The sequence below is a fragment of the Hypanus sabinus genome, unplaced genomic scaffold, assembly GCF_030144855.1.
Source record: "Hypanus sabinus isolate sHypSab1 unplaced genomic scaffold, sHypSab1.hap1 scaffold_221, whole genome shotgun sequence".
NCBI classification, from domain to species: Eukaryota; Metazoa; Chordata; class Chondrichthyes; order Myliobatiformes; family Dasyatidae; genus Hypanus; species Hypanus sabinus.
In genome coordinates, this window is record NW_026780320.1 from 270,449 (window position 1) to 342,537 (window position 72,089).

General features: G+C 47.8%; 2 protein-coding genes across 2 annotated transcripts; both read left to right on the forward strand.

Moving 5' to 3' along the window:
- The first annotated feature begins 34,984 nt into the window (after nt 1-34,984).
- On the forward strand, nt 34,985-53,557 carry LOC132387800 (NACHT, LRR and PYD domains-containing protein 3-like). The gene is made up of 5 exons (XM_059960179.1): nt 34,985-35,281; nt 36,203-36,374; nt 36,471-36,536; nt 39,728-41,495; nt 52,929-53,557. Exons 1-5 carry the CDS (start codon nt 35,210-35,212, stop codon nt 53,017-53,019), a joined length of 2,169 nt encoding a protein of 722 aa, XP_059816162.1. The 5' UTR covers nt 34,985-35,209; the 3' UTR covers nt 53,020-53,557.
- Nucleotides 53,558-64,366: 10,809 nt separating this feature from the next.
- On the forward strand, nt 64,367-66,017 carry LOC132387801 (uncharacterized). The gene has a single exon (XM_059960180.1). The coding sequence runs from the start codon at nt 64,662-64,664 to the stop codon at nt 65,796-65,798; it is 1,137 nt and encodes a 378-aa protein (XP_059816163.1). The 5' UTR covers nt 64,367-64,661; the 3' UTR covers nt 65,799-66,017.
- Nucleotides 66,018-72,089: the final 6,072 nt, after the last annotated feature.

The window sequence follows — 72,089 nt, forward strand, 5'->3', positions numbered from 1 at the left end:
CTCTCGGCTCGAGACCAGTTTTATTCTCCCCGCTGCCATGTTCTCCGATGTTAGTTCTGCAGTGTTAAGGTGACCACAACCCCCTCTGAGAAGAGCTCACATATTTTGTTTATTGATTAGTTGAATAACTGACGTGAGCGGGTATTTCGCTGCGCTGATGAACTGCTCTCTGAACTAGGACTGAGTTACCCCATAAATAAGTGTGCTTGTGCAGCAACTTAATATCATCAGCATGTATCCGGTTTGTTGAAATATGTATTCCGACTCATTGTAATTATTTCTATCAAATCCGGAAAGGAATTCAGAAACTTTTACCGACCACAGGATGATGAAGCTTCCGGAGATGGTGAGAAGTAAGATCACAGACCTCCTCCTGCTCTCCATCTCCGGGTCACTGCGGTTCTCCGCCTTGTTCTGACCCCTCAGCCCCTGACGCACGCGACTTGTCACCAAAATGTGTCTGACTGTCAGAGCGTTGAGCAAGAGTATTAACACGAACGGGAGTAATGGCGATAGAGCAGTAGTAAAACAGTCATATCCCAACCACCCGGCGTCCGTATAGTAGCTCGGCTTTGGAATGCAGTCCCAGGGTATATTGTCAATCACTTTCACAGGTTGCAATATGAAGAAGTAGGGCACATTATTCAAACACAACACAACACCGGTTGTTGTCAGAACCACAGCCGCAGTTTTCCCGGTGCAATACTTTGCTCTCCATTTCTGACAACAGATGGCGACAAACCGATCAAACGTAAAGCTGACGGTGAACCAGACAGAACAGTCTGTGGCTGCCTCTCCAAGGACAGCGATCACACTGCATACGGGGGTGATGTCCAGGAAAGTCCCGGGGAAGTAATAATAACTGACCCGCCACAATATCACCGCGAACACAGTGGTCAGTAGATCCGCCGTTGCCATGGCCACCAGGTAGCGAGTGGTGCAGGTGGATAGGCCGCACTTTCCCCGGGACAGAATCGCTATCGCCACTAAATTCACTGGGGGGAGGGAGGTGGGGGAGAAGGAAAGCAGAAAGATTGAATGAATTACTCTCTCTGGGTCTTTGTGCCGAGATAAGGTGAAAAGAGAGAAAAATCAAACTTTGCGGGCGCTCATTACTGGGGTTTAAAAAGGTGTAAATCGGAATTTGCAGTCGCCTCAAGCAGGGAGAAAGGTCACGGCACTCGGTACCGAAAGAGAAGCAGGATTTGGGAAGGAGGCATTGCCAATTAATCGCAAACGGCTCTTTTCGGCCGATATGTAAAGTTTGAATACCTTGGCAACTTTCACGGCCATTGTGATTCCCGCGACCCCATCATCTATCTTTTGTCTGGCTTGGCATATCACCCAGCCCCGCTGCCTGACTTTGTCCATTTACAATGTTCAAAGTTCGAAGCAGATTTACTTCCTCTGTTCGCAGGCATTCATCTCTTCCTCGACTTCCCGTTTGTCACCCGTCCGCACGGGCCCAGCCTGGCTCGCTGTTGTTAAATTCCGCAACTACCATTGGCCGCAGTTACTTTACACTCTCTGATAGGATCGGATATGGAAGTTCCCATTTTCTTTTTTTGTTTTGCATATTCTTCCTGACCTGCTCCAAATTACAGAAGCATTATTCCAAATGGATCGATGTCCATTGTTCCAGAGCGGAGTATCCCATGTATCCCACCGTCAGCCATCTAACAGACACCCCTGGGTTGGCTAATCCCCACTTCACTGATAATATGGCGTGGAAACAAACCCTTGTAAACTGAAACGCACACCGACACTATTTGAATTTTCGAAACTCACGATGTTCCGAGATCGAACACACAAGTGAATCTCACCTGGGTTTCGCTTACCGCGTTCCCTTCAAACTCGCAGTATTTTTTTCAAACAAATCCCTTAAATTTTAAATTAAAGCATCTTGAACTATTAATGCTGAAAAAAAAATCAAGTAGTCCTTAAAGGTGCCGAGCGCGCTGGATTTTCGGAGTTTACTTCGACAGCGTGTTTCTAATGATAAATCAAAACAGCTTGCCATGGACCCACGATATATATCCATCGCCCCGATCTTACATTCTACATCTGTTTCAATCTTTTTTTTTGTGTTTTTTTTTCCCGCGCGCAATGAACAGCAAATGTTCGTTCGCGTCTGTTCTTACCAGGGGCACCAATAACGGCAACAATCAAGTAATATATCTTCCTCACGCGGTAAATAATTTCAAGCATGTTGTGTGAGACTCAGCCTGTATTCCAGCTGCCCGCGATCACGCTTCAGATAATCTGAGCTAATGAATCTCCACTGCCATTCATTTATACCCGCTCCAGAACTCTAAATATACTAGGCTGACGTGTTTTCCAACAGCTCGTGTAAAAAAAAGCAAGATTTCATTCAAATAAAATCCCAAATGTGATGAGGTATGGAGAGCTTCACAGGAAATTGCAAAATCTTACAGATGAAGAAATGACGATTGGAGAGGTGAGTGAATGTTGTTGTGAGACACTCTCAGGCTCGCCTCTCTGCTTCATGATTCTCATTGTTGATCTTGTCCATTCCCAGACTCCATAGACTTTGTCATCATAGACCAATTCGATACTAACACTGGGTTGCTCTGTTCCACTCTGGAAGTTGTCTCCGTTATAGATGTTACAATGGAAATATACAAAAGAATATGTTGTTTGTGCGTTCCTGTAATATAGTGAACGGCCATAAGCTGATATCGCATCCAGGCTTACGAGGCAGGGAACGCACGCAAACTGTTAATCACAATAATCATAACACGTACAAAAACTGGAAGAACTCAACAGATAAGGCAGCATCTATGGAGATGAATAAAAGGTCGAAGTTTCATGCAGTGATGCCTTCTTGAAATTAATTAACTCTTCGTCGAGCACCTCAGCTCCAACAACAAAAAGCCAAATTTCCCATTGGCCAACCATTTCAATTCTAATACCCATTCCCAGTCCGAAATGTCGGCCCATGCCACACGAGCCCACCCTCAGGTTATAGGAGTAACCTGCAAATATATTCTCTCTGTGGAACCTCCAATCTTATGACATAAACACAGATATTCGAAACTTCCTGTGTTTACCCTCTCCCCCGTCCCTTTTCATTTCACCACTATGGCCTCCTGCTCTTCTCCTCACCTGCCAGTCACCTCTCTCCGGTCCCCCGCTACTTCCCTTTCTCCCGTGATCCACTCTGTCCTATCGGATTCCTTCTTCTCCAGCTCTTTGCTTTTTCCCATTATCAGCCCCAGCCACATTTCGCTCCCTATCCAACGCAACTGGCTTCCCCTATCAGCTTCTGGCTTGTTTTCTCTCCAGCTACTCCCAACGTTCTTATTTTGACATCTTCCCCCTTTTTACTCCATCCCGAAACTGGGTCGCAGCCCGAAAAGTCAACTGTTTATTCATTTTGATGCATGCTGCCTGACCTGGTGAATTCCTCCAATATTTTGTGTCAGCATAACATTGATTGCAGATCATCACGTGGTAAACCAGGTACACGCAATGTTTGTACCGATATGAAGCAAATAATTCAATCGCCCTCAAATTGGTGTGACTGCTTAAACTGACAGATTATTTGCATTCATGACATTTGTACCAACAATGACAATTGTTTTGTAGGTGCACTGAATTGGCAACGCTGTTAACAGTGAGGTAGAAAGTCGTAAGAGCTTCCATTGTGAAGACTGATACAAAATTCGCATTCAGTTCCTTTGCCATCTCTCCGTCTCTCGTCACAATACCTCGAGTGTCATGTTCTATTAGTCCTCTCTCTACCCTCTATTCACTTTTCCTCTTTATATAGTTAAAAACGTTTTCTTCTTTTCTTTGATATTAGTCACCAGCTTCTTTTCATAATTCATCTTTTCCTTCCTGACGACATTTTTGGTTTCCTTCTACAAGTTTTAAAGGTTCCCAATTGACTATCTTCCACTGGATTTGGCTTCCTTGTATGCCTTCTCTTTTGCTTTTGTTTTATCTCTGAATTTACTTGTCAGCCACGATAGTGTCCTTCTTCCATTCGAAAATTTCTTATTTCGAATATATCTGACTTACACTTTCCTCATTTTTCGCGGAATCTCCACTGCTGTCCTTCCTGCTAGTGTCCCTTTCCAGTCCATCTCGCCCAGTTCCCCTCTCATGCCATTGAAATTTCATTTATTCCTCTGAAGTACCGACACATCGGCATTTAGTTTCTGCTTCTCAAATTTCAAAGTGAACTCGATCTTACTGTGCTCACTGTGCCCTAATGGTTCCTTAACCTTAAGCTCTTTTATCACCTCCCCATCATTGCACAACACCCAATCCAGCACAGCCGAGCCTGTTTTGGGTCCAACAACAAGCTGTTCTAAAGAGCCATCTCTTAGACATTCTTTAGTTTCTCTCTCCTGAGGTCCAGTGATGGCCTGGTTTTTCCACATCACTTTCATGTTAAAATCCCCAACGATTATCATGACATTGCCCTTCTGACTCGCCTTTTTTATCTCCTGCTGTAAGTTGTATTCCACATCCCGGCTGCTGTTTGGAGGCCTGTATGGAACTGCCATCAGGGTACTTTTACCATTGCCATTTCTTAACTCAACCCATTAAGATTCTAAATCTTCTGATCATGTGTCATTCCTTTCGTATACACAGAGCCACACCAAACATTCTGCCTACTAACCTATCTTGCCGATATCGTATATCCTGGGACTTTCATCTCCCAATGGCAGCCATCTTTTTTACAAGTTTCAGAGATGGCCACAACGACGTACTTGCCAATATGTAGTTGAATTTAAATATCATCCGTTTTATTTCTTATTCTGCGTGTATTCAACTGCAACACTTTCGGTCTATTATTTGTTGCTTTCTGTTTCAACTGCACCACGACTCCATCGCCCTATAACTCAACGCACTGGCTGTGATTATGCCTCATCTGCTGTCTTTCCTTTCTATCATTTCTGTTGCACGCTATCTGTGATTTATTTCTGTTTTCCCCTTCCTAATGCAGATCACTCCTGTTACCATCTACCTGCCAATTAACTGAAACCCTCCCTTACGTCTCTACTAATTGTGACCGCTAGGCTATTGGACCCCTTTGGGTTCTTTTCGTACAGGTTGTACCTCCCCTTGAAGATGTCCTAATGATCCAGGAACTCGAAGACCTGCCCCCTACACCAGTCTCAGCTACTCATTAATATGCCCGATCGTGCTATTCTTGCGCTCGTTAGCACGAGGACCAGGCAGCAGACTCGAGGTTTTCCACTTCCTACCCAATTCCTTGAATTCTTTCGTCAGGACCTCCTCCCTATTTCTACCTAGAGTATGTCATTAGTACCAGCGTGTACCAAGAATTCTGGCTGTTCACTCTCTCCCTTTAGAATACTCTGCAACCGATCCGAGACATCCCGTACCTGGCACCTGGGAGGCAGCACACTATGCGGGTCTCTCTAATCAGGCTGACAGAACCTCCTGTCTGTTCCCCTCACTACAGATCCGCTATGAATGCCGCATTCCTCATTTTCCTCTTTCCCTTCTGCTCCACGGAACCAGACTCAGTGCCAGAGACCGGATCGCCGTCCTTTGTTAGGTCATCCCCCTCAACTGCATCCAAAACGAGATAACGGAGGGGGATGATCACAAGGGAGCTCTCGACTATGTGAGCTGTTTCCCTCTGTCCCCTAACCATCACCCACTTATCTAACTCCTGCGGCCTCGGGGTGACTAATTCCCTGTAGCTATTCTCCATCTCCTGTTTCCTCTTTTAAGTAAACTGTAGTCATCATCCCCAACAGGGTCTCTCAGGAGCTGCATCTCGGTGCACCTGGCGGAGATATAGCCATAGGGGCCACTGGAAGATTCCCAGGATTCCCACCTGGAGCAAAAGTACTACCCTACCAGCATGCTCGCTATCCCTCAAAACGATCATGTCTGGGTATGTCTATACCCTCTTCACGCTCCGACTCTGATACTCCTTCTGTGACGTCTGTTCCACGCACATCCTGCGGTTCTCCACACTAAGCATTCCCAGAGTCCTTTGCTGTCGCCAGTTTCAATGGATCACTATTACAGACACGTCTACCACCCTGCCGTGGGATCCGAGATGGAAATTAAACCCAATGAAACTATCTCATTTTAAAAAAATATATATTATTTCTATTTTTGCACTTATTTATCTATTCAATACCCATATACTGTAAGTGATTTATTTATTGAATTTTATTTCACTTTTTCTTCTATATTATCTATTGCATTGAACTGCTGCTTCTAAGTTATCAAATTTCACGACACATGCCGGTGTTAATAAACCGGATTCTGATTCTGATATTTAATGGAATTTATGTTCGGCGGTGTTTGTATTTGTATTTGACCACTTTTCCCTCACCACTTACGAAATTGCCTAATCATCAGTGATTTTAATCAGAGTTATTCACTGCTAGCTAATTCGCAGATGAAAACCGGACGCGAACTGTTTTCCCGGGTATCGCTGTGACTATATTAAGGATTCCAGAAGCACCTTGCAATCTCAGTATGAACGGGTTGCAAATTCGATGTTCGTGCTGTGGATATGAGAATGCCAATCCAGAATATAAATTGCAGTTGCTTTAGGATTTTTTTTTGCCTCAACGTGGCCTGAAGTGAACTCCAAGGGCAGGATGTCTCGGGATTTGCATGTGACGGAGTGTCTCACACGGCACGGCTATTTGAAGGCCCTGCTGATGGTTAAGGGAAGAGGTGTTTTCACAGTTGTTTCACTTTTATTTGTCTTTTCCAGCTATATTTCCCCCGGCCTCACCCTCGTGCCTTGTATATGCTGAATTTCAAGCGTGGACGTTATCAGGTTTTATCCAATGCGTAGTCAGTTAATAACAGCCGAATCTTGTCCGTTATTGGTTAAAACAAGATAAATAAATAACAATAATAAAGTGTAACATTAACAGAGCAGGTAATTAGCATGTAAACAAATAGGTGCAAGTCCATAAGGAGGGAGATTGTGTGGCGAAGATTTAATCTGATTGGACTATGGAACAACTTAGTTCTCTTAACAGAAGTGACAGAATTTTTTACTGAACCTGGTGCCGGGGCTTTCATGGTTCTGTGGACTGTGACAGTGGTCAGCTGGTTAAGAAACGGTTACCGGTATTTTCTTTTCTGAAAGTATTGTACAATGATATTTACTCCATTTCTTTGTTTGCCTTCTGTATATTATTTGTCCTTATCTTTCGCGATTCCAATGAACTTATTTAATTGCATCTTCACCCCTGTAATCCCATTCCTGTTGGTTCTCCTGACGAATGGATTAACCGCCGGACACGTTTTAGTCACCAGCAGAGGGCGGAGGAGACTCCGGTGTGCTGACAAGGGACAGGGTGTCAGAGGCTCGGAGATGGAGAAACCCTCGTGCAACGAGATGCATAATCACCGTAAGAAATGCAAGATTACTCTTACGACAGAAAGCAGAAGAGTCAAAAGAAGGCACGATGATGCCGTAGCAGACAATTTGAAGGAGATCCTCGGGGTGCTGCTGATATGCTAAGAGCTACGGGATTGCAAGAGACTGACTTGGTCCTCTGGGAGGACAGAATGGTAAACCGTGTGTGCGGCCAGAGAGATGCATTCAACGTGCATCTGTATTTACTTGGGAGACGGAGAGAGAGTCTACAGAGGTAAGGCAAAACGGCATCAAGTCCATGGACTATGAAAATTACAGAGGAGTGTTTGCTGCCTTGATTACGGGGATAAACTAGGGACCGTCCTCTGCTGTTTTCATCGATATTAACGATCTGAATGATAATGTGGTTAAACGCATCAGGACATTTTCGGATGACGCCAGACGTAGAAGTGCGTTCGGCGGCGGGAATACGACAGCGGCTTGCAGCGGAACGTGGGCCAGCTGGCAAAATGACGTCACAGATCAGAAGCAAGCTGCCGGTACATAGGCCAAAGTACCGAGTACACGGGACGGGATGGTAAGCTGAAGTTGTACAGGACACTGTCGGTGTATAATCTGAAGGGTTGAGCGCAGCTTTGGCCAGCTCCCCGCAGGGAAAACGTGAGTCAGGTGGAAAGAAGGCAGAGGAAGTTTACAAGGATTTGGCCGGGTCTGGAAAACGTGAGTAATAAGGAAAGATTGAATAGACTAAAACTGGTTCTTTAGAACATAGAAGATTGAGAGGAGATTTCATAGTGGTATACAACTTTATGAAAGATATAGATAAGGTAAATGCAAGCAGGCTTCTCCACTAATGTTGGTAGGACCACAACCGGTGCTTCCCAGAACCGGTGAAGGGGGAAAGGTGAAGAGGGACATGAGGTAAAACCTCTTCACTCAGCAGGTTTGAGAGCGTGGAACGAGCTACCAGCACCAGTGGCGCATGCGAACTGGATTTCAACGTTTAAGAGATAGTTTAGAAGGTAGGGCTATGGTAGATACCGCTCCTGTGCAGATTGGTGGGAGAAGGCAGTTTAAATAGGCCTGTTCCTGTGCAGTACTTCTCCCTGAAACGTTAACTCTGTGACTCTGTGGCTCCTTGGTGGCTGATTCACAACAGTCCACGGGTTGATTACACAAAGATCGGAAGTAAATATCAGAAGTTGTATTATTCACTCCTAAATTCACCAAGTATCTTCGCGGATATTCGAGGATATGTTTTCAGGTAGTTAAAGCTGCCCCGCCCACGAACCAAACGCTCCCTCTCGCCAGTCTGGGAGGAGGCCGGATTACTGATTGATTCGGAAGGTTCGGGTTGTTGTTCTGACAGACTCGGGGCTCAGGTCTGTGTGACAGCAGCGGCCTGTCCGCCCACGTTCCTCAGGATAAGGAGCGGCCTTTCTGCTGAAATTAGATCCTACCGGTTCGACGATTCACTCTCACTGAGGTGTGAACAAAGTCACTTTAATATTGTATTTAACCATTTCTGCTGCAGAAAAAGAGTGATAGGATCTTTAACGTGATTCAAAGAAAACTATCTGGGGTCTTCAACTCGCAACTTTACCAGTCACTCTACCCCGTTCGCAGCGAGTGTCCAACACTTTATTTTTACTCCAAACTCGAGTCACCTGCATTATTTTAAAATATTTTTAAATATAATAAAAGAACAAATTTTAGAAAAATGAGTTTGTAAGGAAAGATCAAGTAGGTTCGAACTTTATACCTTTGAACGAAGAGGATCGAGAGGAGGTATAACAGAGGTAGAGAAAATCATGAGGGGGATTGAGAGGGTAAACACAATCAGTCGATTTCCACTGAGGTTGGGTGGAGCTACAACCAGAGGTCATGGGTGAAGGGTTGAAGATGAAAAGTTTCAGGGGATCATGAGGGGACTCATCTTCACTCAGAAGGTCCAGAGAGTGTGGAACATGCTGCTGTCTACACATGTTACAAGCAGGTTCGATTTCAACCGTTAAGAGACAGTTTGAATGGGAGGGGTGTGAAGGGCTTTGGCCCCGGTACAGCACGAAGGGATTAGGCAGTTTAAATGGCTCAGCCGAAAGGCCTGTTTTTGTGTTGTAAGTTTCTATGTCACCTTGATCTCTGATTCATAACAGAGAACGGGTTAACTAACCAGAGATCAGAAATAATTATCAGAACTTTACTTTTTCACAGCTTAATTCCCCAAGAATATTCTAACAAGGAGGATATGTTCTGAAGACTTTTCAAGCTGCTCTTCTCTCTGCCCCGCGCGCTGATCTTTCGTAACCATGGTAACACACAAAATGCTGGAGGAACCCAGCAGGACCGGTAACTTCTTTGGAATGGAGAAATAAGTCGAGCTTTCGGGCCAAGACCCTTCAGTGGAACTGGAAAGGAAGGGTAAAGAGGTCAGTCCATGGATGCGGGTGGTTGTTCTGTGAAACTCGGAGCTCAGGGTCTCTGTGAAAGCATCAGCTGGACCCCACATTCCTCGGAACAGGGAACGGCCTTTCTGCTGGAATCAAATCCGACCGGTTCGACAATTCACTGTCATTCAGGTGTGAAATCATTCACTTTTATAATGTATTTGACCATTTCTGCTGCGGGGAAGACTGATAGAACCATTAATGTGTATTTAAGAAATTTACCTAGGGTCTCGAACCCGCAACAATACCCGTTACAGGGCTGCGAGTTTCCAACATTTTATATTCCCCGAGGACTCGCATCAGCTGCAATTACTGTACAAGTATTTTCAGGATTCCTTCAAAGAATCAGTCCGTGGCAATCTTAACCACAACATTAACTTGGCTATGTTCCCAGTTACGGCTGCCAGTAATTAAATGTTTCCTGTAACCGCGAGGGTGAGGGGGAGGGACAGCCCGATGGAGAGTGCGGGTTGAAAGGGTGAACAGGCGGAGGAGGGGCAGGATAAGTGTGTGAAAGTTGGAGAGGAGGAAGATGAAATTGCGTCAGGAGCAGGAAGAGTGGGAGAGAGTTAAAGAGATAGGAGACATGGAGAGGGCGAGAGAGAGGGGGACGACAGAGAAAGGGGACTGGAACCGCTGGAGGAAAAGGGGAGAGAACGGAAGGGATAGATAGAGGGCGGAGATAGAGGGAGAGTTTGAGATAAAGGGTGTGAGGCAACGGGAGAGGGTAAGTGAGAGGTGTAGCAAACGCGGCTGGGGGAGAAGAGAGTTTGAGAGAGGGTGAGTTACGTGTAAGGAAGGGGGAATAGGATAGGAGAGAAAGGTGGGGAAAAGGGGAGAAGGGGAGAGTGGTGAGGGTTCAGCAGAATGGGAGTGACGATGATGCAGAGGGGTGCGAGGAGGGTTGATTGAGAGAGAGGAAGGGGTGTGCACGAGCAGGCGAGTGGGAGGGGTGGGAGAAAAGTATAGTGAGTAAGATGGACGAGAGACCGGGAAGCACAGGAGAGAAGAATGAGTGAGGTGGGCGGAAAGGTCAGAGGGGTGTGGAGGGTTAATCTTTGCATCTCACGATCACAATACCACCAGACTCAAAGGAAATATGAAAAGGGTTATCTGCATGGGTTGAGATTACAATTTGGAAAGGACAATTTTGATAGTATCAGAAATGAACTGGCCACTATGGAATGGGACAGGCTGTTTTCTGGCAAAGGCTTTCTAATAATCGGGAGACCTTCCTAGGTGAAATTTTGAGAGTATGAAGTCAGTATGTGCCTGTCAGAATAAAAGGCAAGGATAACTGGTTTAGTGATCCTTGTTTTGTTGAGAAATGTTGAGGCTCTGGTTAAGAGATAAAAGGAGTTCCATTGTAGGTAAAGGCAAGTCGGTAATCATTGAATATACGAAGTGCAAGGTAACACGTAGAAATAAATCAAGAGTGCTAAATTAATGCTCTGGGTGAAGGCCGGTACTAACGGGTTATACAGATTAGAACAAAAGGATTGCAAGGAATAACATTGGTCCTCTGAAAGATCAGAACAGCAAACCATATATAGAGCCAAAGGAGACGTGGAGATGACAAGATGGAGGAGTTGGATATTCTGCACCTGAACTTACTGAGGAGATGGATACAGAGTCTGTATACGTACTGAGGTCCTGGATCCTCTGTGGATTAGAGAGGATACTCTGTTTCAGAAAGGGTCAACAAGTCTGTGAGAATGTTTTAGGCAGGTGAGTCTGATATCAACAGTGGGAAAGATATTGGGAGCTATTCTAAGGGATACAATATATAAATTATCTGACAGACATTGACTGATTATGGATAATCAACATGGAGTCGAACGTGGTTGGTCTTTTCTCAGCAACCTTATAGATATTTTTGCTGGTGTTACCACGAAAGTTGATGAAGACAAGGCAGTGGATATAGTCTTCATGGTCTTCAGAAGGGAATTGCCAAGGTCTGGCATAGGAGGATAGTCAGGAAGGTTCAGACACTCGGCTTTCAATAAACTGGATAAGACATTGTCATAGTGGGTGAAACCAGAAAGTATCAGTAGATAGATACCTCTCTGACTGGAGGCCTGTGACTAGTGAAATGCTGCAGAGATCAGTGCTGGCTCCGTTGTTCTTTGTCATCTAAAACAACAATCTACATGATAATGTGGTCAACTGGATCAGAGAATTTGCAGAGAACGCTAAGATTAGGGGTATGGTTGATAGCGAGGAAGGCTATCATGACTTGCAGAGGGAATTGGACTAGCTGCAAAAATGGGCTTAAAAACGTCAAAGGCAATTTAACGCTGACAAGTGCGAGGTGTTACACTTCGGTAGGAACAGCCAGGGTAGGACTGAAACAGTGAACGATAGGGTACTGAGGAGAGTGGAAGAACGAAGGGATCTGGGGTGACAGGTCCGTAATTCATTGGAAGTAACGTGACAGTTAGATAGGGTCGTAAAGAAAACATTATCAAACATTCGTCTTCATAAATCTATGTATTGAGTACAGGAGATGGGATGTTATGTTGAACTTGTATAAGACTTTGGAGTACAGTGTGAAGGATTGGTCACCGACCTGCAGTAAAGATGTCAATAAGGTTGTAGGATACTGAAAAATTGTAGATTTTGAGACAGATAGGGTAAGTGTAAGCAATATTTTTCCACTGATGGTGAGTGGGACTACAACCAAAGGTCATGGGTGAAGAGTGAAAGATGAAAAGTTTAAGAGGAGCATGAGTGGAAACTTCTTCACTCAGAGGGTCGTGGAATGAGCGGCCAGCAAGAGTAGTGCATGAAAGCAGTATGTCACTGTTTAACTGATCGTTTGGATGGCTGGGGTATGGTGGGTTATGGCCCCGGCGCAGGTCGATGTGATTAATCATTTGGATGGTAGGGGTATGGTGGACTATGGCCCCGGCGCGGGTCAATGAGATTAATCATTTGGATGGTAGGGGTATGGTGGTTTATGGCCCCGGCGCAGGTCGATGTGATTAATCATTTGGATGGTAGGGGTATGAAGGACTATTGCCTCAGCGCAGGCCAATGAGATTAGGCAGTTTAAATTCCTCACCGAAGGACCTGTTCCTGTGCTGTAATTAACTATGTCTCCATTACTCCTCGATCTCCGATCCATAATACAGACAACGGGCTGATTAAATGATGGTCCAAAATAAATATCAGAAGTTGAATTATTCACAGATAATACTCCCCCCAAAAAAAAATCCAACAGCATGGATGTGTTTTGAAGTAGATTCTCACTGCCTCGCTCACTGTAATAAAAAGATTGCAAGGGACAATACAGTTCCTCTGAAAAATCAGAACTCTAATCCATAAATGGAGCCAAAGGAGATGGGGGAGATGACGAGATGGAAGAGATGGATTTTCTGCATCTGAATTTACTTGGGAGATGGATAGAGAGTCTGTATAAGTACTGACGTGCTTGATCCTCTGTGGATTAGACAGGAGGTGTTTGTTGTCTTCAAGCAAATTGGGGAGGATAAATCCCCCAGGACTGACAAGGCCCCTCCTCGGGATGTGGGAGACAAGGACAGAAATTACAAGGGGCCTGGAATAGATAATTAAATCACCCTAAACAACGGGTGGGGTGGTTCAGGGCTATTCCTTGCCAATGCTATTCCTCTGTTTCAGAAAGGGTCTAACACTCTGTGAGAATGTAATAGGCAGGTAAGTCTGATATCAGTAGTGTGAAAGATATAGGAAGCTATTCTAAGGGATAGGATATATGAATTATTTGATAGACATTGACTGATTATGGATAGTCAGCATGGCGTCGTACGTAGTTGGTCTTGTCTCAGCAATCTTATAGATATTTTTGAGGATGTTACCACGAAAGTTGATGAAGACAAGTCAGTGGATATAGTCTTCATGGACATTAGAAGGGAATTCCAAGGTCTGGCATGGGAGGATAGTCAAGAAGGTTCAGACACTCGGCATTCAATACACTGGATAAGACATTGTCCTGGTGGGTGAAACCAGAAAGTAGATTGTTATCTCTCTGGCTGGAGCCCGGTGACTAGTGAAATGCTGCAGAGATCAGCGCTGGCTCGGTTGTTCTTTGTCATCGACAACAACAATCTACATGATAATGCCGTTAACTGGATCAGCAAATTTGTAGAGAACGCCAAGATTAGGGGTGTAGTGGATAGCGAGGAAGGTTATCATGACTCTCAGCGGGAAATGGACCAGTTGCAAAAGTGGGTCTAAAAAACGTCGAAGGTAATTTAAGGCGGACAAGTGCGAGGTGTTACACTTCGGTAGGAACAGCCAGGGTACGACTTTAGCAGTGAACGGTAGGGTACTGAGGAGTGTGGAAGAACGAAGGGATCTGGGGTGACAGATCCATAATTCATTGAAAGTAACGTGACAGTTAGATAGGGTCGTAAAGAAAATATTATCAAACATTCGTCTTCATAAATCTATGCATTGAGTACAGGAGATGGGATGTCATGTTGAACTTGTGTAAAACTTTGGAGTACAGTGTGAAGGATTGGTCACCGACCTGCAGTAAAGATGTGAATAGGGTTGTAGGATACTGAAAAATTGTAGAAGGGTGTTGCCGGGTCTGGATGACTTGAGTTATAAGGAGAGGTTTATAAGGTTGGAAGATTGAGAGGAGATTTGATCGAGGTATACAAGATCATGAGGCATATGGGTAGGGTAAGTGCATGCAAGATTTTTTCACTCAGGGTGAGTGGGACAGCAACCAGAGGGCATGGGGGAAGGGTGAAAGATGAAAAGTTTAAGAGGAAGTTGAGCGGAAACTTCTTCACTCAAAGAGTCATGGAATGAGCGGCCAGAAAATGTAGTGCATGCGGACACGGTCTCACTGTTTAACTGATCGTTTATGGTAGGGGTGTGGTCTGATATGGACCCGGCACGGGTCGATGAGATTAATCATTTGGATGGTAGGGGTATAGTGTGATATGGACCCGGCGGGGGTCGATGAGATCAATCATTTGGATGGCAGGGGTCTGGTGGGCTATGGCCCCGGCGCGTGTCGATGGGATTAATCATTTTGATGGTAGGGGTATTGTGGGCTATGGCCCCAGCGCAGGTCGATGAGGTTAATATTTCGGATGGTCGGGGTATGATGGACTATTGCCCCAGCGCAGGCCAACGAGATTAGTCAGTTTAAATTCCTCTGCCGAAGGGTCTATTTTTGTGCAGTAATTATCTGTGACTATATTACTTCTTGATATCCGATCCGTAATCCAGACCAGGGGCTGATTCAATGGTGGTCCAAAATAAATATCAGAAGTTGAATTATTCACAACTAATCTCGCCCCCCAAATAAGTATCCAACAGCATGGATGTATTTTTAAGTAGTTTCTCACTGCCTCGCCCACTGGCCCACACGCTTCCACTCGCCGATTTTTCGTAACCATGGTAACACTGAAGTTGCTGCAGGATCTCAGCAGGTCTGGCAGCATCTGTGGAACTGAATCATTAATCGATGTTTCGCACCAAGACCCCTCAGTGGAATTGGAAAGGAATGAGGAAGAGGTCAGATCATTGATTTGGAAGATGCGAGTTGTTGTTCTGTTTGACTCTGAGTTCAGGGTCTGTGTGAAAGCAGCTTCCTGCCCGGGCGCATTCTTCAGAACAGGGAGCGGCCTTTCTGTTGAAATCAAATCGGACCAGTTTGACAATTCACCCTCATGCGGGTGTGAAAAAAGTCACTTCAATATTGTATTTAACAATTTATGCTGCAGAATAATACGATTAAAAACTGCAACGTGATTTATAGTAAATTGCCTACAGTCGTGAACGCGCCACGTTACCAGTTACAGTTGCTGCCCCGTTTTCTGCGAGTTTACAGTATTTTATGTTCACCTGAGACTCACATAATCTGCTGCTGTTTTAAAAACTATTTTTCATGATGCCTTTAAATAAATCAACCCTTGGCATTCCCAACCTCGAGATTCCGCAATATAAAGAACATTATCAAGTATCTGGAATCTGGTTCAGTCCCAGTTGGAGTTACCAGAAAACTTGTAAATGGATTTGGTGCACAGCTGAGAGAGAGGAGAAGGGACACGCTGATGTGGATGGTCAGGGGGTGAGCAGGGCAGGAGAAGGGCAGGATGTGGGTGTGGAAGTTGGAGAGGGGAAAGCTGAAGATGTGTTTCACTGTTTGGGGCAGGTAGAGGAAGAGAGAAGGAGGAGCGAGAGAGAGCTAGGGAAAGAGATGGACAGAGAGGAGAGAAGAAGAGGTGAGGAGAGGGAGAGCGGAAGACAGAGAGGGGAGTGAGGGTGAGTTAGCGGAGGAGATTGTGAGGGAAAGGGTTTAAAGGATGGTGAGAGAGTGAGTGAGAGAGGTAGAGAGTGTGTGAGTGGGATAAGAGAGAGAGAGGTGTAATAGGGGTATAGGGGAGAGATTACGGAGTGGGGAGAGAGTGAGGAATCAAAAGTTTACGTATGATATGATAATGTCCCGATGGTGTTAAGACTAATAATTCAGTGTAATAATCACTGAAGGACAGGCAGATCAGCTACTGTAGCCATTAGACCTGTTTACAGGACGGCAGGCCTGGCGGCTCAGAATTTCGGGGTTCCGTTGTTTTAGATGCAAGAATCTGGGCGGGATTAAAGGGGGGTTGCGGCGTTACTAGTCAGGGAAAATGTCACGTCATTGCTCAGTCAGGACAGACTGGAGAGAACACAGAACAGTACAGCACAGGAACAGACCATGTGACCCACAATGTAGTGCCGAAGCACCTCAGAGGCAAATCAAAGCACACCGACACTAATCCCTCCCACCAACACCATGTCCATATCCCCACTTCCTTACATCAATGTGCCTATCCAAACGTCTCTTAAAAACCTCTAATATCTCTGCCTCTCCCTCCAAACCAGGCAGAACATTCTCTGAACACGACTCTGAATAAAGAAGCTTACCCCTCACATCCCCTTTGAAGCTGCCTTCTCCTGCCTTCAATGCATGCACTCTGGTATTTAAGCCTCTCGTAATATTTTAACCCTCTATGAGATCTCTGCTTGACTTTGTTGCTCCAGTGAACAGCCCATTTATCCAGCTTCTCATGATAACTCATGCCCTCTGTACAGGGCAGCATCCTTGGAAGCCTCTTCTGCACCCTCTCCAAGCCTCGACATCCTTTCTATAGTGGAGCGACCAGAAATGTCGCAGTTCTCCAGATGCGGACTCACTAGAGTTTTATAAATTTGCAATATAATGTCCGACCTTTTCAGCTCAAGGCCTCGACTGATATAGGCAAGCATTCCATAAGCCTTCTTAACCACCTGATCGACCAGTGTAGCCACTTTCATTGAGTTATGAATTTGGATCACAGATCTCTCTGCACAGCAACACTGTTAAGGATCTTGATTCTGACAGTGTACTATTTCCTTGCATTTTGCCCTACCGACGTGCAACACCTCATATTTATCTGGGTTAAACTCCATCTGCAATTGCTCAGCCACATCTGCGTCTGTTCTGCATCACATTGTATTTATTGCCAGTCTTCTACACGATCGACAATTCCACCCGCCTTAGTATGATCCACAAATGTACTAATCGATGCAGATCGCCTATATACAGCAGAAAAAGAAAAAAAGATCTCAAATGCGGATCTCCACTAATTACAGACCACCAGCTCGAATCAGTCTCTTCAGCCGCTACCACCTGTCGTCCATGCGCAAACCAGTTCTGAATTCAAACAGCGAACTTGATGCGGATCCCGTGCACCCTCCTCTTCTGGATTAGCCTCTCACGAGGGACTGTCAAATGGCTTACTAATATCCATGTAGACAACATTCAGTGTCTCACCCTCATCAATCTTTCTCATTGTCTTGCCAAAACGCTTAATTTGGTAAGACTCGAACTAATAAACACATAGCCAAAATGGCTCTCCGTACTTAGGCCATGGTTTCCCAATGCTCAAAAATCCTAACCCGAATAATGTCCTTCAGCAACTTCACTCCACCTGACGTGAGACCCATCGGTCTACAGTTCCCAGGACTTCTCCTTACCCCTTTCATAAAGAGCGTTGCAAAATTATCGGCTTGCCTGTTCTCCGGGACCTCGCCGGTGGCTGGAGAGGACAGAAAGATACTGAGCAAGAGCCCAGCAATCTCATCTCTTACCTCCTTCAGTGAAATGGAGTAAACCCCATAAAGCTCTGGGGACCAGTCCACCTATCAAAAGTTATGAGGAGCAGGCCAGGGAGTGGGATTGAGGAGGGGTAAAAAAAGGATCAGACATGAGTAAATGGCGGAGCAGACTTGATGGACTGAAGGGCCTAATTCTACTATGTCTTATGGTCTTATATTTCTGATACTCGTTAGGAGGCCCAACATCCCCTCGTGTGTTCTTGTTTGATCAAAATTTCTGGAGATTAACTTTTCCTTCCTGACTATTTTTGACCAGATTTATTCCAGTTGAGTGTGAATACATATAGCCGAACGTGTTTGGTTTAATTTCAGAAGAAAGACAGCTCCCTGTACCTGAACAGGTAAGGGACGTTTGAACTGAAACTCTACCTACTCCAGGCAGTCCAGTTTACAAACGGGGCGGAGCTCAGATTCTCCCAGAACCCGGGCTGGATCAAATCCGCAGTCCGGGGCTCGCTGAGTTAAACATAGAAACTCCGCCCCACTGGTTGCGATGAAAGAAAAAGAAGAGAACTACACGGAAATCCGGACAGAAAGCAGGTGCAGGAGCATTGTCGCTCACCAGGGATGTCAGACAGTGATTTCCCGGGACCACACTGAATACCGTCCGGTTACAATATCAGAGGTAAGTATTGTCTATGATTCTGTACAATTATTCAGCGTTTACAGCGAGGCTCAGCTTTGGGTCAGGATTGGGAGAGAATTGAGAAGGGAGTCCTGACATGTTCATATTAACGAGTCAATTATTGTCCAAATGGATTAAGAGAAACGAGAGTGGTTGCTACTGAGTGCGAGCAGAAAATAATCTTTCCCACTGGTAGTAACATGTGAAATATCCCGCGGGGCAGTGACCCTGTCGCCGATCTCTCTGAAACAAGAGAAAACGGAAAATGCTGGAAATCCGAGCAACAGACACAAAATGCTGGAGGAACTCTGCAGGCCGGGCAGCGTCTATGGAGAAGAGTACAGTCGACGTTCGAGATCCCAGTAATGTTCTTCACATTGTGCCTTTGGTTCTACTGCTCTTCCCTGTAGCAGAAAGGGTTAAATACGATATTAAACTTTCTTCACACTTGAATGACAGTGTTTTGTCGAACCGGTTTGGATTTCATTTCAGCGGAGCGGCCGCTCCCTGTTCTGAGGAATGTTCTGACAGCTCGCACGCAGACCCTGAGCACCGAGTCTCACAGAACAACAACCCGCACCTTCCAGATCAGTCAATCATCTGCCCTCCTCCCCTTTCTATTTCAGTCCTGATGAAGGGACTCAGTCCGCAACGTCGACTGTTTACACCCATCCTTAAGTGCTGCCTAACCTGCTGAGTTCTCCCAGCACTCTGTGTGTTGCCATGGCTACGTGAGATCCGTGTGGGGCAGTGGGCGAGGCTATTTGTCAGAAACGACACACAGTATCCACACTCTCAGAAAACCTTGGGAATTGAGCTGAGAATAATTCAGCTTCTGATATTTATTTCGGATCTTTATTTCCAAACAACCAGTTGTCTCTGCATTGAATCAGAGATCCAGGAGATATTTTGTTTTTCAGTCACTTCTCGCGGCTGTGCTTTTTGTGTTCTTACTGTTAGAATTATTTGAGGATGTGACTAAACACATTGATGAAGGAAGAACAGTAGATGTAGCGTATATGGATTTCAGCAGGGCATTTGATAAGTTACGCCGTACAAGGCTTATTGAGAAAGTAAGGAGGCATGGGATACAAGGGGACATTGCCTTGGGGATCCAGAACTGGCTTGATCACAGAAGGCAAAGACTGTTTGTAGCCGGGTCATATTCTGCATGACCAATGGTGTGCCTCAGGGATCTGTTCTGGGACTCTTACTCTTCGTGATTTTTATAATTGACCTGGAAGAGGAATTGGAGGGATGGGTTAGTAAGTTTGCTGATGACACAAATGTTGGCGGTGTTGTGAATAGCGTAGTGGTCTGTCAGAGGTTACAGCGGGACTTTGATAGGATGCAAAACTGGGTTGAGAAGTGGCATTTGGTGTTCAACCCAGATAAGCGTGAAGTAGTTCATTTTGGTAGGTCAAATATGATAGCTGACTATAGTATTAATGGCAAGATTCCTCGCAGCGTAGAGAATCAGGGGGATCTGTGGTCCGAGTCCAAAAAACGCTCAGAGCAGCTGCGCAGGTTGACTCTGTGCTTAAGAAGGCATACGGTGTATTGGCCTTCATCAATCGTGGAAACGAATTTAGGAGCCAAGAGGTAATGTTGCAGCTATATAGGACCCTGTGCTCAGTTCCGGTCGTCTTACAACAGGAAGGATATGGAAACCATAGGAAAGGTGAAGAGGAGATATTCAAGGATGTTGCCTGGTTTGGGGAGCATGCCTTATGAAAACAGTTTGAGTGAACTCGGTCTTTCCTCCTTGGTGCGACGGAGGATAAGAGTTGACCTGATAGAGGTGCATAAGTTGATGAGAGGCATTGATCATGTGGATAGTCAGAGGCTTTTTCCCCAGGGCTGAATGGCTGCCCCGAGAGGGCACAAGTTTATGGTGCTGGAGAGTAGGTACAGAGCAGATGTCAGGAGTAAGTTCTTCTTACGCAGAAAGTGGTGAGTGCGTGAAATGGGCTGCCGGCAACGGTGGCGGAGGCGGATACGCTGGGCTGTTTTAAGATGTTTTTAGAAAAATAGAGGTCTATGTGTAACCCTGGTAATTTCTAAGATAGGGATATATTCGGCACAACGTTGTTTACCGAAGGACCTGTATTGTGCTGCAGGTTTTCTATGTTACCTGTTTGCACGATTGACATTTTCCACAGGGTTAGTAAAGATTAAGAACAGCTGTAGAACAATGGCCACCTGCTTCAAAGCGAAGGTGCGGGATCTGTACAGCAAACACCTGTTCCCTTTTCAGAATTTCTAATTTCAGACGGATACATCTATTGTTCACGTGTTGATTGATTGAGGGTGTTCTGAACTCTTCTCCTCATTGGCCAGTGGAAGCAAAGCATGTGATTCTGTTGAAGGCCGAGATTCTTGATGAACAGTAGGTTACAGGGATGGACATGGGGGAAAACGGAATGAAATTTCAGATCAGATCAGCCGTTATTCCATTATCTGCAGCATCAGCTTTGAGGGATGTGTGGTCCAGTTATGCGTACGATATTGGTATATTGACTGGAAAAGCTCTGACAATTTAAATACTGTAACCTGGTATAATGACTGCATTCGAAGAGAGATATTGTTTTATTTATATGGTGAGCTGAAAACAAGCATTAAATAGATGAACGATTTAAATCCAACTTTGTGTTTTAAGTATGTGCCCCAGCTACGTCAGGGGATGGAATTTATGAGTAACTCTGTGAGCTGGACATCACGGTGTTGGACCGAGAGGCAAGCTCCCGATTCCACGTTAATCCTGCTGCAGACAACGTGTGTCTTTCCACGACCCCAACACAGAACCCACGGCAACATTAGAGGTTAGGGGACCTCGGATGGCCACGACTGGCCGGAGATCCCCGCGGAGCCATCATTTGTCGGCAGACGGATGGACAATGCAGAGGGCTCAGCAGTCCGGCCCTTTCTGTGCGACACTCCCGATCTCCCCATCAACTCCATCCATCTGACTCTGGGTGAATTTTAACAATTAACAAACATAATTCCTCTCAGCGACCAGCTCTCTGAGTGATCCCCTGGCTTTTGGAGGAAGGATACCCATGGTCAACATTGTCAGGGTGTTGAGTTTACCAGGAGACAATGACTGCAGGGACGAGTGGTTTTCTATTGACTAATACACTGTGTGTGGACCCCGCTGGCAATTCTGGTTTACATTTGTAAAACAGATGTTTTTGTTTCAAGATACTGAACAGCGAATCTCTGCATTGATTATTCTACTCGAAACCAGATCAGCCTCGATAGTTATCCCAAATCAGTCTGCACTTTGTGACCTAACTATAGACAAATAGGGTGTTACCCACTCCAACAATGGCACAGCCGGGCGAATCCCGGGATTGATTTTGCTGTCGCTCTGAAACCAGAACAAACGGCCATTCGTGTGTTTTAAAATACAAGTGCTCTCCCACACCAGGATCTGTCGAGACGTGTGCGGTACTTTACGTCACACTAATAGAAACTTAGAAAGCCTAGAGCACAATATAGGCCCTTCGGCCCACAAAGCTGTGCTAAACGTGTCCTTACCTTAGAGCTACCTTGCTTTGCTCATAGCCCGCTATTTTTCTGAGCTCCATGAACCTATCCAGGAATCTCTGAAACAACCCTATCGTATCCGGCTCCACCACCGTCACCGGTAGCACATTCCAGTCACTCACCATTCTATGCGTAAAAAACTTACCCCTGACATCTTCTCTGTACCGACTTCCAAGCACCGTAAAATTATGCCCTCTCATTGTAGCCATTTGAGTGCTGGGGAAAAGCCTCTGACTATCAACACGATCATTGCCTGTCATTATCTTATACAGCTCTATCAGTTCGCCTCTTATCCTCCGTCGCTCCAAGGATAAAAGGCCGAGTTTACTCAGCAACGTTGCCCGGCTCGCATTGAGATGTGTTAACGGCTGAGGTACCAATCACGTCATCCCACACCCACCGGCGCTGTCAACACAGCATATACAAACTACGTTATTCTCATTGATTTAAAGAGATGTCAATTACTGGTTACACCCAATAGCGGAGGCGGGCCAGTCGAGAGGGTGGTACCACCACAGACCGGTCTCCCACTCCCATTCCAAACTCTCCGTCAAAGTGGAACAAACCTCAAAGTTAATATCCCCCTTTTTATTTATCTCCATTTCCTTCCGAGGGAAGTTGGGGGCGTTTGTGAACCATCTTCTGCAGCCGGTGTCTGATGTATGGCTGAGAGGCAGGAGGACACCGCTTGTCGATCGGTTTGATGCCTGCTTCCCGGCGAGGCAGAGATCCCGCCTAAAGAAGTGGGGGGGAAAGATTTTAGTGAAAGGATAAAGATGGTGTTAGTTGTGCTGCAGAGGATGTTTGTCTCGGTGGGGATAGGAGGGACTCATCTGTAGAAATGTCCGATCCCATGGTGGTGGTGAGCAGACGGATTCACCATACTGGGGGGGGGCAAACACTGGCAGACTGCTGACCTGTCCGTGGGGCCAATGGTCCAGGCAAAGTAAGGATGTGAGTGGTGTTGTGGGTTCAAGGATGGACAGGCCTATGGGTCTTATTGAATGACAGGACGGGCTGGAGCGGCTGAGTGACCTGCTCCTGTTCCTGTTGTCTGTGTGTTTGAAGAGAAGGAATAACCAGTCTGACCTTGGGCCTGCAGGACCTCCCAGTCGGTGTTGTAGGGACAGCTGCTTACAGTCCAGTTGTTCCCAATCTGTGTCAACAATTTGACTGACGGACCAAATTCAACATTTGTAAGTTTGTTATCGACACAGATTGTATATTTATAAATTGGCCACGTCACAAAAATCTATATATTGCTGACGACATAAAAAAAGATATTTTGTGTGTTACTGACAGAGATTTTGTATAATTTATGTTCGTGTACTATCTGGATGTGCTTGCCTGTGATGCTGCTAGAAGTCAGTGTTTCTCTATACCTGCAACTTCCTGTATTCCTGAATACGGGGCTTCAAAAATGGTGCAATTGGGAGGGATTCAAATTTCTGGGGCATTAGAACCAGTTCTGAGAGAGGTGGGACTGGTATAAACAGGACGGTCTGCAGCTAGACTGGACTATAACCTATGTTCTTTGGGGAGCATTTGCTCCTGTTGTTCAGGAGAATTTAAACTAATGTGACAGGGGGATGGGAACAAATGCCGAGAGACAGACGGGTGTAAAGTGAGGGTAGAGCAAAAAGTAGTAAGGTGAAAAGTAAAAGTGGCAGGCAGGAAAATCCAGGGCAAAAATCAAAAAGGGCCACTTCTCAACATAATTGTGTAAGAGCTAAGAGTGTTGTAAAAATGAAGCCTGAAGGCTTCGTGCGTCAATGCGAGGAGCATTCGTAACAAGGTGGATGAATTGAATGTGCAGATAGTTGTTAATGAATACGATATAGTTGGGATGACAGAGACATGGCTCCAAGGTGACCAATGATGGGAATTCAACATCGAGGGATATTCAATATTCAGGAGGGATAGACAGGAAAGAAAAGGAGGTGGAGTAGCATTGCTGGTTAGTGAGGAGATTAACGCAATAGAAAGGAAGGACATTAGCCTGGAGGATGTGGAATCGATATGGGTAGAGCTTCATAATTCTAAGGGGCAGAAAATGCTGTTGGGAGTTGTGTACAGGCCACCAAACAGTAGTAGTGAGGTTAGGGATGGCATTAAACAGGAAATAAGAAATGCGTGCAATAAAGGAACAGGAGTTATAACGGGAGATTTCAATCCACATATAGATTGCGTGAAACAAATTGGTAAGGGTGCTGAGGAAGAGGATTTCTTGGAATATATGCGGGATGGTTTTCTGAACCAACATTTCGGGGAACCGACTAGAGAGCAGGCCATTCTTGACTGGGTATTGAGCAACGAGGAAGGGTTAGTTAGCAATCTTGTCGTGCGAGGCCCCTTCGGTAAGAGTGACCATAATATGGTGGAATTCTTAAGTAAGATGGAGAGTAACATAGTTAAGTTAGAAACAAAGGTTCTGTACTTAAAGAAGGGTTATTTCGAAGGTATGAAACGTGAATTAGCTAAGATAGTCTGGCAAATGATACTTGACGGTGGATATGCAATGGCAAGCATTTAAAGGTCGCATGGATGAACTACAACAATTGTTCATCTCAGTTTGTCAAAAGAATAAACCAGGGATGGTTGTGCACCCGTGGCAGACCAGGGAAATTAGGGATAGTATCAATTCCAAAGAAGGAACCTACAAATTAGCCAGATAAAGCGGCACACCTGAGGACTGGGAAAAATTCAGAGTCCAGCAGAGGAGGACAACGGGCTTAAATAGGAAAGGGAGAAAAGATTATCGGAGAAATCTAGCAGGGAACATAAAAATTGACTGTAAAAGCTTTTATGGATATATGAAAAGAAAAAAGATTGGCTAAGACAAATGCAGGTCTCTTACAGTCAGAAACAGGTGAATTTATCATGGGGAAAAAGGACATGGCAGACCAAATGAATAAGTACTTTGGTTCTGTCTTCACGAAGGAGGACATAAATAATCTTCTGGAAATAGTAGGGGACCGAGGGTCTAGTGAGATGGAGGAACTGAGGGAAAAACATGTTAGTAGGGAAGTGGTGATAAGTAAACTGATTGGATTAAAGGCAGATAAATCCCCAGGGCCAGGTGGTTTGCATCCCAGACTGCTTAAGGAAGTAGCCCAAGAAATAGTGGATGTATTACTGATAATTTTTTAAAACTCTTTAGATTCTGGATTAGTTCCTGAAGATTGGAGGGTGGCTAATATAACCCCACCTTTTAAGTAATGAGGGAGAGAGAAACCATGGAATTATAGACCGGTTAGTCTGACATCGGTGGTAGGGAAAATGCTAGAGTCGGTTATCAAAGATGTGATGACAGCACATTTGGAAAGCGCTGAAATCATCGGACAAAGTCAGCATGGATTGGTGAAAGGAAAACATGTCTGACGAATCTTATAGAATTTTGTAAGGATATAACTAATAGAGTGGATGGGGAGAACCAGTGGATGTGGTATATTTGGATTTTCAAAAGGCTTTTGACAAGGTCCCACACAGGAGATTATTGTGAAAACTTAAAGCACACGGTATTGGGGGTATGGTATTGATGTGGATAGAGAATTGTTTGGCAGACAAGAAGCAAAGAGTGGGAGTAAACGGGACCAATTCAGAATGGCAGGCAATGACTACTGGGGTACCGCAAGGCTCAGTGCTGGGACCCCAGTTGTTTACAATACATATTAATGATCTAGACGAGGGAATTCAATGCAGCATCTCCAAATTTGCAGATGACACGAAGCTGGGCGGCGGTGTTAGCTGTGAGGAGGATGCTAAGAGGATGCAGGGTGACTTGGATAGGTTAGGTGTGTGGGCAGATTCATGGCAGCTGCAATTTAATGTGGATAAATGTGAGGTTATCCACTTTGGTGGCAAGAACAGGGAAACAGATGATTATCTGAATGGTGGCCGATTAGGAAAATGGGAGGTACAACGAGACCTGGGTGTCATTGTACACCAGTCATTGAAAGTGGGCATGCAGGTACAGCAGGCGGTGAAAAAGGTGAATGGTATGTTGGCATTCATAGCGAGAGTATTCGAGTACAGGAGCAGGGAGGTTCTACTGCAGTTGTACAAGGCCTTGGTGAGAGTACACCTGGGGTATTGTGTGCAGTTTTGGTCCCCTAATCTGAGGAGATATTCTTGCCATAGAGGGAGTACAACGATGGTTCACCAGATTGATTCCTGGGATGGCAGGACTTTCATATGAAGAAAGACTCGATCGACTTGGTTTATACTCGCTGGAATTTAGAAGATCAAGGGGAGATCTTATTGAAACGTAGAATATTTTAAAGGGACTGGACAGGCTAGATGCAGGAAGATTGTTCCCGATGTTGGGAAAGTCTAGAACGAGGGGTCACAGTTTAAGGTTAAAGGGGAAGCCTTTTAGGACTGAGATGAGGAAAAACCTCACACAGAGAGTGGTGAATCTGTGGAATTCTCTGCCACAGGAAACAGTGAGGCCAGTTCATTGGCTATATTTAAGAGGGAGTTAGGTACGGCCCTCGTGGCTAAAGGGATCAGGGGGTATGCAGAGAAAGCAGGTACAGAGTTTTGAGGTGGATGATCAGCCATGATCATACTGAATGGCGGTGCAGGATCAAAGGGCCGAAGGGCCTACTCCTGCACATATTTTCTATGTTTCTATTGCACAGTTGGCAATAAATTCAACAGGACAAGAGAAACTCAGGGAGATTTGATTAGTGATGATCATATTGGCACCTCGGTAGGTCGAATGTGGAGAGACAGTACACTGTTAAATGTAAGACCCTTAACAATGTCGATGAGCACAGGGATCTTGGAGTCCAAGTTCATCGCTCCCTGAAAGTAGGTACACAGATTGACAGGGCGGTGAAGAAGGCAAATGGCATGATTGCCTTTATAAGTCAAGATATTGCATTCAAAATTCATAAAACTCAATTAGACCGCATCTGGAGTGTTTCATACATGTCTGGCCGCCCCCATTCTCGAAAGGATGACGGGGCTTTGGACAGGGGGCAGAAGAGGTTTACCAGGACACTGCCTGGATTAGAGGGCTTGAGCTATAACGAGAGGTTGAACAAACTTGTGTTCTTTTCTCCAGAGTGGCGCAGGCTGGGGTGAGACTGGATGGACGTTTATAAGTTTATGCGAAGTATATATAGAGTAGACAGACAATATCTTTTTACAAAGGTAGCAATGTCTAACACCAAAGGCCATACTTTTAAGGTGAGAGGGGATAGTTTGAAAGGAGATGTCAAGGGCAAGTGTTCCTTACAGAGAGAGTGGTGGGTCGCTGGAATGTGCTGCCTGGGGTGGTGGTAGAGGCAGATATTTGGGGACTTCTCAGGGACGTTTCGATAGGCACACGGATGTGAGGAAAATAGAAGTATTGTAGACAGAAGGGATTTGATTGGTTAACATTTCGGTAGCAAACTTAATTGGTTGAGTACAATAGTGTGGGCCGAAGGGCCTGTTCCTGTGCTGTACGGTTCTATTTTCTGTGTCTGTTGTCGAGAGATTTCAGTGTAACTGAGGCTAAAGGAGTGAGTAGGAACAACAGTTCAGCTGGTCCAATGTGGGAAATGTGAGATCACCCACTTCTGTAGGAGAAGCAGAAACACTGGGTGTGAGTAAATGGTGAGGATCTGAGGTGCAGTGGGTAGGGAGGGAAGTCAAAACTACATTGAATTTATCGTGAAAGTTATTGGATATCAGAGTGAAATGACTTTATCAATTATTTTGGCTTTGTTGAGACTGTACCTGGAATATGGTGTAAAATCCCGCTCCCCATACTAACACAGGTTATACAGACCAAAGAACAAACTGCCGGAGGAACTCAGTGGGTCGGGCAGCATCTGTGGAGGGAAATGGACCGTTAACATTCCGGGCCGAGATCCTCCGACTGGACTGAGAGTAGACGGGAAATAGTCAGAGGAAAGACGTGAGGGGTGGGGATGGAGCAAGATCTGGGGAGTGAGAGGTGTATCCAGGTGAGGGGGGAGGTGGGGAGGTGGACATGGTGACAGGGGAGGGAGGTGAGTGGTTGGGGCAACACGTGCGGAAGATGGAAATTAATTCCACAGAAGATTAACAAAGAGGTTAGAGAATATTTGTTATAGAGAGTGCAATGAAGATTCACCTGACTGATCCCTGGAGTGGTGCGGTCATCATATGAAGAAAGATCAAATGCGATAACACTTTCATTTAGAGAATCGAGGACTGAGAAGTGAACACATTGAAATGGACAACATCATTACCGATTGAACCAGGGATCCCAGTCTCTGAAAAAGGTGGTGGACTGTGCGGGACTGTCTCAGTGATCATCCTGACGTAAAACAGAGTTCGGCAGATGTGTGGAGACCGAAGGGATCGAGGAAATGAGGATCCGGCAGAAACATGTGGCTGAGATGGGAGAGCAGCCGCCATCTTGTTGATGGTTTGAGGGGCTGAATGTGAACTGTAACGTACCAGCAGCAATAGAGTCAGGTTTTAATGTTAAAACCGCTGTCTTTATTAGCATCTACTCGAGAATATAGAAAATTAAACAAAATAGACAGAAGTCAGCAGTATTATGCATGTGTGTGGCTCCCAAAAAGTCAAGCTTTGGAGCATTTACTAAAATCTTAAGATGGCAGAGTAGAAAGGTTCAGCAATTCAAGGAATGAATGAGGGGAGGGATTTGTAAATCCACGTTAAAATGTAGAGAGAGGGGATCACGCAGTTCCACAGGATCCACGCTGGGAAAGTCGAAGTAACAGTTGCCGAAGATCTTATCCGCCGAGTCGTTCCGAAATCCACGTAGAACTATCCCTTCGCACAAGTGGTTACCACATAGCACACCCGAATCCAGGTAAAGGTTAACAAACGTGATTGCCACAGGATACTCCAACAGAATCCCCGTATGGATCATACGAGTGACAGTCACACATCCGATATATTATGTGCCGTTGATGTACCCAATCCTTTGGGTATTGGAAAGTATCAAACTTAACCCGTTGTTTCAATAAAATACCGCCAGCAGCTTGCAGTCGTCTCTCCCTCTCTCTCTCTCTCTCTCTCTCTCTCTCTCTCTCTCTCTCTCTCTCTCTCTCTCTCTCTCTCTCTCCCCTCTTACGGCCAGTCCCAGCGGTCTGTTACAGCTTGTTACACCGACATCATAGTCCCGCCTCCTCCAGGCTTTTTCAAAGTGACACTCACCGTCAACGGAACAGTGGTCGCGAAAGACCACCTCTTGCCGTTTCTTACTTAATGATATTTTAGTTTTCCCGTCCAGTGAGACCGGTGGAATGTGAATAGAAATCAGTGTTTGTACACAAAAGTGATTTAAATGAAACCTGCACATTTCCCATTTGTGTCTGAATTGTGTGTCGGACCGGGATGTGAATCGAACCCATAACTCTGTGAACCGGTGGAGGAGGAAAGGGATCAGGGAAGATACGGAGGGAATAATTTAAAATGTAGTTGGTGTAAATATGAAATAATTTAGAAAATGCAGCGGTGGGTAGGTAGTGTTTGTGGGGGAGGAGCAGAGTCACCGGTTCAGGTGGGAGACCCTCCACCGGTCACGTGATCCCATTCCCTGCTCCCGTTTTACTGCAGATCTGGATCCTGATATCAGTTTTTGATCCAGGTAAAATCGACCCGAGCATCGGGCCACCCAGGTTTTAACGTGTTGAGCGAGTGTTTCACTTCTGGGCTCAGATATTTGGTTCTGAAGTTCCTTGGGAAGCAAAGACTGCTATTCTGAGGAAAGGATAAGCTCCAATTCCAAGTGCTGAAATTAAATGGGCTGTTCCGTGTTTACAACTGTAGAAATAGACACGGTCGAGTGTTCAAACCGTATGTGGATAGTACCCCCCCCCCCCCCACTGTCACCTGTCTGTCAGGCAGTGGAAATCATACAGAGACTCCAGTTAACACACACAAAATTCTGGAGGAACTCTGCAGGCTGGGCAGAATCTATGGAGAATAGTAAACAGTCGACGGTTCAGGGCTGGGATGGCCCGCTAAGATCTTGCACTAGATTGTGTGTGTTATATTTCGATTTGAGAAAGTTGGGATGCGGGTGATCTGCACGAAAGGTGGAAAATGTTTGAAGCCATTCTGTGAAATTTGTGTAACTGAATTGTGTCTTTGTTCCTCTCCCCACGGCTGTTCCTTACCTGCTGACCGTCTCAAACATTTCCAGTTTTTTTTTTAAATTACATTCACCCTGGAACTGTTTAATCTTCTGATAAGTAACCTGAGCATAGGTGCTCAGTTTGGGATGGTTAGTAGAACAGTAAAAAATAAATCAGTTTTTTTCCCAGTAAATTATCCTGGTACCGATTTGCCCGTTATTCCTGAAAATGTGTTCAGTACACTTGTTGCTAACAATGTTCACAAGAATGATGACAGGACTGACAGGCTTTAACTATGAGGAGTGTTTGATGATTCTGGGCCTGTGCTCAGTGGAGGTCAGAGTGACGGGACGTGGGAACTTACTTAAACCTCTGAATGTTGAACAGCCTGAATAGAGTGGACATGGAGAGGATATTTCCATTGGTCAGAGAGTCTGAAATCCGAAGTTGCAACTTCAGAATAAAGAAACTTCCCTTTAAAACTGAGATGAGATGAATTTCTTCAGCTAATGGATGGTTAATCTGTGGAAATTGCTGCCACACAGGGTGTTGGGGGCTGTCACTGACACAGCGGAGACTGCTATGTTCTTGATAATAAGGAGATTGAGGGTTTAAGGAGAAACGCCGGGTGAGACTAGATGGGCCGAATAGCCTCATTATACTCGTTTTTCTAATGGACTTACTGTGAACAGAAAGATAAGTCCTTATCAACTCCAGATGTTGCGGTGTGAGGGACGATTATATATTTGTTCACTGAGACCATTATACTTGCAAGGAGTGTTCAAATTTCAGTGAGGTTTGATTTTAGAATCAGTGAGATCTGGTGATTTTCGAGGTTCTTTTAGGAGTCTGGGAACGACTTGAAAACTTTTTGCTACGCGATCGTACATTGAAAGTTTAGAAATAGAAATGGGCACAGCGTTGTGTCCTAATGGTGTTCTAAAATCTCCTATTAGTGTTTACTATTCGTGTTCTCCTAATAGTGTTTTCATCAATGGCATGATCAGGCATATTAATGCGTGGCTGAGAGAATGGTGTGGGGGGCAGGATCACTGGGATCACTGGGACCGCTTTTGGGGGAGGGACGACCTGTACAAAAAGGACGGGTTACACCTGAAGCCAAAATATCCGAGTAGGCAGGTTAAATAGAGCTGTTAGGCAGGGTTTCATCTATTTATCCGGGGATGGGAATTGGAGTGACAGGGCTGAGGAAGGGGAGACAGAAATAAATCGAAGATAACCTACAACAGAGATGACAGAATCAATAGGCAGGAGAAGAGGCATAAACACAGATAGCGGTAGGAATTAAATATCAATAGAGGCGTGGTGCAGTTAAAACAGTAAATACTGGACTCAAAGTGTTGTATTTGAATGCACGCAGCATAAGAAATAAAATGGACGTTCTTGAAATTCAGCTGCAGATTGGCAAGAATGAGATTGTGGCCATTTCTGAAACTTGGCTAAAGGATGAGGGCTGAATGCCCAAGGATATACGGTGTATCAGAAAAATAGGTTACTAGGCAGATATGGAGGTGATATGGCCCTGTCTATAAGAAATAATATTAAATCATTAGAAAGGGCTGACATGCCATTGGAAGGTGTAGAGTCTATGTGGGTTGAGTTAAGAAACGGAAAGTGTAAAAGGACCCTAATTGCAGTTGTATACAGGCCTCCAAACTGCAGCCAAGATGTGATTACAAATTATAGCAGGAGATGGAAAAGGTGTGTCAGAAAGGCAGTGTCATGATAATTGTTGGGGATTTTAACATGAAAGTGAATTGGGGAAACCAGGTCAGTACTGGAGCTCAAGAGAGAGAATTGGTAGAATGTCAAACGGGTGGTTTTTAAGAACAGCTTGCTGTTCAGTCCAGTAGGGGATCGTCTTTGCTGGACTGGGTGTTTTGCAATGATCCGGAGGTGATAAGAGAGCTCAAGGTGAAGGAAACCTTAGGGAACCGTGATCACAATATGATCGAGTTCACATTGAAATGTCAGTGCGTAGGCTGATCGGCAGAAAACAGAGAGTGGGAATAAAGGTATCCTATTCTGGCTGGCTGCCGGTTACCAGTGGAGTTCCACAGTGGTCGATGTTGGGACTGCTGCTTTTTACGAAGTATATCAGTGATTTGGACTATGGTATTAATGAATTTCTGGCTAAATTTACCAATGAAACAAATGTAGGTGGAGGAGCTTGTAGTGTTGAGGAATAAGAGAGCCTGCAGAGAGACTTAGATGGTTTAGGGGAATGGGCAAAGAAGTGCAAACGAAATGCAATGTTGCAAAGTGTACGGTCATGCACTTTAGAGGAAGAAATAAACGGGAGACTATAATTTAGATGGGGAGAGAATTCAAAATACAAAGATGCCAATGGGAGTCCTTGTGCAGAATACCCTAAAAGTTAACCTCCAGGTTGAGTCGGTGGTGAAGTAGGCGAATGTAATGTTGGCATTCATTTCTAGAGATACAGAATATAAGAGCAGGGTTGTGATGTTGAGGCACTATAAGACACTCATGAGACCACACTTGGAGTATGGTGTGCAGTTTTGGGCTCCTTATATTAGAAATGATATACTGACTTTGGAGGGGGTTCAGAGAAGATTAATGAGAATGATTTCAGGAATTAAAGGGTTACCGTATGAGGAACGCCTGGCAGCTCTTGCGCTGTATTCCCGGGAGTTCAGGGGAATGAGTGGGGAGGAGGATTTTATAGAAAAAATTCCAAATGTTAAAAAGACTGAACATATTATATATGGCAAAGTTATTTCCCGTGGTAACGGATTGTAGGACAACAGGGGACAACTTCAGGATTGCAGGGCGTCTATTTAGAACAGAAATGCGAAGAACTTACTTTAGTCACAGGGTGGTAAATCTTTTGAATTTGTCGCTACGAGCGGCTGTGGAGGCCAAGTCATTGGGTGTATTTAAGGCTGAGATATATAGATTGTTGATTTGCAATGGCATCGAAGGGTATGGGTGAAGAAGGCAAGGGAGTGGGGATGATTATGATTGAATGGCGGAGCAGACTGTGTGGGCCGAGTGGCCTATCTCTGCTCCTCTGTCTCATGGTATTATATTTAAAACAATCGTCAGTTTGAGAAACATTTGTTGAGAATGTAGCCAAACCAAATTGACATTGTTGGCGACCCCCAGGGATTTGTTATAGTTGTATCAAGTGCCCTCAGATCCAATATCGATTGGAAGAGTTGGTGACTGTGAAAGTTGGTGTATTCGATCCTTTATTAGTAGTCAGAAAACATACAATCTTGTAGCGATGAGACTGAAGTCTACACAAGTGTTAAGTTCATGTATTTGAGTGGATGATAATAAAAGATATACATCCGTTAGTCCCCAGCTGTGTACTGCAGGGGACAAAGCACAAATATGTAACTGATCCCCTTCGCTTTTACCCGACCCCACCCCACTCCAGAACATAAGAAAATCATCAATACGCAACACAGAATACAATGCAGACAGAGAGCAGATACATGGCTGCTACAGACAGGCTCAGCTTCGATTACACGGTCTTTGACCCGAAGTATCAACGTACTGTCTGTCGTGTTCAATAATTCCAGCATTTTGTTTTAGTTATTGTAAATCTGATTTTGCGTTTGCTGTTTTTGATGTATGGTGGGTCTACATTGTGTTCAACAAGGTGCCAAGTAACTATCTGATAATAGCCAGATAAATGCGTAAACAAATCTTGATCGGAAATTGAATGCTAATAATGATCTTAAAATCCTGCCGTAGAAAATGTATAATTCAGTGATGGGAGGAATAGATGTCCCATTGGTCAGCAGAAATGTTTCAGCCCACACTGTTGTAACAATTGTCCAATACTCGCCATAGCGCCACCAGTGGTAGGAAGAGCAAAGCAGCGTGTATTGTCTCCAGAGCTCCTCCAGAACTCCAGGTCCAGGACACAAAATTGGTTCATAAAAGGAAGTTGCCTGCAATACAGCGAGTAGATAATCTAGGAAATACTGGAAAGGTGTTCAATCCAGGGACAGAGTGGAAATGGGTATTGTGTGACTGTGGGTGGATGAGCGCAGGTACATTAGGTCGTATCAAGTTTTCAGTGTATAGACCCAGGATATTTGGAAGTGAGTCATTCTGTTTAAAACAAAACAGTGTTCTCTTTTATAATTGAAACACTGCTTGACGCTCTACTGTTAATTTTGTTTGTTACAGAGCAGCAAAATCTGACCACAGCTGTCCTCAACATGGCTGAACGGACGGGTAGTGGAGGAGTTCCAGTGATGTCAACATCAAGAGAGGTCACGGGTATGTCGTCAATCGCCTTCGCTCTGTATCTGGGTTTAATGCAGTGTCTGCACTTTGTGAAAGCAGCAGAGAGATGGCAGAGAGAGTTAACATCTCTGGGGGAACACAGTCACAGTACAATGAGTACAATTTCATCTCTCCACACCCCTCCTTCTCCGTCTCTCACCACTACTCTGTTCTCCATCTCTCCTCACCACTCCCCTCCCCCTCTACGTCTCCCCATTCCTCTCTTCCCTCTGTCTCTCCCCACCTTCCAATCCCCCACTGCTTTCCGTCCCTCCCCACCCCTCTCTTCCCCCTCTCTTCTCCATCTCTCTCCACCCCACTCTTCCACCTCTCCTCTCCGTCTCTCCCCACCTCTCCCTTCTGCCCCCACTACTTCTCACTCTCCCCCCACCTCCCCCGTCCTCCTTCTCTCCCATCTCCAGCTCACTCCCCCTACCACCGGAACTCTCACCCCTCCCTCTTTGACTCCCTCTCTATACCCCTCTCCCCCTACTATATATATTTCGGACTGAGTTTGGTGACCTGCCACACCATCTTTAAGTTCCAGAGAGAAAGTTGCTGCCCAATATCGGGTCAGTAATTTCCTTAATTTTCCCCATTGTCCGTCACAGGTCCGAACTCAGTGATCACTGAGCTCCTGGCAAGCTGGAATGATTCCCAGCTGCTGCAGCTGACGGACTCCTACCGGGACAGGCTGGAGCAGGCGATGGAAGGAGGGGTGCACGGAGTGAGCCTGGCATTAACGGCCGAGAATCAGTTCAGCGGAGAGGAACATCGGGTGAGTGGGAGGGAGAATGGGTTTGAATTTTCACACATCACAGGACTGATGGGTGTCGGAAATCTCACTCATCAGATATTAAATTAGATAAAATAACAACTGGGAAGTAAATACTGTACATACAATCACAAAAATGTGAATCTGAAGCAGCGATAGAAAGGGGTGAAAAGATCCCGCGGACTGCTGGGTGGCTACTCAATGTTCAGAGTGAGTTGAGCAGGTAACAGTTGTGTAGTCTTACAGTATTGAATAGAAATATGACGGAAAGTTTCGGTTTGGGAAGACCGTGCAGCGTGACGGCAGGATATCAGTGAGAACCGGGACATCATCAGTGGGTGCCACAGGAGCTCCAGTGTCTTCTGTTCTTGGTGAAGTTGATTGTGTTACAATCTGTGACTGAAAACAGTCTGGATCGGGGAATACCACCATGTTGTAATGTGTAATCACTGAAGAAACCTCCACTGGAAAAGGCAAAAGAAAGGCATCAGGTGTCAGCCGGGAATCCGCTGTCATGTTGGACACTGGCGGACTGAGGAGATGAATCACATCATCTTTTCTGCAACTTCTCTGTGACTGCTCACTCTGTTATAAAAACCCTCCTGACTTCTTTCCTCATCTGTGATCGTTATTTCCTGATTTCTGTTTTACACGGTCGAATCCCATGAGGAATTATTTACGGATTTGGAACCACGTCAATGAAGCGGCCACAGACCAGCCAAGATCTCATTGACTGGTGGACCAGGTTCACGGTGAATGTCCCTCCGTGTGCTCTGCACTCAGAATGTACAGTCCATGTCCAGACAGGATCAGCACCCGTCCGGGTGACTGCTCAGTGTGAACCCGTTACAGAGCACATCATTTACTTCTCATTCTCTGTGTGAATCTGTCAGTCCCCAATATGTTCACTGTTACTCTTCACAGAAAATCTCTGATCTCGCTGATAAGGGAGAGCGGGCGGACAGTTCTAAACTCCTCCTGAGCCTGGTGATGGAGAAAGGCCCCCGAGCCCGGAGGGTGATGTGGGAAACCTTTGTGAAAATGCGGATTGGTGTTCCAGAGTTGGACAAAATACTGAAGGAAATAGAGGAACATGGTGAGATAGTATCAGAGATTAACTTAAATTTGGATTGAATACTGCACACTACAAATTTATACAAATCACTTCTTCAATGTCTTTAAATTCAAACAGGTTCTGATCCCTCCCATCGATCAAATCCTGCTCAAGGTTTACTGAAGTTTCTCAGTGCGCTGAAAGGTAAGTGAACGTGCATTGAACATTGAAGAGTATAACACAGGAAGAGGCCATTAGGGAAATAATATTGTGCCAAACCAGCTAAGACATAAATCAAACAAACCCAAACTCTAATCTCTCCTTCCTACACCATGTCCATGTGCCTCTATCTTCCTTACATCCATGTGCCTATACAAAGGTCTCTTAAGAGCCTTGGAGAATTTGCCTCTACAACCTTACCTGGCAGTCATTTCCGGCATCCACGACTCTCTGATTAAAGAAAAACTATCCCTCACATCCCCCTTAATCCAGCTCCCTCTCAACTTCACTGCATGCCCTCTAGTAAGAGATATTTCAAGTCAAGTCAGGTCAAGCCACTTTTAATTGTCAATTCGACCATAAACTACTGGTACAGCACACAGTAAAAATGAAACAAACTTCCTCCAGTACCGTGGTGCTACATGAAACAACACAAAACCATGTGAGACAACACAAGGCTACAAAACCAGACAAAAACTACACTAGACTACAGACTGCACAGGACTACATAAAGTGCACAAAGCAGTGCAGGGTAGTACAATAAATAATAAACAAATCAACCCCATGAGATTGACTCTCTCTGTCCACTCTATCGACGCCTCTCATAATTTTTTATAGCTGTGTCAGAGCCCCCCTCAGCCTCTGATGTTCCAGAGAAAGCAATACAATTTTACCCAGTTCCTCATGATAGCACATGGCCTCTGAACCAGGCAGTATCCTGGTGAACCTCTTCTGCTCCCTCTCTAAAGCTTTTGCATCCTTTCTGCAGTGGGGTGAATGGAACGGTACGCAGTGGCCCAGATGTGGCGGAAGTGGAGTTCATATGGTTGAAACCTGACCTCTGTTTCCACCAACGGTTGTAATTTGCATCGCGCGGTTCAGTTGTTGAGCCACAAGTATCTGAATAGGTACATATTGGCACTGTGACAGAGAACACAGTGAGACACAGGGAATCGTGTTTACTAGAGGGAGAGTTTTGACAGGACATTTTGAGGAAAGAGGCAGAGAGCTGGCGAGTTTGAGGAAAGTGGTCACACCGCTCTGGGGCCTGCAACTACAGATCCCCACCGGAGTCTGAGTGGAGAAGGGGTGAACTGGAGAATGGAAAAATAATCTTATATTTCTTCACACCAATAAGTCAAAACCTTCTGTTGCCAACCACTGCCCCTCCCTGAACAGCCTCATCCTGAACCATTTTTCAAACTCCCCCAGTTCCCGCAGATTATCTTTTCTTAGAGTTGGGCGTCCACTGAAGTTCCAGTCACTGAATAGTAATAATAGCATCACTTTAATTAGAAAAGCAGGTAACATCCCAACTGGTCTGTTCAACCACAGAGCTGCAGATGAACTGCGCTGTGTTCACATCTGCACTCCCGAGTGCAAACACTGCTACGGTGTTAGAGAGGGTGAGACTGGGGGACATATTCCTCAGCTCAGTCCACAGAAGCTGAGATTCCTGTCTGCCGGTGTTGTGTGAGGGACACTGTGGAAGGGTGAGAGATGGGAATCAGGACAGGGAAACCGAGGGTTGTGGGATCGCGGCAAGGAAGGTGCAGAGGACTGAAAATATCTATAAATAATATTGCAATTAGTTAAATTGTGACCGTCTGGATGGGAAGCTCACTACATCCATAAGCCCATCATGTCTGTGAAAATGGAGCCCGGGGCAGTGCATGGGCTCAGAGATTGTAAGGCTTCATCATCGCAGACTGAGATGGATTACTCAACCGCACATTTAACACAGGAGAGAGTGTAGGAAAAACAAATATCAAAAACAGTAATATTGCATCAGCCCATGTTTTATCTGAGTATTTGAAGCTCTTAACAGAAATATAAGGATTCTCGGCCAGATTCCTGGTTCAGTCTCTCTCGTTTACAAGAACATATCCCAAAGATGATATTTAAATATGGGACCAGAGATAGACAAAACAGGAAGTTTACAAATTACTCACATCTCTGTCACCTCTGTTAATGCTGTTCCAGTCCACATCCAGTTAATGAATCCCCTCACTTCCCCAGCACCATGGATTTGGTAAATCACTACAAGCTTGTTCACTATATTACACATTTGTTTGCTGAGGGAACAGACATGACAGTGAAATTCCCACACCCACTTCTGAATATTAAACAGATACATTTCCTGATTGTTGAAGAACATCATTTCTACCACTGTCACATTCTGCAAAGTGATTATGTCCACAATCAATGTTTTCCTACACTCCCTATTACAGCTGAATACATTGAATGGAGACCCGACACATACGTGACATGGTCCATAAACACCGTGAGACCCCATGCACCCCTAGCAAGGACCAACAACACTGTGAGACCCTACACTCCCCCGACAGGTTCCAGAAAAACTTGTGAGACCCCACACACTTCTGATACGGTCCTGACACACTGTGAGACCCCTCGCACCCTGATAGGGCCCTGACACATTATGAGACCCCACACACATCTGACATGGTCCTAACAAACTGTGAGTCCCCACACACCCATGGCAGGGCTCTGACACACTGTGAGACACCCCACACCCCTGACAGGGTCTTGACACACTGTGAGACCCCCTCACAGCCTTGACAGGGTCCGTACACACTGTGAGACCCCCCACACCCCTGACAGGGTCCATACACACTGTGAGACCCCACACACACCTCACAGCCTTCTGACATACTGTGAGAACCCAAACATCTGTGACAGGGTTCTGACACACTGTCAAACCCCCCACACCCATGGCAGGGTCCCGACCGACTGTGAGACCCCACACACCCCTAACAGGGTCCCAACCGACTGTGAGAGTCCACTCACCCCTGACAGGGTCCTGACAGACTGTGAGAATCCACACATTCCCGGCAGGTTGCTGACACACTGTGAGATCCCCATATATCCCTGGCAGAGGCCAGACACTTTGTGAGACGCCACACACCCATGACAGGATTCGAACACAGTTTGAGATCTCACACACCCCACCCACGCACCCACAGTGCAAGTACTGATCAACAAACCTACTTCTTTGTATTTTGAATCAGTGATGGTGGGAGGAGAGGGGGAGTTGTGATTCCCCGATCTGTTCCTTTGACAGAATGCAGTAGCTTTGAGCTAACTCGTGTGTGCTTAAATACTGAGTTCTGAGTTGAGGCATCTAACAGTTTGTCCACTGTCTGTTCCCATGGAAGATGTTCAACAGAAACACAAGGAGACTCTGCGGGCACAGACTGAAACACTGAGAGTGAACACGATCCTGATGAGGGAGAAGGTGAAGGTTTTCCAGCTGGTTGATCGATACGCTGAGCTCACGGTCATTTCTACTGTTCGAGACCGGAGACTGGTGGAACATGAGCTGCTGGCAAGAGGCAGAGACCACGAGGAGTGGAGAGAAAAACATCTCCTCGGAGAGCTGGAGAAAATCCGGATTGCTCATCTGTTTAAGAATAGTTACTCACATCATTTTCGGGACAAAATTAAAAGATTCTTCGCACAATCAACTTCGGGATGTTCGACAGCAGTGGCTGGAGTCCCGGGGATCGGGAAAACAACAATGGTACAAAAGATTGTTTATGACTGGGCCACGGGGAAAATATACCAACAATTCCAGTTTGTCTTCAGTTTCAAATTCCGGGATTTAAACTCCATTAACTGCAGAATAAACCTGAGGGAATTGATTCTGGATCAGTATCCTTACTTTGGGAATATCCTGAGAGAGGTCTGGAAGAACCCAGAGGGATTGCTGTTTATATTCGATGGTTTGGATGAATTCAAGCACACAATTGATTTTGCGGACAGTCGGAGAGACACAGAACCCAAGCACCAGTGCCCAGATCCCGAGTGGTGGTGTGAAGTGTCTGACATTGTGTACAGTTTAATCCAGGGCAGCCTGCTCCCAGGGTGTTCAGTGCTGGTGACCACCCGCCCCACTGCGTTACATTTATTGGAAAAGGCAGACATCAGTGTCTGGGCTGAAATCCTGGGATTTGTTGGTGAGGAACGGAAGGAATATTTCATCAGACATTTTGAAGATCAGACGGTGGCGGAAGCTGTTTTCAAACACGTGAAGGAGAATGAGATCCTGTACACCATGAGCTACAACCCCTCCTACTGCTGGATCCTCGCTCTGGCACTGGGCCCCTTCTTCACACAAAGAGTCAGGGACCCACAGCGAGTTCCCAAGACCATCACCCAACTGTACTCCTACTATATTTACAACATCCTGAAAAACCACGGCCGTGAGATTGAGAGACCCCGTGATGTGTTACTCAGGGTTGGTCAGATGGCCTTCAGAGGAGTGCACGAGAGGAAGATTGTGTTTACAGATGGAGATTTGATCAACTACACTCTGCAGCCTTCCCAGTTCCTGTCCGGGTTCCTGATGGAGCTTTTGGAGAGAGAGGATTCTGCCCGGAGCGTGGTGTACACATTCCCACACCTCACTGTCCAAGAGTTTGTAGCTGCAGTCGCACAATTCCTGAATCCACATCCCGGGGATATCCTGAAATTCCTCACTGAAGTCCACAGCACGACAGATGGGCGGTTTGAGGTATTTCTCCGTTTTGTTGCTGGTCTCTCCAACCCAATGTCAGCTCGGGGCCTGGAGGAGTTTCTGGGTCCATTTCCTCATCAAACAACCTGCCGGGTGATTGACTGGGTGAAGGAGGAGGTTAAACGCCAGGTTGGAAACACGAGGAATGAAGCTGGTAAAAGGAGCCTCCTGAACACATTGCACTACCTGTTTGAGTCTCAGAATCGTGGACTGGCTCAGGCCGCTCTGGGATCTGTGGAAAAGTTTTCACTCAGTGGAATGACTCTGACCCCGATTGACTGCGCGGTCCTGTCTCATGTCATCGGACTCTGTGATACAATAAAACAGCTCGACCTGGAGAACTGCCACATTCAGTGTGAAGGAATCCAGCGGCTGGGACCCGGGCTGCACAAGTGCCAGGAGTTGAGGTAACTTGGTTTGTCTCTCACTCCGAACTGTGAAACTGTCTCATTGTGTTGTTTCAATGTAAAGGAATTTCGGTAAATTTGTGGTAAATCAGATTGTGAAGAATTGTGACAAATGCCTAGGGGATCATTCAGTAACTCCCCAAGGACGGGAGGGTTCTGTGGATCCTTGTGGATGGATGTTGGAGACTTAATCAGATCAGTGAACAACGACCATTGGTTTAATGGTAGTAAATCACAGGAATGGCCGTGTTTCTCGCTGCCTGTGACACGTCCATTGACAATGTTCCTTCTCACTGTGACTGACACCCAGATCGACACTGACTGCAGCAGGTGGGTCAGAGATTCACACCCCCTTCCCGGTGAGGGACAAGAGACCGTCAGCAGACTGTCCCAGTGAGAAGGAAAGAAATACCATTGTGAGATCGTCGTCCCACTGCCCTTCCCCGTGTGTGACTTTGCTCACTTCCAGATACGCAAAGAGAGAGGGCGCATCTCCTCTGGGTCTCTGTTCAGACCCAACACACTCGTACAAAAAATTTCTGCGTCCTCTCGTCTTGTAGGATTATCGTTTACACTTGGAATCCTCCTGTGGGACTTCTCATCCCAATCCCCCTTCCATTCTTTAGAATCTCGCCCCCATCCCCATTCCTCCTGTGGGCTCTCTATTACTCTTTCCTCATCCTCCTGTGGGATGTCTCTTCCACACAACCCCGCCCCCCCTTCCTGAGGGATCTCCCTTCCACATCCCCCTTCCTCCTGTAGGGTCTCTCTTCACCATCCCCCTTCCTCCCGTGGGATCTCTCTTCACCATCCCCCTTCCTCCTGTGGGATCTCTCTTCCCGATCCCCCTTCCTCCTGTGGGTTCTCTCTTCACCATCCCCCTTCCTCCTGTGGGATCTCTCTTCCCCATCCCCCTTCCTCCTGTGGGATCTCTCTTCCCCATAGAATCATAAAATCATAGAACACTACAGCACAAAAAACAAGCCTTTCAGACCTTCTAGTCTAAAAAACAAAACTTTATTCCGCTATCCCATTGACCTGCACCCAGTCCATAACCGTCCAGTCCTCCCCCATCCATGTATCTATCCAATTTGTTCTTAAAACTTAAGAGTGAGTCCGCATTTTACACATCAGATGGCAGCTCGTTCCACACCCTCACCACACTCTCAGTGAAGAAGTTCCTACTAATGCTCCCCCTAAACCTTTCTTCTATCAGCCTGAAGTCACGTCTTCTCATATTTATCTCTCCTAATCTATGTGGAAAGAGCCTATTCGCATTTACCCCGTCTATACCCTCATAATTTTGTAAACCTCTATCAAATCTCCCCTCATTCTTCTATGCTCCAAGGAATGAAGTCCTAACCTGTTCAATCTTTCCTTGTAACTCAACTCCTGAAGACCTGGCAACATCCTAGTAAATCTTCTCTGCAATCTTTCAAACTTACTGATATCCTTCCGATAGTTAGGTGATCAGAACTGCACACAATACTCCAAATTTGGCCTCACCAATGTCCTATACAACCTCACCATAATATTCCAACTCCTATACTCAGTACTTTTATTTATGAATGCCAGGTTGGCAAAAGCCTTCTTTACAACCCTGTCTACCTGTGATGCCACTTCCAGGGAATTATGTATCTGAACCCCCGGATCCCTCTGTTCCTCCGCACTCTTCAGTGCCCTACCATTTATCGTGTATGTCATACCTTGATTTGTCCTTCCAAAATGGAACACCTCACACTTGTCTGCATTAAATTCAATCTGCCATTTTCTGGCCCATTCTTCCAGTTGGTCCAGATCCCTCTGCAAGCTTTGAAAGCCTTCCTCGCTATCCACAACACCTCTATCTTAGTGTCATCCACAAACCTGCTGATCCAATTTATCACATTATCATCTAGATCATTGATACAGACTACAAACAACGATGGTCCCAGCCCAGATCCCTGAGACACACCACTAGTCACAGGCCTCCAGTCTGAGAAACAATCATCCACTACCACTCTCTTTCTTCTCCCACACAGCCAATTTGAATCCAGTTTACAACCTCTCCATGGATACCTGGTGTCTGGACCTTTAGAACTAACCTCTTATGTGGGAACTTGTCAAAGGCCTTACAAAAGTCAATGCAGACAACATCCACAGCCTTTCCTTCATATGCATTCTTGGTAACCTCCTCGAAAAACACTACAGGATTCATTAAAAATGATCTACCACACACAAATTCATGCTGACTATCTTTTATCAGCCCTTGGCTGTCCGAATCCTTGTATATCCGATCTCTCAGAACAACTTCTGATAATATACCTATTACTGATGTCAGGCTCACTGGGCTGTCCCGTCTACGCACAGCTGTGATATTCCCCTGACAGGTAATGTCACTTCTCATCCTTTCATCCCTCCCCCCATCACGTCTGTAACAATGGAAACCCGGAACATGAAGCTGCCAGTCCTGCCCCTCCTGCAACCAAGTCTTACTAATAGCAATAATGTCGATATCGTGCCAATCCACAACCTAAACTCATCTGCCTTCCATACAATACTCCTTGCATTGAAATAGATACACCTGAGAACATTTCTATCACGTACAAACCATTGATATCTGTCTATACAAGCAGTCCTCGCATGACCCTTATCCTCCTCCACCTCACTATCTTCTCTAAAACTCTGCTCCCTCCCCCTGCAATCTAGTTTAAAACCCCCGGAGCAGAACTTGCTAACCTACCGACAAGGATGTTAGTCCCCTCCAGTTCAGGTGCAAACTGTCCAATTCGAACTGGTCCCACCTCCCCTGGAAGAAAGCCCAATTGTCCAGAAACATGAACCCCTCCCTCATGCACCATCCCCTCAGCCACGTATTTAGCTGCATTATCTTCCTATTTCTAGCCTCACTAGCACGTGGCATGGGTAGCAATCCACCTGTGAGATCTCGCTTTCCCACCCCCCTTTCATCCTCTGGGATTTCTGTTCCCACTCCCCCCTCCTTGCAACTGTTGGATCTCCCCTCAGAATCCACCTTCCTCCTGTGGGATCCCTCATCCCCATCCCCCTTCCTCCTGTGGGATCTCTCTTCCACATCCCTCATCCTGCTGTAGGATATCTCTTCCAAATCCCCATTCCTCCTGTGGGATTTATACTCTCCACCCTTTTATTCCAGTGTGATCTCTCATCCCCATCCCATCTCCTATTGTGGGATCTCTCTTTCCCATCCCCCTTCCTCCTGTGGGATCTCTCTTTCCCATCCCCCTTCCTCCTGTGTGATCTCTCATCCCCGTCCCCCTTCCTCCTGTGGGATCTCTCTTCCCCGTCCCATTTCCTATAGTGGGATCTCTCTTTCCCATCCCACTTCCCCCTGTGGTATCTCTCTACCCCATTCCTTCCTCCTGTGGGATATCTCTTCCCCATCCCCCTTCCTGCTGTGGGATCTCTCCTCCCCATCCCCCTTCCTGCTGTGGGATCTCTCTTCCCCATCTGCTTTCCTGCTGTTGGATCTCTCTTCTCCATCCCCCTTCCTCCTGTGGGAACACTCATCCCCATCCCCTTTCCTGCTGTTGGATCTCTCTTCTCCATCCCCCTTCCTCCTGTGGACTCTGTTCCCTATACACCTTCCTCTTGTGGGATCCCTCATCACCAGTTCCCTTACTCCTAATGAATCGCTCTTCCCCATCCCCATTCCTGCAGTGGAATCTCTCTTCTCCACCCCCCATGCTCCTGTGGGATCTCCCTTCCGCGTCCCCTTTCACCCTCTGGGGCCTCTGTTCCCATCCCACTTCCTCCTGTGGGATTTAAACTTCCCATCCCTTTCTTCCTGTGGGATCTCTCTTCCCTATCAACCTGACCACCGTGTGGGCTCTGTTTCCATCCCTCCACTTCCTATGGGATCTTGATTCCCCATTTCCCTTCCTCCTGTACATCTCTCTTCCCCAATCCCCATCCTCCTGTGGGATCACTCTTCCCAATCCCCTACGTCGGGTGGGATCACACTTACCCATCCCACTTCCTCCCGTGGCATCTATTTTCCCATCCCTCTTCCTCCTATGGGATCTCTCCTACTCATCCCCCAACCTCCTGTATGATCTCGCTTCCCCACCCACTTCCTCCTGTCTCATCTCTCGTCCCCACGCCCGATCATCCTATGGGATCTGTATTCCCCATTCCATTTCCTTCTGTGGGATTTCTCTTCCCCATCCACTTTCATCCTGTGGGATCCCTTCCTCCTATGGGTCATCATAATGCCCCCTCTTCCTGTGGGATCTGTCTTGTCCCTGCACACGTATCTCTCTTCCCCATCCCACATCCTCTTGTCGGATCTCCCTTCCCCATTCTCCTTCCGACTATGGGATATCTCCTCCCCACCATTTTTCTTCCTAGTGATATATCTTCCCCAACCCTCTTACTTCTGTGGGATCTCTATTCCCCATCCCCTTCCTCCTGTGCACTCTCTCCTCCCCATCAACTTCCTACTGTGGGATCTCTCTTCCCCATCCCCCTTCCTCCTGTGGGATCTCTCTTTCCCATCCCTCTTCCTCCTGTGGGATCTCTCTTTCCCATCCCCATTTCTCATGAGGTATCTCTCCTACTCATCCCACATTCTCCTACGGGATCTCTCTTGCCCATTACCTTCCCGCTATTGGATATCTCTTCTCATCCACTTTCCTGCCCTGGCATCTCTTTACCCGATCGCACTTCCTCCTGTGGAATCTCACTTCCCCCTCCCCTTCTTCCTATGTAATATTTCTTCCCCACACCCTACCTTCTGTGGGATTTATCTTCCCCACCAGATTTCTCCCTATGGGATCTCTCTATCCCATCCACTTCCTTCTGTTGGACCTCTCTTCCACATTCCACTTCCTCCTCTGGGCTCTCTTTCCCAACCCCCTTCCTCCCGTGGAATCTGTCTTCCCCATCCCACTTCCTCTGGTGGGATCGCTCTTCTCCATCCCCCTTCTCCTGTGGGATCCCTCTTCTGCACTCATCCTACTCCTGTGGTTCCTGTGTTCCATGTCCCCACTTCCTGTGGGATCTCTCTTTCCCATCCCCGTTCCTCCTGAGGTATTTCTCCTACTCATCCCCCTTCCTCCTGTATGATCTCTCTTCCACGTCCCTCCCTTCCTATCAGATCTCTCTTCCCCATGCTCCTTCCTCCTGTCGGATTTATCTTCCCCACCAGCTTTATTCCTCTGGGTTCTTTCTTTCCCATCCTATTCCTTCTGTTGGACATCTATTCCACATTCCATTTCCTGCTCTGGTCTCTCCCCCAAGAACTTCCTGCTGTTTGATCTCCCTTCCCCATCACCTTCCTCCAGTGGGATCACCCTTCCCCATCCCGCTTCCTCCTGTGGGATCTCTCTTCCCCATCACTCTTCCTCCTGTGGGATCTGTCTTCCCAATCCCACATCCTTCTGCGGGATCTCTCTTCCACATCCCTCATACTATTGTAGGATATCTCTTCCAAATCCCCATTCCTCCTGTGGGATTTATACTCTCCACTCTTTTATTCCTATGTGATCTCTCATCCCCATCCCATTTCCTATTGTGGGATCTCTCTTCCCCGTCCCCCTTCCTCCTGTGGGATCTCTCTTTCCCATCCCCCTTCCTCCTGTGGGATCTCTCTTCCACGTCCTCCTTCCTCCTGGCCGATCTCTCAAGCCCTTCCCCCTTCACCCTGTTTAATGCCTCTCTCTCCGCTCCCCTTCCTCCCATGGGATCTCCCTTCCCCATCCCCTTCTTCCTGTGGGATCCCCTCCCCATCCCCTCTCCTCCAGTGGTATCCCTTCCCATCCCCCTTCCTCCTGTGGGATCTTTCTAACCATCCCTCTTCCCCCTGTGTGTTCTTTCTTCCCCATCCCCCTTCCTCCGGTGGGATCACTTTTCCCCTTCCCCTTTCCTTCTATGGGATGTCTCTTCCCCATCCCCCTTCCCCCTGCGACTTCTCTCTACCCCTTCCCACATCCCCCTGTGAGATATCACTTCCCCATCTCCCTCCTGTGTGATCTCTGCTCCCCATCCCCTTTCCTCCTGTGACGTCTCTCTTCCCCATCCCCTTTCCTCCTGTGGGATATCCCTTCCCCATCTCCCTTCTCCTGTGGGAGCTCTCTTCCTATTCGTCCTTCTGCCTGAGTGAACTCTCCTCCCCACACCCCCTCATAGAATCATAAAATCATAAAACACCTGCGCACAGAAAACAAGCCATTCGGCCCTTCTGCTTTGTGCCGAATCTCTATTCCGCTTGTCCCATTGACCTGTACCCAGTCCATAACCTTCCAGTCCTCTCCCATCCATACATCTATCCAATTTATTTTTAACACTTAAGAGTGATTCCGCATTTTCTACATCAGATGGCAGCTTGTTCCACACTCTCACTACTCTCTCAGTGAAGAATTTCACCCTAAACCTTTCCCCTTTCACTCTGAACCAAGTCCTCCTGTAATTTATCTCTCCTAATCTATGTGAAAGAGGCTATTTGCATTTACCCTGACTATACCCCTCAGAGTTTTGTAAACCTCTTTGAAATCTCCCCGCATTCTTCTATGCTCCAAGGAATAAAGTCCTAACCTGTTCAATCTTTCCTTGTAAGTCAACTCCTGAAGACCGGGCAACATCCTAGTAAATCTTCTCTGCACTTGTTCAACCTTACTGATATGCTTCCTATAGTTCAGTGACCAAAACTGTACACAATACTCCATATTTGGCCTTCCCAATGTCCTGTACAACCTCACCATAACATTCCAACTCCTATACTCAACTTTGATTTATGAATGCCAGGATGCCAAAAGCCTTCTTTACAACCCTGTCTACCTGTGACGCCACTTTCTGGGAATTATGTATCTGAACTCCCAGGTCCCTTTGTTCCTCCGCACTCCTCAGTGCCCTACCATTTACTGTGTATGTGCTACCTTGATTTGTCCTTCCAAAATGCAACACCTCACACTTGTCTGCATTAAAGTGGTGAATAGTGGTGTGCCTCAGGGATCTGTAGTGGGTCCAATCTTGTTTGTCATATACATTAATGATCTGGATGATGGGGTGGTAAATTGGATTAGGAAGTATGCAGATAATACTAAGATAGGTGACATTGTGGATAATGAAGGTTTTCAAAGCTTGTTGTTCAGAGATTTAGGCCAGTTAGAAGAGTGGGCTGAAAGATGGCAGATGGAGTTTAATGCTGATATGTGTGAGGTGATACATTTTGGTAGGAGTAATCCAAAAATGACATATATGGTAAATGGTAGGGCACTGAGGAATGCAGCAGAACAGAGTGATCAATGGATAATGGTGCAGAGTTCCCTGAAGGTGGAATCTAATGTGGATAGGGTGCTGAAGAAAGCTTTTGGTATACTGGCCTTTATAAACCAGAGCATTTAGTATAGGAGATGGGATGTAATGTTAAAATTGTACAAGGCATTGGTGAGCCCAAATTTGGAGTATTGTGTACTGTTCTGGTCACTGAATTATAGGAAAGATGTCAACAAAATAGAGAGAGTACAGAGTAAATTTACTAGAATGTTACCTGGGTTTCAGCACCTAATGAACAAGCTAGGTCTTTATTCTTTGGAGCATAGAAGGTTGAGGGGGGACTTGATAGAGGTATTTACAATTATGAGGGGGATAGATAGAGCTGACGTGGGTAGTCTTTTTTCCATTGAGAATAGGGGAGATTCGAACAAGAGGGAATGAGTTGAGAGTGAAAGGGCAAAAGTTCAGGGGTAACACAAGGGAGAACTTCTTTACTCAGAGAGTGGTAGCTGTGTGGAACGAGCTTCCAGTAGAAGTGGTAAAGGCGGGTTTGATTTTGTCATTTAAAAAAAATTGGATAGGTATATGGACAGGAAAGGAATGAAATGGGGGGTTATGGGCTGAGTGCAGGTAGGTGGGACTAGGTGAGAATAAGCATTCGGCACAGACCAGAAAGGCCGAGATGGCCTGCTTCCCTGCTGTATTCGTTATCTGGTTATATGTCATATGGTATAAATTCCATCTGCCATTTTCTGGCCCATTTTTCCAGTTGGTCCACATCCCTCTGCAAGCTTTGAAAGCCTTCCTCGCTGTCCACAACGCATCTATCTTAGTGTCATCAGCAAAAATGCTGATCCAATTTATCACATTATCATCCAGATCATTGATTTCGACGACAAACAACAATGGTCCCAGCACAGATCCCTGAGACACACCAATAGTCACAGGCCTCCAGTCTGAGAAGCAATCATCCACTACCACTCTCTGTCTTCTCCCACACAGCCAATTCGAATCCAGTTTACAACCTCTCCATGGATACCTCGTGTCTGAACCTTCTGAACTAACCTTTTATGTGGGTCCTTGTCAAAGGCCTTACTAAAGTCCATGTAGACAACATCCACAGCCTTTCCTTCATATGTATTCTTGGTAATATCCTCGACAAACACTACAAGATTCATTAAACATGATCTAACATGAAAGCCATGTTGATTATCTTTTATCAGCCCTTGGCTGTCCAAATCCTTGCATATCCGAACTCTCAGAACACCTTCTGATAAATTACCTGTTACGGATGTCAGGTTCACTGGCCTGTAATTACCTGGTGTACTTTTGGAGCCATTTTCAAACAACGGAACAACATGAGCTACCCTCCAATCCTCCGGCACCGCACCCCTGTCTGAGGACATTTTAAATATTTCTGCCAGGGCCCCTGCAATTTCTACACCAGTCTCTCTCAAGGTCCGAGGGAATATCATGGCAGTTCCGGGGGATTAATCTACCTTTATTCACTGTAAGGCAGCAAGCAGCTTCTCCTCTTTAATCTCGATATGTTCCATGACACTACTGGTTGTTTCCCTTAATTCCATATCTGCTATGCCAGTTTCCTGAGTAAACACTGACGCAAAAAAACTGTTTAAGATCTCCCCCATCTCGTGAGGCTCCACACAGAGACGACCACTCTGATCTTCTAGGGGACCAATTTTGTCCCTTACTATCCTTTTACTCTTAATATACTTGTAGAAACCCTTCGGGTTTACCTTCACATTATCTGCCAAAGTAACCTCATGTCTTCTTTTTGCCTTCCTGATTTCCTTCTTTAGTATTTGCTTACATTTTCTATACTCTTCAAGTACCTCATTTGTTCCTTGTTTCCTATAGCTGCTAAACACCTACTTAAGCAGATCGCCAATATCCCTTGAAAACCAAGGTTCCCTCTGCCTGTTAACTTTGCCTTTAATCCTGGCAGGAAGATGCAAACCCTGCACTCTCAAAATTTCACCCTTGAAGGCGTTCCACTTACTGAACACATCCTTGCCAGAAAACAACTTATTCCAATCCACTCTTCCCAGATCCTCTCTCATTTCCAGAAAATTGGCCCTTCTCCAATTCAGAACCTTAACTGGTGGACCAGTCCTATCCTTATCCATAATTATCTTGAAACTAATGATATTATGGTCACTGGACCCAAAATGTTCACCGACACATACTTCTGTCACCTGACCTGGTTACTTAATAGGAGATCAGGTACTGCACCCTCTCTCGTTGATACCTCAATGTATTGATTTAGAAAACTTTCCTGACACATTTGACAAACTCCACGCCATCTAACCCTTTCTCAGAATGGGAGTCCCCGTCAATATGTGGAAAGTTAAAATCCCCTACGATTACGACTTTCTGTTTCTTACATTGGTGTGCTACCTCTCTACAGATTTGCTCCTCGAATTCTCTCTGATTACTGGGCGGTCTATAATACAATCCTATTAGTGTGCTCACATCTTTCCCGTTCCTCAGCTCCACCCATATGGCCTCTGTAGACGAACCCTCCGGGCTGTCCCGTCTACACACAGCTGTGATATTCTCCCTGACTGGTAATGCCACTCCGCCCCCTTTCATCCCTCCCCTCTATCACATCTGAAACAATGGAAACCCGGAACATGAAGCTGCCAGTCCTGCCCCTCCTGCAAACCAACTCTTACTAATAGCAATAATGTCGATATCATCGTGCCAATCCACGATCTAAACTCATCTGCCTTACCTGCAATACTCCTTGCATTGAAATAGATGCACCTGAGAACATTTCTATCACGTACACACCATTGATATCTGTCTATACAAGCAGTCCTCGCATGACCCTTATCCTCCACCACCTCACTATCTGCTCTAACACTCTGGTTCCCCTCCCCCTGCAACCTTGTTTAAAACCCCCGGAGCAGAACTTGCTAACCTACCGACAAGGATGTTAGTCCCCTCCAGTTCAGGTGCAAACTGTCCAATTTGAACTGGTCCCACCTCCCCTGGAAGAAAGCCCAATTGTCCAGAAACGTGAACCCCTCCCTCATGCACCATCCCCTCAGCCACGTATTTAGCTGCATTATCTTCCTATTTCTAGCCTCACTAGCACGTGGCATGGGTAGCAATCCTCCTGTGAGATCTCGCTTTCCCATCCCCCTTTCATCCTCTGGGCTCTCTGTTCCCACTCCCCCATCCTTCCAACTGTTGGATCTCTCCTCAGCATCCCCTTTCCTCCTATGGGATCTCCCCTACTCATCCCCCAAACTCCTGTTTGATCTCACTTCCCCACCCACTTCCTCCTGTCTCATCTCTCTTCCCCATGCCCCATCATCCTATGGGATCTCTTTTCCCCATTCCCCTTCCTTCTGTGGGATTTCTCTCCCCCATCCACTTTCACCCTGTGGGATCTCTCATCCCCATCCCCCTTCCTCTGGTGGTATCTCTCTCTCCCATCCCCCTTCCTCCTGTGGGATCTCTTCCCCATTACCCTTCCTCCTGTGGGATCTCCCTCTCCCATCCCGCTTCTTCCTTTGGGATCTCTCTTCCCTATCCCCCTTCCTCCTGTGGGATCTCTCTTCCCCATCTCCCTTCCTCCTGTGGGATCTCTCTTCCCCATCTCACTTCCCCCTGTGGGATCTCTCTTCCCTATCCCACTTCCTCCTGTGGGATCTCTCTTCCCCATCCTCCTTCCTCCTGTGGGGTCTGTCTTCCCCAACCCCCTTCCTCCTGTGGGATCTCTCTTCCCCATCCCCCTTCCTCCTGTGGGATCTCTTCCCCCCGTCCCCCTTCCTCCTGTGGGATCTCTCTTCCCCATCCCCCTTCCTCCTCTGGGATCTCTTCCCCAACCCCCTACCTCCTGTGGGATCTCTCTTCCCCATTCCTTTAGCTTGGGTGGGTCTATTTCGCTGTGTCCCATTGACATTTCTGCATTTCGGTCAGAAACACTTTTCTCTCCATTGGGGAATGGGACAGTATATGTGGGGTTTAGAGGGTCACACCGACAGACGAAATTACCGACATTCGGTAAATACCCTGGAGCTGGGCAGTGAGGGACATTGACACTGATGGGAACTCCGATCAGTGATTCACTGGACAGTTTAATGTTTCCTGAAATATCCGAGTGACAGAAATTCCCCCACACCCACGGTTTGAATCACTTTGTTTATCAATCTGTCTGTTTGTGTTTAGACTTGGGCATAATGAACTGGGAGATTCAGGAGTGAAACTGGTGTCTGCGGCTCTGAGGAACCCGGAGTGTAAAATACAGATACTGTGGTAAGTACGAGACTGTGGGAGATTGTGTTTACATTCACTGGGTGTCTGACACTGAGAATGAATGTGATCAGTAGACACATAGAAAACATACAGGACAATACAGGCCCTTCGGCCCACAAAGCTGTGCTGAACATTTTTCTACCTTAGAATTATCTCGGTTTTACCCATAGTGCTCTATATTTCTAAGCTCCATGTAGCCATCCTGGAGTTTAAAGTTTTCGCCTCCAGCAGCCCATTCTTAAAACTATGCCCTCTCGTGCTAGCCATTTCAACCCTGGGGAGAAGACTCTGACTATCTACATGATCAATGCCTCTCATTATCTTGTACACCTCTATCAAATCACCTCTCATACTCCATCACTCCAAGAGAAAAGGCTGAGTTCACTCAACCTGTTCTCATAAGGCATGCTCCCCAATCCAGGCAACATCCTTGTAAATCTCCTCTGCACCCTGTCTATGGTTTCCACATTTCACATCCTCCTCCTCGGAGATTGCTACCCATTCCTCTTCTACCTGTGGGATCTTTCTTCCACATCCCCCTTCCTCCTGTGGGATCTCTCTTCCCCATCCGACTTCCGCCTGTGGGATCACCACTCCCCGTCCTCCTTCCTCCTGTGGGTTCTCCACTCCCCGTCCCCCTTCCTTCTGAGGGATCTCTCCCCGTCCCCCTTCCTCCTGTGGGATCTCTCCTCCCCGTCCCCCTTCCTCCTGTGGGATCTCTCCTCCCCGTCCCCCTTCCTCTTGTACGATCTCTCCTCCCCGTCCCCCTTCCTCCTGTGGGATCTCCACTCCTCGTCCCCCTTCCTTCTGAGGGATCTCTCCCCGTCCCCCTTCCTCCTGTGGGATCTCCCCTCCCCGTCCCCCGTCCTGTGGGATCTCCTCCCCCTCCCCCTTCCTTCTGAGGGATCTCTCCTCCCCGACCCCCTTCCTCATGTGGGATCTCTCTTCCCCATCGCCCTTCCTCCTGAGGGATCTCCCCTCCCCGTCCCCCTTCCTCCTGTGGGATCTCTACTCCCTGTCCCCCTTCCTCCTGTGGGATCTCTCCTCCCTGTCCCCCTTCCCCCTGTGGGATCTCTCCTCCCCGTCCCCCTTCCTCTTGTGGGATCTCTCCTCCACATCCCCCTTCCTCCTGTGAGGTCTCTCCTCCCCGTCCCCCTTCCTCCTGTGGAGTCTCTCCTCCCCGTCCCCCTTCCTCTTGTGGGATCTCTCCTCCCCGTCACCCCTCATCCTGTGGGATCTCTCCTCCCAGTCCTCATTCCTCCTGTGGGGTCTCTCCTCCCCGTCCCCCTTACTCCTGTGGGCTCTCTCCTCCCCGTCCAACTTCCTCCTGTGGGATCTCTCCTCCCCGTCACCCTTCCTCCTGTGGGATCTCACCTCCCCGTCCCCATTCCTCCTGTGGGATCTCCCCTCCCCGTCCCCCTTCCACCTGCGGGATCTCCCCTCCCCGTCCCCCTTCCCCCTGTGGGATCTCCCCTCCCCGTCCCCCTTCCCCCTGTGGGATCTCCCCTCCCCGTCCCCCTTCCCCCTGTGGGATCTCTCCTCCCCGTCCCCCTTCCTCTTGTACGAACTCTCCTCCCCATCCCCCTTCCTCCTGTGAGGTCTCCCCTCCCCGTCCCCCTTCCTCCAAGATGCTATGGTAAAAGAGATAGAATTGCAATCACTGTCTCCAAAATGCTGTCCCACTGAGAGATCTGACACCTGACCAGGTTCGTTTCCCAAAACCAGATGAAGTACAGCCTCTCCTCTTGTATTGCTTCAAGAAACCTTCCTGAACACACTTCACAAACTCCACCCCATTGACACCCCTCACTCTAGGGAGATGCTAATCAATAGTTGGGAAATTAAAATCTCGCACTTCAACAACCCTGTTATTGTTACTCCTTTCCAGAATCGGTCTCCCTATCTGCTCCTCGATGTCCCTGTTACTGTTGGGTGGTCTATACAATACACCCAGTAGAGTTATTGACCCCTTCCTGTTCCTAACTTCCACCCACAGAGACTCACTCAGACACAGACAATCATTTATTTTATTCATCATACTCCTTGCATTAAAATAGACACATCTCAAACCATCGGACCGAGTGCCTCCCTTCTCTATCACCTGCGTATCCTCCCTTTCGCACTGTCTCCAAATTCTCTCTATTTGTGAGCCGACCTTCCTCTCCTCCGTCACATCAATTTGGTTCCCTCCCCCCAGCAATTCTAGTTGAAACTCTCCCCAGTAGCCTTAGCAAACCTTGCTGTCCGTATATTAATATACGGGATTCAAGTGCAACCCGTCATTTTTGTACAGGTCACACCTGCTCCAAAAGAGGTCCCAATGATCCAGAAATCTGAATCCCTGCCTCCTACTCCAATCCCTCGGCCACGCGTTTATCCTCCACCTCATCCTAATCTTATTCTCACTGTCATGTGGGACAGACAGTAATTCCGAGATCACTACCTTTGAGGTCCTGCTTCTCAAATTACTTCCTAACTCCCTGTAGTCTGTTTTCAGGACCTCTTCCCTTTTCCTACCAATGTCACTGGTACCAATATATACCACGACCTCCAGTTGTTCTCCCTCCCACTGCAGGATATCTTGGACTTGATCAGGAACATCCTGGCCCTGGAAACTGGGAGGCAAACTACCAACCGAGTTTCTTTACTGCGTCCACAGAATCGTCTGTCTGACCCCCTAACTATAGTCCCCTATCTCTGCTGCCATCCTCTTCCATTCCCCACCCTCCTGAGCCACAGGGCCAGACTGTGCCAGAGGTGTAGCTGTTGTTGCTCCCTCTCCAGCAGTACTCGAACCGGAGTACTTATTGTCAAGGGGAACAGCCACTGGGGTATTCACTGGTACCTGCTTCTTGCCCTTCCCTCTCCTGACTGTGACCCAGTTCCTCGGTCTCCCGTGGCCCCAGTGTGACCACCTGCCTGTAACTCCTCTCTATCACCTCCTCGCTCTCCCTGACCAGACGAAGGTCATCGAGCTGCATCTCCAGTTCCCTAACTCGGTCCCTAAGGAGCTGCAGCTCGACACGCCGGGTGCAGATGTTGCCGTCCAGGAGGCTGGGAGTCTCCAGGATCTCCCACATCTGACACCGAGCACAGAAACCCAGCCTCACACACATACTCTCTGTCTGTATTGTAAACAGATAACCTACCTCGCCTCGACCCTTCATCGCCGAAGCCCCGTTGAGCCAAAGCCTTCCTACTCTGTCTCCCGCTCCTCTGACGCTCGCCTGTAAATCTGTCTTCCTTTTAAACTCTTCTCGCTGTTCCCACTGGCCGACCTGCCCAGTCGTGCTGAAGAAAAAAATCAGTAATTGTGTTACTGATAAACACTGGGGATTTGTACCGTCTCCTGTCTCTCTGTGTCCTTCACCCTCACTCTCTCTCATCACCAGGCTGTGGGAGATTGTGTTTACAGTCACTGGGTGTCTGACACTGAACATTAATGTGATCAGTAATTGTGTTACTGATAAACACTGGGGATTTGTACCGTCTCCTGTCTCTCTGTGTCCTTCACCCTCACTCTCTCTCATCTCCAGGCTGTGGGGTGTCGGTCTCACAGATTCTGGTGCCGAGGATCTCGTCTCCGCTCTCAGTACAAACCCATCACTGACGTGGCTGGACCTGAGTGATAATAAACTGGGAGATTCAGGAGTGAAACTGGTGTCTGCGGCTCTGAGGAACCCGGAGTGTAAAATACAGACACTGGGGTAAGTACTAGACTGTGGGAGATTGTGTTTACAGTCACTGGGTGTCTGACACTGAACATTAATGTGATCAGTAATTGTGTTACTGATAAACACTGGGGATTTGTACCGTCTCCTGTCTCTCTGTGTCCTTCACCCTCACTCTCTCTCATCTCCAGGCTGTGGAAAGTCGGTCTCACAGATTCTGGTGCCGAGGATCTCGCCTCCGCTCTCAGTACAAACCCATCACTGACGGAGCTGAACCTGACTGGTAATAAACTGGGAGATTCAGGAGTGAAACTGGTGTCTGCAGCTCTGAGGAACCCGGAGTGTAAAATACAGAAACTGGAGTAAGTACCAGACTGTGGGAGATTGTGTTTACAGTCACTAGGTGTCTGACACTGAACATTAATGTGATCAGTAATTGTGTTACTGATAAACACTGGGGATTTGTACCGTCTCCTGTCTCTCTGTGTCCTTCACCCTCACTCTCTCTCATCTCCAGGCTGAGGGATGTCGGTCTCACAGATTCTGGTGCCGAGGATCTCGTCTCCACTCTCAGTACAAACCCATCACTGACGAAGCTGAGCCTGGGATTAAACACTCTGACAGACGGATCTGTCCCCGCTCTCCGCTGCCTCATACTGACCCTCCCGAGTCTGGAGTGGATCGAGTGAGTGTTTGTGTTAATGTTCAATGTGATAAAATATCAGCAGATCCGCGGGTTTTCTGGTGATATTTGTCTGTGAGTGTTGTTGAAACATTAACCCCGGTCCCCTGTTACTGACACTGTTGTGTGATCTGTTTATTTCATCTTTATTCTCCCTTCTATTTCAGGCTGTGGTTGAATCGGTTCAGTGAGACCGGGGAGAAGGAACTGGGATCTCTACAGGGAGTCAGACCCGGACTGATGGTGGATCTGTGAACATCTGAATGTGGTGAATCGGTTCAGTGAGACCGGGATGAAGGAACTGAGATCTCTGCGGGAACCCAGACCCGGACTGAGAGTGGATCTCTGAACATCTGAATGTGGTGAATCGGTTCAGTGAGACCGGGGAGAAGGAACTGAGATCTCTGGAGGAACCCAGACCCGGACTGAGAGTGGATCTGTGAACATCTGAATGTGGTGAATCGGTTCAGTGAGACCGGGATGAAGGAACTGAGATCTCTACAGGAACCCAGACCCGGACTGAGAGTGACCGTGTGAACATCTGAATGTGGTGAATCGGTTCAGTGAGACCGGGATGAAGGAACTGAGATCTCTACAGGAACCCAGACCCGGACTGAGAGTGGATCTGTGAACATCTGAATGTGGTGAATCGGTTCAGTGAGACCGGGAGGAAGGAACTGAGATCTCTACAGGAACCCAGACCCGGACTGATGGTGGATCTGTGAACATCTGAATGTGGTGAATCGGTTCAGTGAGACCGGGATGGAGGAACTGAGATCTCTGCAGGAACCCAGACCCGGACTGAGAGTGGATCTGAACATCTGAATGTGGTGAATCGGTTCAGTGAGACCGGGATGAAGGAACTGAGATCTCTGCGGGGAGTCAGACCCGGACTGAGAGTGGAGACCGTGTGAACATCTGAATGTGTGAACATCCCCGCCGGCGGGATGGGGACATTTGGCCGACTCCCCGCCCTCCCCTTTAACTCCCGCCCTTACCTTTAACGGCCGCGCGCCTGGTTCAACTTTCAACGGTTTTAACGGACCCGGCTCGGGCCTCGCGCTGTGTGCGTCGCTCGCAGCGGTCCCGCAGTGACGTGTTTCCGCCTGTTGTCCGACGGGGCAGCTTCCGCCGGAAGTGCGTGTTCGAGACTCCCCACGTGGCTCCCCGGGGAATTACCCAGACAGGAAGAGCCCGGGGGTCCGGGGTTCAGTCTGGGACACCGGTGTCCCGGGGTGAGGGGGATGATCCCGGGAGAGAATCCTTTTGCCCCCTTTGCTGAGGACGGTGTATTCGGCAGCCTGGCCGATATAATGATGCTAAATGGACAAATCCCTCGGCAGTGACCCTGGATCTGCAGCGATCCCGGACACGGCCCTGAAGTGTGATTTTATAATCATCGGTTCCCCGATGCAGAGTGACGATGAGAAACGGGACTGATTATTCAACCGGTCACTCCTTGTCGCCGGTCAGTTAATTGTGTCTGACTGTGAGTGAGTCGGGAGCAGCTTATTTATTCCCGCACGTCAGCAGCTCACACATTGTTTCATTTACATTTGTAAATTTACTCACACCCGGGACCAGCCACAGAGAGAATTGTCCTCCACACCGTCCCATCACACTGTCCCGGGGTCAGACACAGAGAGAATATCCCTCCGCACCGTCCCATCACACTCTCCCAGGGTCAGACAGAGTGAACCTCCCTCCACGCCGTCCCATCACACAGTCCCGGGGTCAGACACGGAGTGAATCTCCCTCCGCACCGTCCCATCACACACTCCCGGGGTCAGACACAGAGTGAAACTCCCTCCACACCGTCCCATCACACACTTGCAATGCCAAACACACAGTGAAGTTCCGCCTGCACCATTCCATCACTCAATGAATTCCACCCTGCAAAATCTCATTTCAAGGAAGCAGACACCATCAATTTGCGGGAGACTCCCGGAACTCCCGGGAGAGGTGGGATGTCTGCAAGAGAGTAGCTCCTTAGCGGCCAGCCAGCTAGTTTAAATAGCGTTAGCTATGCGAATGAACAAATGACACCCGTTAAACTCACCTCAACAGTGATTTAACCCCCCACGGGCAATAGAAAAGTCACTGTTGCAAACAGTGCAGCGAGCAACACTGTCATTATTCCTGACCCCTATTAGGCAGGGGAACACTTCAGTGTAGTCTGTGGTGAAGTACGTTTTGTACTTTTTTAAAAATACTCTGCCATGGAGCGCTCCCTCCCTCTCCCTCCACCTCTCAAAAAAATCGATTTGCGGGAGATTGAATATAATTCGCGGGCGTCAGGGAGCTGCTATCAATATGCGGGAGACTCCCGGAACTTCCGGGAGAGGTGGGATGTCCGACGCTTCACTTGAAATGGCCGCTGGGGAGGGAGTGACGGCTTTGGTAGAAGTGAGCACAAGAGAGGGAGGGACGCGCTGATTTAAAATGGGCGAATCCTTGGTTACTGCGGCCGCCAGGGATGGAGTGAGACACTGACTTACAATGGCCACTGTCGCACACAGAATCTATGGCGAAGGAACATGCGGTGCCCATGGATACAATCCCGGGATCGAGTGTGTTATTGATTGTAATAACAGTATTTTAATTTGTGTTTTATATTGTCTTGGGCGTTGTACATACGTTTTAAGTCCAATAATTTTGACATTGAATAAACTAATGTATATATCTCAGATATTCACACATACATATTGAGAGAAATGATTCTTAAGGAGTCCATTTAGAATGTGCTGACACAGAAAGAACGTGCAAAGCAACTTGCAGGGCAACGTATAAACCAAATTGCAAAATCAGGATGAAACAATAGCTTGCTGATTAAAGAAGCGATACGGGGAACGGGAAGACATGCTTAACGGTTGAACAATAACGGTGTTAATGCGCTGAGGCTGATAAGTGGGCCAAAGGGTTATCACATTTGTAATTTTGTAATGAGATTAAGGAAGAATGTCTGCACCTCACATGGGTGCAACTCACAAAGTCGTAAACAAGTAGAGTATAAAAAACTGTGCAAAGTGTAATTCGGCACTCAATCTAGCAGGAGCTGGTTGGGTCCGACTCTGCAGACTCGAAAAATAAAGTTTACCGTTCTGCAAATTGCTGAGACTCAGTGTGTTTCTGACAACGTGGGGGCTCGTCCGGGGATCCACACTCCGGCCGCGGTGGACACGAGGAAGGACATCGGAGACGGTGCACCCCGCCGAGTTTGGCGGTCCCTGACTCCTTGCTCGTCGCTCCAACGCGGCTTGAGCGAGTGATATCCGGACAGCGCAGAGCGGTAAACGGGGAGAAGGGGACAGTACCTGGTACTGGAAGTCCCCAGGACGCACCGGGTAAGTGCCTACTGTTGCAGTAGAAGGGTGCGGGAATAAGTAAGGACGGAGAAGACCGGGATCGCTACCCGGGGTGCCTCCTGATAAAAGTCCTTGGGACGCACCGGGTAAAGTGCCTACTGTTGCAGTAGAAGGGTGCGGGATTAAGTAAGAGCGGAATAAGATGGGAGGGGTGGCTCTAAAAAGAAAGAGGAAACGGAAAGACCGGGGCCATACCCGGGGGTTCCTCCTGATAGCCCCCTTGGTAGAATGTTTGAGAATTGGGGATGTGGAAGACTAAAAGGGAAACAAAAGAAAAAAATGATACAGCACTGTTTAATTTGGTCGAAACAGCCGATAGAAAACCTGCGGTCTGGTGGCCGCGGCTTGGATCTGAGGAGGATTGGGTACGACAAGCCTTAAACATTTACGTTAATTCAAAACCAAATGTAAAACCGGAAGAAATTGCTTATGCTTTTTGTTGGGCTCCCTGGCCAGGAGTAACAACAAAGAGTTTTAAATTGGGCATTAAAGGGGAGCGGAAGTGGGACCCACTCGATCATTTACCCCCTCCCTATGTCCAGCCTTCTTCGCCCCTTGCGGGAGCAGAGGGAGGACGTGAAGAAAGTGAAAAAACAGAAGAAATAGACCCGGAGAGGGAAGAGAGGGATGTTAGGGAAAAAGCAAAAGCAAGGATCGAAACAAGGAGTGTGACAGGAGCAGATAAGAAAAAGAAAGACGAATTAAAAAAGGAAGAGGTACAGCTGTGTCCCCTTCGAGAGGTTCCAATGGGAGGAGAACGGGGAGGAACAGGATTTGTAAACGTCCCTCTGACAAGTACCGAAGTACGAGGATTTAAGAAAGATATGAAAACTTTATTAGAAGATCCAATGGGACTGGCAGAACAGTTGGATCAATTCTTAGGACCTAATGTTTACACTTGGGAAGAAATGCATGCGATTATGGGAACGCTAATTTCTGCACAAGAGAGGCAAATGATACGACAAGCTGCAATATCAATTTGGGGAAGGGAACAGCCGCATGAGTTACCCGGGGACCAGAAATTTCCAGCAAACGACCCACAGTGGGACAAACAAGCAGAAGAGGGAAGACGCAATATGTGACAGTGGCGAGAGTACATCATTAAGGGAATAAGGGAGGCTGTGCCAAAAGGTCACAACTTTGCCAAGGCGTTTGGAAACCACCAAGGGAAAGATGAGAGCCCAACCGACTTCCTCGATAGGGTGCGGAAAAATGTGCAACAGTATGCGGGGGTGGACCCTAATTCGGCAGTAGGGGAACAATTCATACGAATTGAATTTGTATCAAAAGCATGGCAAGACATCCGGAAGAAGCTTGAGAAACAGGAAGATTGGAACGAAAACCCACTAAGTGAATTGCTTACACAGGCCCAAAAGGTCTACGTCCAGAGAGATGAGGAAAATCAGAAAAAGGCAGCGAAAGTAATGGTTCAAACCATCCACCAAGTAAACTCAGAGAACAAAGAGAAAAGGGAAGCAAGGCCAGAGAGAAGCGACTGTACTGAGGGAAGGAGGATGAGGAGGGCGGCACGATATTTTTACTGCAATGAGGAAGGCCACTTTAAGAGAGAGTGCCCAAGATATCGAAAAGAAGTCCGAGCTTATGCCCTCGTGGAAGAAGAATAGGAGTGTCAGGGGTCCCAACCTTTGGGGACGAGATACAAGCAGGAACCCCTGGTAAATTTAAAATTAGGTCCTCAAGGGTCAGAAGTAACCTTTATGGTCGACTCAGGAGCTGAAAGAACTAGTATAATCCAAGCCCCTCCGGGAACCAAGATTGGGACCAAAACCATTGGGGTTTCCGGAATAGGAGGAAAAACTATGCAGGTCCCAATAATAGAAGATGTACAGATAAAATGCGACGACCGGGAAGGTATCCAGGATGTGTTATTACTTCCGTCAGCCGGATTCAACTTATTGGGAAGAGATTTGCAGGCACTGCTAGGGATCGGGACGGTGCCATATCAAGGTGAAATTCAGGTGAAACTGTTCGTAATGACTGAAAAGGATGATCAGGAAATAAAGGCCAGTGTCTGGTATCAAGAAGGTAATCGGGGCGGCCTGGACATCACCCCACTGAAAATCACCCTGTTGCCAAACAGCCGCCCGGTGAGAAGACGGCAATATCCCATTGCCATGGAAGGGAGGAGGGGATTACAACCTGTAATTGAGACATTAGTATCAGATAGACTCTTGGAAGAATGTATGTCACCCGTTAATACCCCCATCCTACCGGTCCGAAAGCCCGACGGCACGTATCGGATGGTTCAAGATCTGAGAGGCTTAAATGCGGTAGTCCAAACACGATACCCGGTAGTGCCTAACCCCTATACATTAATGAGCAAAATACCTCCTGAACATGAATGGTTCAGTGTGATAGATCTAAAAGATGCCTTTTGGAGTTGCCCGTTGGAGGAAGGTAGCCGAGATATGTTCGCATTTGAATGGGAAAATCCCTTCACTGGGCGGAAGAAGCAACTCCGGTGGACCGTCTTGCCCCAAGGGTTCACGGAGTCCCCAAACCTATTCGAACAGGTACTGGAGCAAGTATTGGCTGGATTCCATTGTACCGAAAAGAACCAACTATTACAGTATGTCGATGACCTACTACTATCGGGACCAGCAGAGGAGGTAGTGCGAGACGATACTATAAGACTCCTGAATTACCTAGGAGAAAAAGGATTGCGGGTGTCCAAGAAGAAACTGCAATTTGTCGAGAAGGAAATAACATATCTCGGACACAGAGTCAGTAAAGGGCACCGCCAAATAACCCCAGAAAGAATAGCGGGAATAACTAAAATACCGCTTCCCAGGACAAAGAAGGAAATAAGACAATTTCTGGGCTTAGTGGGCTATTGCCGGATTTGGATAGAGAATTATACCTCCCTGGTGAAGTTAATGTACGACAAATTGGCAAAGGAAGACCGGGGAATAATCAGCTGGACCGAAGAAGAAGAACAGAAGTTCAGGAAAATAAAAGGGCAACTAATTCGGGCCCCGGTATTAACACTGCCAGCACTGGAAAAGCCCTTTCAGCTGTATGCAACAAACAATGAAGGAACTGCGTTAGGAGTACTAACCCAAGAAAGCGGCAACCTGTGGCCTTTTTATCAAAAATGTTAGACCCGGTATCCCGGGGATGGCCGACGTGCATACAAGCCGTAGCGGCAGCAGCCGTACTAGTAGAAGAAGCACGGAAATTAACCTTTGGGGGAAGAATGACGGTGTATACCCCGCACTCCGTTAGCACCCTCTTAGCCCAAAACGCTCAGCGGTGGTTGACGGACTCTCGCATACTGAAATACGAAACCATTCTGATGGTCGGGGATGATTTAAGCTTTGAAAAGAACAGTAGTTGTAACCCGACACAGTTCTTATACGGGGAATCAACAGGGGAGGAAACCGAGCATAACTGCGTGGAGCTAACAGACCTTCAGACAAAAAGTAGGGAAGATCTACAAGAAGTTCCCCTAATTGACAAAACTAATGATGGAAACCAAGCTACCCTGGACCAAGTGTCTACCCCTGGCCCTACTAAGAATCCGCACGGCTCCTCGAAAAGATATAGGAGTATCCCCTTATGAAATGTTGTTTGGCCTTCCATATTGGAACAAGGTGGAGGGCTATCCTTCCCTGCAAGGGGGAGATTTCTTTGTAAGGGACTATTTACAGGCACTGTCTCGTTCTTTTGCAGAATTGCGCAGGAAGGGGTTACTCGCACAAACCCCACCTCTGGACTTCGCTCTCCACCGAACTCAGCCCGGTGACTGGGTCCTGATTAAGACTTGGAAGCCAGAGAAGTTACAGCCGCAGTGGGAAGCCCCATTCCAGGTGCTACTGACCACCGAAGCCGCAGTAAGGACAAAAGAAAAAGGGTGGACCCACGCCGCGAGAATCAAGGGACCCGTAAAGCCCGAAGAAGGTGCAGAATGGACTTGCGTCCAGGGAGAAGACCCGATGGTGCTAAAGCTCAAAAGACGGACAGAATGAACTTTGGGACTGTAATGTATATACTGCTATTGTTGAGAAGCGCTGAAGGGGGATGTGATAAGTGCAGGACGACGGTAAGGGTGGGCATGACGGTTTTTCCAGGGTCCTTTGTATCACACTCTCATGTAAACGAGAAATGTTATGACTACAACAAAAAGGAGGAATGCCTGGAAAACGGAAGGCGATATTATCAAGTAAGAAATAAGGGATATGTGTGGGGGTTTGGGGGCCAAGGATTAGGGGTATATGGGAGTGTTACCACTTGTCCTCCCAAGGATAAATGGCTATGCATTAACAAGGGAGGACAGTGGGATATTCCCTCGATATTGGTAGACGATTATGTGGATAAAGTTAAGGAAACTATAATCCAGAATGAGAAAAAGAAAATAGCTGAGGAAACTCAACACAGACAAAAAGCTGCAGTCTCCACAGACCCATCGATATACCAAGAAATAGAAAGGGAGATTACGCGACCAGACGTAAAAGAAAACCTCTTTATAGATCTGGCAACTCGGGTAGCAGGCAGTCTAAATATTAGCAACTGTTGGGTCTGTGGAGGGCCACACATGAGTGAACAATGGCCTTGGCGGGGTGAAAGCCTAAATACATGGGAATTAATTCAGCGGAACTGGACGGTGGTTAAGGATAGAAGGAAGCAGGGGTGGGAACTAACGAATCTCCCCGAAGGACAAATATGTGTTGCGCGGGACGGGGAAATAAAAGTAGGAAAAAGCCCCTGTCAGAGCATTAAGTATAAAGAGCAGAGCGGAAACATTACCTGGTGGCCAGAGGAACCGAAATGGTATATTACCATAGAACCAAAAGGAAACTGTACGCCCCTCGGGAATACCCCCGAAGTATGGAATTGTACTGGAACGGACCCATACCACGGAATTCCCGGGGTGAGCGAGGTTTGGGACAAAGGACAGCGTGTTGCCCCAGAGGGATTGTTTTGGATTTGCGGAGGTAGGGCATACACACGCCTGTTGCCCAACTGGGGGGAGTGTGTTTCCTGGGAATTATCCGGCCTGAATTCTTCCTGTTGCCCGAGGAGGATGACAAAGCATTGGGGGTAAAGGTATTTGATTCCCTACGAAGAAGTAGGCGAGAGTTGCAGGTTGGAGACTGGGGAGATAGCTGGCCACCCGCCCGGATTATTGAGTATTATGGACCAGCGACCTGGGCTCAGGATGGGTCTTGGGGATATAGGACGCCCATATACATGCTAAACCGAATAATCAGACTACAGGCGGTGGTAGAAGTAATTACAAATCAGACTGCATTGGCCCTGGAACTACTAGCAAAGCAACAAAATCAGATGCACACTGCTATTTATCAGAACCGCTTGGCATTAGATTATTTGCTTGCGGCTGAAGGAGGAGTATGTGGAAAGTTTAATCGAACCAACTGCTGCTTAAAGATAGATGACAACGGAAAGGTGGTTCAAAAAATATCAGATAAAATAAGGAAACTGGCCCACGTGCCGGTACAGACCTGGAAGCCGCTGGGGTATTGGGACTGGCTGGACGGATGGTTGAAAGGAGGCTGGTGGCGAACCGCTTTAGGGGTTATAGGAGGGGGATTGATGGTCCTCCTTCTGCTACCATGTCTGACCCCTGCTTGCGGGAGCTAGTAGCTCGGGTGGCAAGACAAGTCATGCAACTAGGGGCCCCAGCTGATCCTGTTCAGGTACTCCTACAAAGGGAAATAGAGCTAGAGGAAGAAGCCTATGTAAACCCGTGGCAAAAGCCCAACTGATAGCACATTCTAAAAAGAAAAAGGGTGGATTGAGAGAAATGATTCTTAAGGAGTCCATTTAGAATGTGCTGACACAGAAAGAACGTTGCAGGGCAACGTATAAACCAAATTGCAAAATCAGGATGAAACAATAGCTTGCTGATTAAAGAAGCGATACGGGGAACGGGAAGACATGCTTAACGGTTGAACAATAACGGTGTTAATGCGCTGAGGCTGATAAGTGGGCCAAAGGGTTATCACATTTGTAATTTTGTAATGAGATTAAGGAAGAATGTCTGCACCTCACATGGGTGCAACTCACAAAGTCGTAAACAAGTAGAGTATAAAAAACTGTGCAAAGTGTAATTCGGCACTCAATCTAGCAGGAGCTGGTTGGGTCCGACTCTGCAGACTCGAAAAATAAAGTTTACCGTTCTGCAGATTGCTGAGACTCAGTGTGTTTCTGACACATATATACATGTGGGTTTTGGTGAGGAGGGTGAGGGGTTTGGGAGGAAGAGGAGTGACGGGACGAGGAGTGGACTGAAGAGAAGTCACTGACTCAATAGGGGACGGAGGCAAAGGGGCGAAAGTCCCTGACACAAACTGGTGGCCGACATGGAGAAGATAGAGACGGGGTGAGGAGGAGAGAAACAACAGGAAGGGAGCGGGAGTGATGGGACGGGGAGGGAGGGGATGCAATGGGACGGGAGGGAGTGGTCTGATTGGACAGGGTGGGGAGTGACGTTTTCAATAGTAGAGGATCAATGGGTGGTGACCATTTCCTTCACAAATAAGACGAACTGCAAGAAAGGGGCTTGTTCGGAGACAAGGGGGAGCGGGGGGGGGGGTCTGATTGGACAGGGTGGGGAGTGACGTTTTCAATAGTGGAGGATCAATGGGTGGTGAAGGGAGGGGGCGTGTTCGGAGACAAGGGGGAGCGGGGGGAGTGTTCTGATTGGACAGTATGGGGAGTGACGTTTACAATAGTAGAGGATCAATGGGTGGTGACATTAATCGGACGGGAGGGAGTGCTCTGATTGGACAGTGTGGGGAGTGACGTTTTCAATAGTGGAGGATCAGTGGGTGGTGACCATTTCCTTCACAAATAAGACGAACTGCAAGAAAGGGGGCGTGTTCGGAGACAAGTGGGAGCGGGGGGAGTGGTCTGATTGGACAGGGTGGGGAGTGACGTTTTCAATAGTGGAGGATCAATGGGTGGTGACCATTTCCTTCACAAATAAGACGAACTGCAAGAAAGGGGGCGTGTTCGGAGACAAGGGGGAGCGGGGGGAGTGGTCTGATTGGACAGGGTGGGGAGTGACGTTTTCAATAGTGGAGGATCAATGGGTGGTGACCATTTCCTTCACAAATAAGACGAACTGCAAGAAAGGGGGCGTGTTCGAAGGGGGAGCGGGGGGAGTGGTCTGATTGGACAGGGTGGGGAGTGACGTTTTCAATAGTGGAGGATCAATGGGTGGTGAAGGGAGGGGGCGTGTTCGGAGACAAGGGGGAGCGGGGGGAGTGTTCTGATTGGACAGTATGGGGAGTGACGTTTACAATAGTGGAGGATCAATGGGTGGTGACATTAATCGGACGGGAGGGAGTGCTCTGATTGGACAGTGTGGGGAGTGACGTTTTCAATAGTGGAGGATCAGTGGGTGGTGACCATTTCCTTCACAAATAAGACGAACTGCAAGAAAGGGGGCGTGTTCGGAGACAAGTGGGAGCGGGGGGAGTGGTCTGATTGGACAGGGTGGGGAGTGACGTTTTCAATAGTGGAGGATCAATGGGTGGTGACCATTTCCTTCACAAATAAGACGAACTGCAAGAAAGGGGGCGTGTTCGGAGACAAGGGGGAGCGGGGGGAGTGGTCTGATTGGACAGGGTGGGGAGTGACGTTTTCAATAGTGGAGGATCAATGGGTGGTGACCATTTCCTTCACAAATAAGACGAACTGCAAGAAAGGGGGCGTGTTCGAAGGGGGAGCGGGGGGAGTGGTCTGATTGGACAGGGTGGGGAGTGACGTTTTCAATAGTGGAGGATCAATGGGTGGTGACCATTGCCTTCACAAGTAAGACGAACTGCAAGAAAGGGGGCGTGTTCGGAGACAAGGGGGAGCGGGGGAGAGTGGTCGGGGAGGCGGCCAGGGCTGACGAGACGGAGAGTTGAGTGTCCCAACAGAGGAAGAGAGGAGCGACTCACTCAACGACGGAGGGAAGGGAGTGGATGAGGGAGAACAATTTCCCATCAGAAAATGTTCACCACTCAGGATGTGGTGGATGACGGGAGAAAGGGCAAGGGGCCAGAGAGGGGAAGGTGTCAGGAGTGACGGGGTAACAGAGAGAGAGAAAGAGGGCGATGAGGAGAGGTGAAGACTGGCATCGCAAAATGGCAGCCCCAACCAGCGTACGATGCAGAGCATCGAGATGGCGGGGGGAGGAGAGCGAGGGGAGGGAGGGAAGGGGTTTGCGAATGGTAGGATGGGAAGGAGGGTGACAAGATGGTGAGTGTGAGGGAGTGGGAAGGAGGGTCTGACCCTGTCACACAATGGCTGTCGGCAGAAGGTTAAATGGAGAGTCAGGAGATCGGGCACCGAGGGGAAGGAGAGGAGGGATGAGGAGATGAGATTGAATAAACAGGGAGGGAAGTGAGTGGAAGGTGAGGAAAAGGGTTTGCCCCATTCTATGATGCGGGGAGAGCTGTTGTCAATGGTAACCATCAAAAATGGCCGCCTGCCAGGGTGGGATGGGCGGTGATAGCGAGGGGTCAGAGATCGGAGTGTTTCAGGAGTGACGGGAGCCAAGGGTGGGAGAGGGAGGCTTGTAACAAGGGAGATGGAACTGGGGGGTTCCCACGGGGGAGGAATGTGACTCCGGGAAGAGGCTAGCACCGTTACCCTCCTCTCCCCTCCTCAGTCTTGAAAGTCCTGCTTTGACTTTTCTTTCGGGCTGAGCCTCAGATCGCTCGGCCCGAATCGTTCAGGCTGTCCCGTGGAGTAGGGGGACATGTCGTCACTGGGGCCCGTCAAAGGGAGGAGTGGGCGCCGGCTTGCGGGAGAAGACGGAGGCGAGGTCCGGCGGTGCGGTCTGGTTGGCGTGGATCACCACCATTTTCTGCAGGGTGGGGGAGAGGGAGGGGTCAGATTGAGGATGGGAGGGGAAATAAGAGAAGGTGAGGAGAGATGAGACCCACTACCCACCCTCAGCCTCTCTCTCCCACAGTCCCCTCTCTCCATCTCGTCCCCCACCTCTCTTTCCCCACCCTATCCTCCTCTCTCCACCCCTCTCCCCACCCTATCCTCCTCTCTGCTCCCCTCTCCCCACCCTATCCTCCCCTCTCCACCCCTCTCCCCACCATCCTCCTCTCTGCTCCCCTCTCCCCACCCTATCCTCCTTTCTCCACCCCCTCCCCATCCTATCCCCTCTCCACACCTCTTCCCACCCTATCCTCCTCTCCACACCCTACCCTCCTCTCTCCTCCCCTCTCCGCACCCTATCCTCCTCTCTCCACCACTCTCCCCATCGTATCCTCCTCTCTCCACCCCTCTCCACCCTATCCTCCTCTCTCCACCATATCCTTCTCTCTCCACCCCTCTCCGCACCCTTCCACCCCCTCCCACCCTATCTATCCACTCTATCCTCCTCTCTTCACCCCTCCCAACCATCCTCCTCTCTCCTCCCCCTCCACCCTATCCTCCTCTCTCCACCCCTCTACGCACCCTATCCTCCTGCCTCCACCCCTCTCCGCACTCTATCTCCACCCCCTCCCACCCTCTCCACATCCTACCCTCCTCTCTCCTCCCCTCTCCGCACCCTATCCTCCTCTCTCCACCCTATCCTCCTCTCTCCACCACTCTCCCCATCGTATCCACCTCTCTCCACCCCTCTCCACCCTATCCTCCTCTCTCCACCATATCCTCCTCTCTCCACCCCTCTCCGCACCCTTCCACCCCCTCCCACCCTATCTATACACTCTATCCTCCTCTCTTCACCCCTCCCAACCATCCTCCTCTCTCCTCCCCCTCCACCCTATCCTCCTCTCTCCACCCCTCTACGCACCCTATCCTCCTGCCTCCACCCCTCTCCGCACCCTATCCCCACCCCCTCCCACCCTATCCTCAATCCACCCTATCCTCCTCTCTCCACCCCTCTCTCCACGCCGCTTCCCACCCTATCCTCCTCTCCCCATCCTACCCTCCTCTCGCCACCCTATCCCCCTCTCTCCACCCCTCCCCCACCCTATCCTCCACCCCTCTCCCCACCCTATCCTCCTCTCTCCACCCCCTCCCCACCCTATCCTCCTCTCTCCTCCCCTCTCAGCACCCTATCCTCCTCTCTCCACCCTATCCTCCTCTCTCCACCATATCCTCCTCTCTCCACCCCTCTCCGCACCCTTCCACCCCCTCCCACCCTATCTATCCACTCTATACTCCTCTCTTCACCCTATCCTCCTCTCTCCACCCCTCTACGCACCCTATCCTCCTCTCCACCCCTCTCCGCACCCTCTCCACCCCCTCCCACCCTATCCTCAATCCACCCTATCCTCCTCTCTCCACCCCTCTTCCCACCCTATCCTCCTCTCTCCACCCCTCTCCCCACCCTATCCTCTCTCCACCCCGCTTCCCACCCTATCCTCCTCTCCCCACCCTACCCTCCTCTCGCCACCCTATCCTCCTCTCTCCACCCCTCCCCATCCTATCCTCCTCTCTCCTCCCCGCTCTCCACCCTATCCTCCTCTTTCCACCCCTCCCCACCCTATTCTCCTCTCTCCACCCTATCCTCCTCTCTCCACCCCTCTCCGCACCCTCTTATTTCTTTTCTGCCTCCATCTCTCTCTACCCCTTCCGCTCTCTTGCTCCCTCCACACGGTGTTCACCTCCCCCACCTCTTGTACCCATGCCCCATTCCTCGCCGCCCACACACACAACCCCCGTGCACAGGAAGATCCCACTCACCACCGGAGGCTGTGCGGCGCAGCACTCGAGGTCCCTGCAGTTGGCGATGGCCGTGAGGACGGACATCACCAGCGAGACCAGGCAATTGACCAGCAAGTTCACCGTGATCCCGCTGACAAACCTCTGCGAGATTCGGGGTTTGCCGGAGGGAGCATGGGAGGGGGGAGAGAGCCAGGCGGAAAGAGAGGAGAGGAGAGGGGGAGAGAGAGAAAAAATGGGGTGAGAAGTGAGAGACAGAGAGAGACAGGGAGGAAGGGGCATGGGTGGAGATGGCCGGGGAAGAGAGAGGGGAGAGTGAGAGTGGATATTGGGGTAGGCGGAGGTGGGGAGAACCAGACCGGGAGGAAGAGCGGGGGGCAATGGGTGAGGAAGAGTGAAGGTGGGTGGGAGAGAGATGGGGGTAGGGAAGGGGGAGAAAGAAGAGAGGTGGCAAAGGACAGTTGATAGAGGGAGAGGCATGAGAATCAGATGGGGGAGAGTGATGAGAGAGGTCGGACAGGGAGGGGAGAGAAAGGTGGAAAACAGAGGAGGGGGGCAGAGACACAGAGGGTGAGACATGGACAGGGTGAGAGACGGAGAGGTGAGAGAGAGAGGGGCGAAAGAGAAGGATGTGCATGGGTGGAGATGGCCGGGGAAGAGAGAGGCGTGAGTGAGAGTGGGTATTGGGGTAGGC

Excerpts from the sequence above, each read along its gene's own strand:
- LOC132387800 (XM_059960179.1), top strand. The coding sequence starts at position 35,210 with ATGGAAGGAGGGGTGCACGGAGTGAGCCTGGCATTAACGGCCGAGAAT. Across the intron at positions 36,375-36,470 it reads GAAGGAAATAGAGGAACATG|GTTCTGATCCCTCCCATCGA; the intron begins GTGAGATAGTAT and ends AAATTCAAACAG. Across the intron at positions 36,537-39,727 it reads GTTTCTCAGTGCGCTGAAAG|ATGTTCAACAGAAACACAAG; the intron begins GTAAGTGAACGT and ends TTCCCATGGAAG.
- LOC132387801 (XM_059960180.1), top strand. The coding sequence starts at position 64,662 with ATGGACTTGCGTCCAGGGAGAAGACCCGATGGTGCTAAAGCTCAAAAG.